A 72089-nucleotide genomic window follows, 5' to 3' on the forward strand; every position below is an offset into this window, starting at 1 on the left:
GCTGATAATCTCAGCTAGCGACAGCCAGTGGCTTGTATCAAGGCAAGTCATCTCAAGATAACAACAGGAATGGCTAAACTGAATGTACCAGAATCATTTCAAGCAGCTAAATATTGCAAAAAGGGGTGTGTGTGCTTTGTCCAAATTCCAGGGCATTCTGGGACCCTTCAGATACAAACCTAAGGGGAAGACATCATGATATAATTCCTGTGGCATTTCTTTAAGAGGCGGAGAGGCTGAAAAGTTTTTGATAGATGTTTAATGGGGAAGCACAAAAACTATCCTCAGCTAGAGCAATTTAAGCTTAATCACACACTCACTGAATGTATAAATGATTTCTGAAGCAGACTGTTGTTGTTGTTGACATGACTGTTTCTGTCATGTGGTAGGGGCAAGATGAGGCAAGAATGGTCTATTGCAGGAAACAGAGAGGCAGAGTCACATTTGTTGTTGTTGTTTAGTCATTTAGTCGTGTCTGACTCTTCATGATCCCATGGACCAGAGCACGCCAGCACTCCTGTCTTCCACTGCCTCCTGCAGTTTGGTCAAACTCATGCTGGTAGCTTCGAGAACACTGTCCAACCATCTCATCCTCTGTCATCCCCTTCTCCTTGTGCCCTCCAACTTTCCCAACATCAGGGGCTTTTCCAGGGAGTCTTCTCTTCTCATGAGGTGGCCAAAGTATTGGAGCCTCAGCTTCACGATCTGTCCTTCCAGTCAGCACTCAGGGCTGATTTCCTTCAGAATGGATAGGTTTGATCTTCTTGCAGTCCATGGGACTCTCAAGAGTCTCCTCCAGCACCATAATTCAAAAGCATCAATTCTTTGGCGATCAGCCTTCTATATGGTCCAGCTCTCACTTCCATACATCACTACTGGGAAAACCATAACTTTAACTATACAGACCTTTGTCATCAAGGTGATGTCTCTGCTTTTTAAGATGCTGTCTGAAGGAAAAAAAAATGGAAGCCTCTTTTACAGATGAAGACTATTTTTGAGAAATCAGAAGGCAGGTTTGGGGCACAGCACTGCTTGGAATTCCTAACTTAGTTCACATTCCTCCACTCACCCATCTGCCAAATCTACTTCATTGCCCTGCCCATCGCTAGCAAAGAATTAGTTCAAATGAATTTCCTAGCACTGCTCTTGCAAGCTGTGGAATGACACTGCTAGCATTAAGATATGAAAGGAAACTGTTGTGTGTTCAACATCTTGCTCCATCATTCAAAAAGAGTTGTTTTCTTGAAAACTTACTGTAATTGGGAAGGATATTTTCCATTGCCAGGAGACTACTTTTCTCATTCACTGTTGCTATTTATCAATTTTGGTATCAATTGCCACATACAGATAGCAGCACAGTGTGCAAAGACACTGTTCATGAGCAAGGGAGAATGTTTGATTTATACTGCATCTGTAAATGTCAGGCGAAATTTGAAATGAGGGGAAAGTTTTTGGGTTGGATTCAGGCTAAAGTTAGTTGCACTAGACTCCCATTGAAATCAATGGGATAAGTTAGTTTGACAATACAGTTGTACTTTGGCTCCCAAACGCCTTGGTACTCGGACATTTTGGCTCCCAAACGCTGCAAACCTGGAAGTGAGTGTTCCAGTTTGCAAATGTTCTTTGGAACCGAAACATCTGATGGGGTTTCCATGGTTTCTGATTGGCTGCAGGAGCTTACTGCAGCCAATCAGAAGCCACACTTTGTTTTGTTTTGTTTTATTATTAAATTCATATTTACAGTTATTTATACCTCTATAAAATGCTATTCATGATAACACAGTGAAATGAAATTAAGATATCAGAGTAAAGAAAAAGGGAACAAAAAGCAAATAAAAAGGTAAAGAAACAGATCATATATGAATTTTTTTTTAAAGTAGATAAGCACTCACAATACATAGCCATTTCCCATCTATATTTACATTCAATTGTATAATTTCGTCTTGTCCTTATCTACCTTAAACAAATTGTTTCTTTTGAAAGAAAAAAGAAAAAACAGAAAAAGGAAAAAAAAGAAAAAAGAAAAAACGACTTCCATCGTTTACCTCACACGTTTTTAATAATCCGTTCTTCAGAGCCTCTGTTCTTCATATTTTCCCTTTGGGTTTTCTTAATGTCTCACTTTGTATTTTTTAAAAAATATATTATGCACAAGATTTAGTATATGTGCTCGCTTCGGCAGCACATATACTAAAATTGGAACGATATAGAGAAGATTAGCATGGCCCCTGCGCAAGGATGACAGAAGCCACACTTTGGTTTCCGAATCTTTTGGAAGTTAAACAGACTTCTGGAATGGATTCTGTTTGACTTCCAAGGTATGACTGTACTAAAATCCAATTAATTAATGGGGAACTACATGGAACTAAATTACAGTGCAACCATAACCATTTCTACTCAGAAGTAAACAGGACTCTTTTACCATTTTTATTTGTAAACAAATACAAAAACCATTTAACACTTATCCCACAGTACATCTAATGGTGTTAGTTTTATTCATTGACTCCAGATATAAACGTAGACATCCAAACATATTATTGAACATAACCTCTCCACTGAGGATATTGGGATGGTTGTTTAGAAGGTGCTTAATACAAGAACAACAACAACTCCTTCTAGGGATCAAATCTCCTTGAGCTGAATGGCACTTTTATCTATCAAATTCATTTATAGACTGTTTCTCATCCAAGTATCCCAAAGTGGTTAACAGAATAACAGAAAATTCTAACACTGAAATGTCACGAAACATATAAAATCTAAATGAAATCAACAGTAAACAATAAACAATGCCAAACCTGAGTGTTTAAGAGTCTCTGGAAGCATCTTACTGTGGTTACCCCCTTGCAAAGAGTAGTCCCCATCACAGAGAAGTTCCATTTCTATGCCCATATTTACTTCTGAGTAGGGGACATGGGTGGCGCTGTGGGTTAAACCACAGAGCCTAGGACTTGCCGATCAGAAGGTCGGCGGTTCGAATCCCCGTGACGGGGTGATCTCCTGTTGTTCGGTCCCAGCTCCTGCCAACCTAGCAGTTCGAAAGCACGTCAAAGTGCAAGTAGATAAATAGGTACCACTCCGGTGGGAAGGTAAACGGCGTTTCCATGTGCTGCTCTGGTTTGCCAGAAGCGGATGATTCATGCTGGCCACATGACCCGGAAGCTGTACACCGGCTCCCTCGGCCAATAAAGCTGAGCGCCGCAACCCCAGAGTCGGTCACGATGGTCAGGGGTCCCTTTACCTTAAATATACTTAGGCTTATGCACTCAGTTGGCCCTCTTTACCTTCTAGCCTTCAAACATCACCTTGTGACCTTCTTCTGTGTCATCAAGATGCAAATCATTCCAGCAAAGCCTGATGGCTCAGTCACTCATCTGTTCATTCAACCTTTAATGCAGAGACTACCGATGCCACACAGGTGAATGGTGCTGAAATCCAAAAACCCAAGCCTCATAAAACATTTACACCATGCCTCAAGTGGGAGCTAAAACACAGGGCAGAAAGAGTCACCGAAGCAGAGAGACCATGACATTTTGAACTGTTATGCTGCTCACTCGTTAGGAGAAGAGGTGTTTGCAAATGTGGCCAAATGAATTAATTCCCACTTACAATATTTAGAAGTTCTTGTACAAGTGTGAGATTGATGTGGGAGAAGGGGTTTCCCTGAAGTGCCCTACGTTTGAAGTGAGATTTGTTTTGATAATCATACCTCTTCAAACCTTGACAACTGAAAACCCCCTCTGGGAAAATGAGTTGGAATGAAACAGAGCTAATGTTGCAGAGCAGCATTGTGAATCGCCTACCAGCACACGTGGGAGAGAAATTAGACTCATTTCATGTTTCAAGACTAACCTGCCTGATTCATACTTTCCCAATGATCATGTGAACTAAAAAACTGACCTCCTTTGAAATCCGCACTTCTCTGAATTTTGCAATGCAGTTCTCCAACCAATAATGTGTACAAAAATGAATATGTTAGGGTAAAGTGTGCACTCAAAATGTAAAAACAAGATTTTTAAAAAATGTTTTGTATTAGGGGGAAATGCTTTGCAAAATTGTGTATGTTGGGCAAAAATTCATACACAAAATTGGTACCTTAGGAGGAATTTGCACTAAAACACTGGCAAATTTTCATGAGATCTTTTAAAAAACCCACAATCTGATGTGGAAATGTGAAGGAATGAACTTCAAACTAGAAAAATGAGAAGCAGAAGGAAACTGAAATTGACAGATGCATTCATCCCTATCCAGTGTTTTTTTTTGTTAAAAAAAAGTTTTGGGGTACTCTCATTTTCCTACTCATATTGAAATACTGCCCCTCAATTTAGATTCATGAAATTTTTAGGGGTATGCATACCCCTGCATCCCCCCAGAAAGAAGCACTGTCCTTACCTCTCAGTTAGATGTGAAACATTATCATTTTCATTGGGTCTCAGCCACGATCACACACATGCTCTAAGCCCAGACTTTTTTTTGTCTTCTCTCTTTCTCTTTTTATATCTTTATTTTTATAAGCAGCACTGTATGTAAAATGACATTAGGCACTTTCTAACATACCACATTTATCTCAAGGTCAAATAAATAAATACATGTGAATGTCAATAATAAAAATGATAAACAGTAATAATTGGTTTATATAGTGCTCACCTGTCTCCTGGCACTTTCCAAAGCACCATAAAATATTTGCAACATTCACAGCTTTACACAACTTAATACAATCACTTGCCACTATTAGCCTACATTTTTTAAAAAATAATATAGGAAAGAAAAAGGAACTTTAAAAAACAAATCAGAAATAAAGTCATTCGGAATTTAACATTTTCTATGTATTTATTTTCAGGGTGCTATAAAGGTGATTATCTGGGTGGTACAAGTTCCACACTAAACTGTAGGCCACCACTGAGAGAGGCAATTGCCTGTTGAGTTAAAAAAGCATTACAGTTTCCCTGGCCCCAAATAACCTGAGCATTGTTTCAGAGATGTAGAAAACTATAGTGCAATGTTCCTCAGTGCTGGAATACAGAAGAATGTTGATAAACTGGGAAGGATGAAGCAACAGAGTTGTTAAAAAGCTAAGATGGAAAATTATTTGAGAAAGACATGGAATTGCATACGTTTAGCCTAGTGAGAGCAAGATAAAGAAGGTGACATAGTTTTCAAATATTAAAAAAAGACAGTAGAAAGGAGGAGCCTTTGGTCTCTCTGTTGAGAATAGAGCATGTAGTGAATCAGATCATCCTAACCATCTAATATGGTTTCCCCATTTTGGGGGAGCATAGCACACCTCTGTCATCAAAGCCTGTTAATTCAGTAGAACTTGCCAGCCAGTTAGTCTTCCTTGCGACAGTGCTCATTCTGCTGGCCCCATCTCCTACATTTTGCATTAACATGGACATCACCAAAGGGGAAAGCTTTGAGTGTGCAGTGGTAGGCATGACCCTGTGCAATTGGGACTCCTGATCACATGGATGCCTTTGTGCATACAGCTGTACACCTAAAGGCTTGAGTCCTTTGTATCAATACATGGGGCTGGTTGGATGCACAGCTTCACATGCTGATAAACACATAGACCCCAACAAGGGAACAGGGCTCACAAAAGAACTGATTTCAGCCACTCATTGTGGCATTAAGCTAACATTATTGTTTGCATCAAACTGACTGAAGATTAGCATTTGTTAGAGCTGGCGGAAAGCTGATGCGTTCAAGTACAGTGATCTTTTATTCTGAGATAAATGGCTTTTTATATAAAATACCCAAGAAATATTGCAGCCTCCTAGATCCCTTGTATTTTGCATGTTAACAGAAAAGAGAGATACATGAGCAGATGTCTGTGCATAACCTCCTGTCTTCAAGCAGATTGAATCTTTCATTAGTGCCATTTGCAAGCTATTGTATTCAGCTGACTCCTCTGTAATTTCCTTGGCGACATTTAAAGCTACGTTTTATCACAGGTATAGGTGGGCGGATATTGTAATTAAATGTCTCGATACTTGACCTCTTCGGTGCTATCTTTAGGAAATTTAATTAAAATAACTGCAAAGTTGGGTCCCAAAGCATTCTTTTGATGATTCCATGTAACTTACTTTGGGAACTTTGTTACACCATCTAATTCTACCCTGGGTTTCCATCTTGTGATATTTGAAAAGAAGCAAACTAATCGCTCCCTCTATAAAGTGAGTATGCACCAACAGAGCAACCTATTTAGCTCAAGATATCTTGTCACCTGAACCCTAACAATTTATCTGCACTCTGATTTATGGGAACAGTAGCATAGGTGCTTTCCCGAAAATAGAATCCTCCCTTGGAATCTCCCCCACTTTTTATGTAAGCCAAAATCAGATTTGATGCAACAAAACAACCTCCCACAATCTGGTGCCAGCTAGATGGAGCTGATGGGAGTTGTGGTCCAAAATTTCTGGAGGGAACCAGGTTTGGAAGGCTTACATAAAACCTTGAAAGGCTGTTAAAAAGATAACTTTTTTTGGCTCAGTGAATAATATATTTTCAAATTAAAGGCTGTATACAAGAATCTGATGGCCCTGATAGATTATCCCCTTTAATAGCCTATCACAATGTTGTAATATATTAAATGATCTAAAAACATTTCATCATTTGCATGCACTTGGGTTTTGTTTAATGGTTAAATTAAGCATCAGAGTGATTACAGAGCGGGAAAAGTGGGAAGTGTCGATGCCCTGTACTCATTAGGCATTTGCATGGATCAAATGGATATTCTGTCTGATGGAATGACTGTGAATATCATTCCAGATGAGTAATTGTGAATGAGCAGGTTGAAGTTTGCATTGAAAGAACATTTTACATTTCAGTACAAAGATAAACTCAGGAAAAACATTTCCCTTCAGGAAGACATGTGTACACATACACACAGGCAACACACCTCATTTGCTGGAGGTGTTATAAGGGAAATATCAGGGCTTGGCTTCCCAGCATCACAGAACGGAATTATTGACAGGAAATTTACCAACCTTGCAATACCAACAGTGTAAGCTAGCTGCTTGGTAGACCTCACACAGCAAAAATGAAGACCAAATCTCACAATTGCAACAGTTTCCATGGAAGCAGCGGGACACTCTCAGTATTGAATTAGTGCTCTTAACAGTAGCAGAAATTCAGAGAACTGGGGAGTAGCTTGGCTGAGTTAAACACATGATTCTGGGGCATGTAGTAGTCTCCAACAAGGTCACTTGTATTATTTCCTGTATAATGGTGGGATTCTTGCAAAACCTTAAAAGAGTATCATCTTTAACTATTCCCTAGGTAGGATTGCAACTCATCTCCTTTCTACTGTATTCAACAGGATGTATTAAAAAAAGAGAAAAGAAACTGTGTCCAGTATATATACCACTCCAAGAAAACTTTAAGTTTTTCTTTTCTTTTTTTGCCTTGGAGGAGAAAGCTTGTCATCTTGAAACTCAAAGAATTTTTATCACATTGGGTCCGTCTGGGATATTTTTGGAGGCAATACAAGTACAAATGGAAACTAAAGCTGCGGCAACCAAAATGTTTTTTTCCCAAAGCCTCTTTACGTTGACATTTGAAAATCCCCTCTTTTTCTCAGAAACTATTTCACACACTAGGAAGACAAAGTGACTGTCTTCTCAGTAATGTATGTTGGAGGGCCAAGGCAAGGCATTTCCAGCTTTGCAAACTGTATCTTCATCGTCTGTAAAATTGCCAGTTTCATTTCTGTGTGGAAAATAATAAAATGAGGCTGTAAATGTAAGTGTGTGAGTGACATTTCTGTCAAGGTAATGAGGCATGACTTGATAAGCAAGATTCTCAAGAGCAGAATCCATTAAAATAAGCAGGACTCATGATCGGTTCAAGCTTCATCCCATGCAAATTTGCTTGCTTTGCCCTTGATCAATTAATATAACCATAGAGCTTAAATAAATAAATTGCATCATCCAGCAGAGATTTCTGGCCAAATAGTCATTAAGACACTGCTGAGAATGATGGCCACAAGAAACAATCCATTCTGAGATGGAGTTCCAAAAAGTTAATGTAAATCAAACTACGGTAACTAGAGATGCTGGTGAATTCCTCCTGAGTTAAGTTCAGATAAGAACTTTGGAGGCTAATAAAAAAACCTGCCATAAATGAAAGGCAGACTGCAGAAATGGAGCTGGGATAAAAATCTGAGCTAGGGAAGAATTCTTCTCTTCTCTCCCCCTCCCTTCATGTCACCACTGCTGCTGCCACCACCACTGGGAGAGGAACTTAATAAGTATCCATTTATTTTTCCTTGTCTAAAACAAAGGGTGTGGGGCAAACAAGAAAAAAACAACACAATTCTTCCATCCTACTGGTTTGTCCTTGGACATAGCAGCTGCATTACATACTAAAATATGCTCAGCTGGAGTTGCCTGCATGGGAACTGTTTGGCTTTGCCTCACCACTTTGGTGATGGGAGTGGGCTTGTGGCCAGGAGAATGATGGGAGGAGAGGTGGAAGAGAGTATTGGGAAGAAATGGTAAGGTGGCGCTGACATGCAGAATGAACAAGACTCCAATCCACACAGCTGAGATGGGTCTTCCTTCCTGAAAGACCACCTATAGGGCAGGGGAAGCTTTGGCTACTTGGCAGGTTAAGGGCAAAGATTGAAAAAGAAGAAGAAACAGTCAAGAGTGAGGCTTCCAGAAGAAGGAAGTGGGAGGTGACTAAAAACTACAAAATGCCAGAGGAAAAATTATATATAATTAATGCTATCTATACTTTGAAGCAGAGACACGGGTGGCACTGTGGGTTAAACCACAGAGCCTAGGACTTGCTGATCAGAAGGTCAGTGGTTCGAATCCCTGTGATGGGGTGAGCTCCCATTGCTCAGTCCCTGCTCCTGACAACCTAGCAGTTCGAAAGCACATCAAAATGCAAGTAGATAAATAGGTACCACTCCGGCAGGAAGGTAAAAGGTGTTTCTGTGTGCTGCTCTGGTTTGCCAGAAGCAGCTTAGTCATGATGGCCACATGACCTGGATGTTGTATGCCAGCTCCCTCGGCCAATAAAGCGAGATGAGCGTGCAACCCCAGAGTCGGCCACGACTGGACCTAATGGTCAGGGGTCCCTTTACCTTTACTTTATACCTTGAAGCAGAAATATGTTGGAGGTTGTGCCTGGATGGAAATGGACAATGCTCAGCTGCTCTACGTTTGACCTTCACTGTGATTCCATATCAGCTGTATTTCAGGTGCAAGGATTCTCACTGAAAACAATGTGCCCAACTCCCTCTCATGTCTAGGCAATCACATCTTTTAGACCCCCAAAGGTCAGTTTTCCCATTTGTATTTTGCAATTGCCTTTTTATTTAAAGCCGCAGATGTAAATGGAAAGTATGTTGAATCTATTCAAAGTCTTGGTCAGCTGCTGTTATTCTTTTTTAAAACCAAGGTTTGCATTCATGCCACGTTAAATTGTGTTTTACATTTTGAACAACTCACACCTCTTTGTGAACCTAGCTTTATGGATCAGAAATAAAACAACAGAATTTGTACTCGTCAATTATGATGAGGAGAATTATGTACTAGCACTAGCTGTTTTTCTGTCAGTTAGCGCGGCTTCCATCTGCTAAGGGGATAGTTTCACTCCCAGTTCTCATCTAGTGTAGTTTACATACTTTGTCTGCTCTGCTCCCTGATTTTCTCAGTCACTGAGTCAGATCCTTGACATTAGTTTCGTACATGGCTTATCTGATTGCAAGACAATAAAGCCTAATCTTTTCATTAGCAAAGCCGAATAAGAACTGGAGAGACAATTTCAAAATGCTGGTGACAATTACGCTTGCTTCTGGAAGACGTGGACTGCACATGCCAATTTTAAAACGAGGATCCGTTCATGTGTGAAATTCTGTGTTAGGGATCTAGACAGATGTGCTATTAAATTGTAAAACACACTCCCAAGTTCTGAAAATATAATGATGATGGTAGTTGTTGCTGCTATCTTCTATTAAACTGAAGAAGTCATTAATAGACAATTCTTTCTCCACTATGTACTTAAAATTCTACTGGCATCAGAGATACATGCACTGTTTTTGACATCGTCTGTATCGGAAGCAGATAATACATCCTCCCTTTTTGGAAGCCATAGGCACTCAACTTAACAAAGCAAAACAAAGCCCTATAATTTGGCAAAATTGGAAGCCATGAATCTAACTTTCATCCAGTGATGCTTTACATCCAATAATGAAGAGATAGAAGTTATTCTAGATAAATGCATTCAAAACCAGGACCATTCTTACCTATGTAGGTGCTTCTGGTGCATTTATAGATAGTACACTTCTGAGCACAATTCAAAGTGTTGGTGCTGACCTTTAAAGCCCTAAACGGCCTCGGTCCAGTATACCTGAAGGAGCATCTCCACCCCCATCATCCAGTCCAGTACCGAGGGCCTTCTTGCGGTTCCCTCCCTGCGAGAAGTGAGGTTACAGGGAACCAAGCAGAGGGCCTTCTCGGTAGTGGCGCCTGCCCTGTGGAACGCCCTCCCAGCAGATGTCAAGGCAATAAACAACTATTTTACTTTTAAAAGACAACTTAAGACGGCCCTGTTTAGGGAAGTTTTTAATGTCTGATGCTACATTGTTTTTAATATTCTTTTTTTTATTTCATAAATTTTTATTCATATTTGCACATATATACAGGAAAAACATAAACAAAAAATCCACCACATACCTTATACAAATTATATCCAATTATATCCGCATTGTTTTTAATATTCAGTTGGAATCCACCCAGAGTGGCTGGGGAAACCCAGCCAGATGGGCAGGGTATAAATAATGAATTATTATTATTATATTATATTATATTATTATTATTATTATTATTATTGAAGTGCCTGTCTGCATTAGTTTAGGGGAAGAGTGGGGCTGGGGAAGTGAGGGAGGCAAAGGCCGAATGGAGGGAACCCCCTCCACAAAGGGGGGATTTGGGGTCATGAGTGTTCTCCCCACTCCTCATTCCCCCAACTTGTCCCATATTTTGCCCAACCAATGGTGGCAACCCTAGGGTCAGACCCTACTCTATCCTCCACCAGACTGCATGCCACCAAGCTTTCCAGTTAACAGTTATTACAACTTACATCTAAAACTTGAAATGCTTTTATTGTCATTTTAACAATAGTTTGTATTTAAGACTTTGGGCATGCAGCTAAGGTGCTTCCCAGCCTTGCACAGACTTGGTTCTGTGCTTACATCAGGTGTGTTTTTCAGCCGAAGAACAGCATGACTTCATGAGCAATCTTTTGGGGTCTGCATGCCAGAGGACGTGTAGAGTATGAGGTTAAAAGTGGGCAGGATCCAAGGAAAAAAACGAGCACAGCAGGGAATAGGCTACTCTCCAGCCATGCAAAAATCAAGGCTTTCTATAAATACATCTCTACACCTTTTATCCAAGCAAGAGACATTACCACAGTCCGACAGTACTTTTAAGCATTAAATGAAGCTGCATGCTTTGTAACTGTACATAAAAATAACCTGAAGCAAACCTATGGGACCCCAAAGGGAAGAAAGGGTAGTTTCTGAGTTGACATGCCCATTCTAAGTTAAGATATCCAAGTGGTGGTGGGGAGATTGCATGAATAAATTTGAAAAATGAATACCACTTGCTGCTTGTTATCTGTGGCCTAGCTGGTTTGGATTGCTTAAATGTAACTTTTGTGAGAAGATTAAAAAAAGTGACAGAACATATGATAAGATAAGCTTGGAATCTGCAAGTAAAATTTTTGGGTGAAGTAAAAAAAAGTGTAAATCTGAGATTAGAAACTATAAATTGACTTAAGATAAACTGAAGTCAAGCTAATAATACAGCAAAGGTCTGTGGTCTTATGAATTAAAGATTGCACTCAAGGAGCTTTTTAGGTAGATGATTATTCATCAGAAAATTCATTAACCTCGCATGAAATTTTCCTTCAGTTGAGGATGTTTCAGCATTTGCATTTCGTCTGATAAGTGTTAAGTGTTCAGTACGCACACCAGTCATATCTACCATCTTCCACAATGATGACTGGCATTAAAGGGATAGATTCTGAGGCAGTTCTGTGACCACCTAAATATGGAAAATTAGAACGGGGCTTGTTTCACCTTAAATTTTCCAGAGATCAATCTATAAAGAAGCCCTGACAAAAAATGTAGATCACAGGACTGTCCTTGGAGAATGTAAGTACATAGCGACTTCTCTATGTATGGTTATATTTCTCTGTGCATATGTTTATTTAGACAATTCTATACTGCCTTTTGCAACAGTCACAATTTTTTAAATGCCAACATTAAAATTGCAACAGAAAAGAAAGCCAGAGCAGGGTTAAAATACGATTAACCTACCAGAAATTAAGCACCTGCAAATGCTTGGAAGCAGGATGTGTTTTAAAGCAGCGGAGGGTTGATAGTGTTGGTATTCAACTAAGCTCAGGAGAAGAGTGACACCAGTATTTAGGCTCTGATTATTGCTAAGCAAATCTTCATTGGCTGGGGAACAATCAGGAGAACCTCATCAGCCAATCTCTGTGATCTAGGAAGTCAGTAAGGGAGAATAAAGGGACCCCTGACTATTAGGTCCAGTCGTGGCCGACTCTGGGGTTGTGGCGCTCATCTCGCTTTATTGGCCAAGGGAGGCAGCATACAGCATGACTAAGCCGCTTCTGGCAAACCAGAGCAGCGCACGGAAACGCCATTTACCTTCCCGCAGGAGTGGTACCTATTTATCTACTTGCACGTAGATACTTGCATGTGCTTTCGAACTGCTAGGTTGGCAGGAGCTGGGACCGAGCAATGGGAGCTCACCCCGTCACGGGGATTCGAACCGCCGACCTTCTGATCTGCAAGTCCTAGGCTCTGTGGTTTAGCCCACAGTGCCACCTGCGTCCCATAAGGGAGAATACGTTCATTCAATTAACCTGGTCCTAAGTTGCCTTTATGATGCATCTTTTGATGCCAGGTGAAAACGTTTCCTCTTCGTGGATGATTAACATTCTATTGTTCTTTTAAATGTGTTTGTGGGAGGGGGGAGTTGTGGGTTTGCTTTGTTTTGGTTCTTCCTTTACTTCCTTTGTGGTTTGGTTTGTATTTCTATGTAGTGAACTGCCCTGAAATTTTAGGATGAAGGATGGCATGCAAAATTAATAATAAATCGTTTATATGTGAGCATAAAAACCTTAAGCCCAGCTTGGCAGTTTATTGACAGCCTGCACACCCAATCACTAGGCTAGCGGCTGCATTTCATACTACAGTGGTACCTCGGGTTACAGATGCTTCAGGTTATGTGTTTTCGGGTTGCGCACTGTGTCGAACCTGGAAGTACCAGAACGGGTTACTTTCAGGTTTTGCGCATGTGAAGTGCTAAATCACACTTTGTGCATGCACAGAAGTGCTGAATTGTGACCTGCACATGCGCAGAAGAGGCGCTGTGGGTTGTGAACGTGCCTCCCGCAACCCAGGGTTCCACTGTACTGTATTTACAACTTCTGGGGCAGCCTTAATGGCAGCCCCTCACAGAGCTCACTACACTAGTCCAATCTTGAAGTTACCGACATTGTGGCTCATAGTGGCATTATGAGATCATTAAAAAACAATTGATCCAATGTGTTTCAAGCATTACCATGCAAGTATGGTAAATGTGGAAGGGAGATTACTGAGTTGTTCCTGTTTTTATATTTTTTAAATGCATTTTATGTTTTAAATTACGATTTTATCTTGTGAACCGCCCTGAGACCTGCAGGTATAAGGTGGAATACAAATTTAATAAATTAATAATAATAATAATAATAATAATAATAATAATAGCCCATAAATCTAATTACCCTAGTTCATTGGCAGTGTGAACTGCCACATATGGGGAAAGAACATGTCTAATATCCAGAATGCTCTGTGGTTTTGAGGGTGCTTTTAGGTATTTGAATCAACGCTATCCCACATGATTTCCTTGGTTTTAGGAAAGGAACGGGCAAGGCTGCTCCTGCACCTGACTCAGGGTTGACCATTTCTACCCCGAGTCGCTTGGTAAGGAACTAACAACATCCAAACAGAATGTGAGTCAAACAGCTGTAAAGTGACTTGCAGCAAAATAAGACATAAACAGCTGTTGTCAGAAAATACACACCGAAAGATCTATTCTGCCTGACTTGTTTCTAGTTCCACACTTCCTCAAGGGTCAAAGAAATAGCCACATTTCTGTTGTAAAGTCTGACATACGGCTGGATAGGTGGTCTATACTATTTAATCCTTGGGCAAGGGTGCAACTCGATCTTCACCAGGAGAAATATATATTTTATGTGATTTCAAGGAACAGGAGTTTTAGTCTTTTCCCTTTTGTTTGTTTTTTGCAAGGAAGTAGCAACACCTAGCAAAACCCTAAACTCAAGAACAGCAAAGCATAGGCCTCTGCCACAGCACTTATCTATGGAACTGGGCACCAAGGTTTGGCAGGGGACATTTGCAAATCGTTAGGAAGTACTCACGCTCATTTGGTTTGCAACTTTTTTTGAAAAAGTGCAAGTTTGGTATGTTCCCCTTTAAATGCAAACTGAACTGAATTTCCCCCTCATCCTTAGCTACAGCTAACATCAATAGTGTCCTGAGCACTCTTTTCCCACACTTACTCCACTGCAACACAGACACCACACTTTATAATTAAGAAAATTTGAAAAGACATTTTGGAAATATGCTACTGGCTTTGCATTATGAGAAAGCCTTTCAGCAGTTTCCAATGACCTGGTATTGCCCCAGTCCCCAGATTTTGGGGGCTCCAGTTCTGACTAGCCCCAGCCAGCATGACCAATTTTTAGCAAGTTCTAGTCCAAAACCTCTGGAAGGCATCAATTTGGGGAAGGGTCCCTGACAGAAGCTTGACATCACCTTTCTAACCCGTTAAAATACAGTATTCACTGAAATGGATGGGCATCAACTTTAAGAAAACGAATGGAAAAGTTTCATCATACCAGTCATGGAACTTATTGCCACTGAGCTCTCTAGGTGCCAATGAAATCATCCTTACTTGGCAGAAGCTGGAAAAGTGTCTAATAGACAGGCCAGCTGTTTTGTGACTCTGGTCCAACCCACTGGAAGCCAAGATATCATTTCAAGTAGTTTCACACTTTTTATGGATATCTGCAGAAATCCTAATCAGTGGTAACCTAGTTAATAGCAAGCACCTCCCCAAGCCTCTGTTCTCACTTTTAAGAACCACAGTAGTTGAAAGCTGGCAGCTGTGCTTCTAATACAAGTGGCAATTAGGGCTCTGAACTTTTAGAAGTAATCCAATTCCTAATAGACTTGGTTTAAATGTGTGGTGATGATACTTTTTACTCAACCATTTGCCTGTTTCAAACTGACAACCCCCAATTTATTAGGCAAGCACCCTGAGATCAGCTTTAAATAGGTGATGAGAATTAACTTAATCTGACTAGATTGCCTAAGCCTCCTGGAAAACATTTACAGGTGATTAAATCCATAAACATTATTTAATGCTGTTATATATGCTCCTTTGTTTCAAATGATTTGCTGGGTCTCAGCTGGCTTCCTGCGGCAGTTCGGTGAGATAGCAGGAGTGGCTTTGGCTAGATGGCTTGTCATTGTGTTGTGTGGGTGCTTCCATGCCATTGAATGGGGTTTGCAGCTGCAGAGCACATGCAGAAGGATCTTGCTGGAGTGCCTGCAGTGAAAACAGTGCTTGTTTTGGTTGCTGGACTTGATGATTCCATTGAAGGGTACAAAGCTCAGGTGGAAGTGGTGCACAAAGTTGACAGAAGCTAGTTGACAAAGCATGTGAAGTCTCTGTGTGGCCTGTAGTGGTTGCTGGCATTCCATTGTCCTGTGACTTCAAACATCATTCCCTGGTCTGGCTTGCTATTCGACTGTGAAGACATATTTATATTTTATCAACTCTTTCAGGGGGCTCTCAAGACATCTGCAAGTGAAGAACTGGCTGTGTTGGCTGGTGGCAATCGAGGATTTTCTTCCACAGTTCCAGGCCCACTGGCAGCCAATAAGCTTACTTAGGTGGCATGTCATATTCTGGGTGCAGGTGAAAAGGGAAGTCATCATTATCATGGCCAAACCTGTTTTCTAGCAATGATCCACAGACAGGTGGCTATATTTTTTTGGGTGGAGTCCATGGTAATCTTTTTTGAATGTCTCTTAGGGTGTCATGCGCTGTTGTCTTTATGGTGTTTTCTGGGCAGGAGAGGAGGCAAAAGACAAGGGTTATGACATAAACATCCCAGAAGTCTCCCAATTTTTGAACTGCTGTTCCTCGTTACTGCAGGATGCGTAGGTTTGTGAGTGTTTGGTCAGCTCTGTTTAGGGCCACTTTCTGGACAGCTGATCCTCGAAGTGCAAAGTCAGCTCTGGTGAGGAGGAATGTCTTGAGTGTGTCAATCTTCTGCCAGGGAGCTAGCAGTGAGGAGTTCATCATGCCAGTCTCTTGTCACAATAGCATAGATGGTTGTTTCAGGGTCTAGCAGTTTCAGAATCTAGTAAGGATTCCTAGGTGTTGGTAGACCTCCCTGTCTTCAAGGTAGACTATAGGTCAGGCATAGGCAAACTCGGCCCTCCTGATGTTTTGGGACTACAACTCCCATCATCCCTGACTACTGGTCCTGTTAGCTAGGGATGATGGGAGTTATAGTCCCAAAACAGCTGGAGGGCCGAGTTTGCCTATGCCTGCTATAGGTTCCCCAGTTACAATTTGGGTCAGCGTGTCTCAAAGTTACTTGGGATTACACTTAGTATTGATCCTGCCTGCTTTGGTACATAAGATAGCTGAGTAGCATATGAACTGTAAAACTTCTATTTCATATTTTAATTGGTGATATTATGTTGGTATTTAGAATGCACCATGGACTTGAAACAATTCATCTGAAAGCCCCTGTGATATTTTAGCATTACTCTGCATGGCTGACTGTATATCAGTTTCCACATAAAACATAATAACTGGAAAGCCTGTTTTGAAAGAAATTCTTGTGTGATGATTTATGATGTTCATCTATTCACTTGGAATGTCAAATACTTCTGGCTCTGTGTTAATTATATCAAAACATTTTATCTGCTTTTGGCTGATTTAAAAAAAGCTAAGGTAAATGGATGAAAAGAAATAGGTTTGGATAATGGCAACCTAAACATTTTAACTTAGAAATTTATTTGAATTCCATGAGACTTAGTCCCTTAAAAGTATACTTGGGATTGTAGCATATAAAGCTAGGATCTTATGGCACCCAGCAAATGTTCAGGAGTCAATATTTCATCAATGCATTTGCATATTTGAGTCAACTAAGTAAAGTGAAATCCTTTCAAATATGAAGGATGTGATCTCAGCGGTGGTGCCTCAAATTGAAGTTAGGGAGAGGACGCCTTATTGACTGAGTGTCTTAAGACAACTTAAGAACCAGATAGGTGGAGCTCAAAATAGCAGAAGACCTCTTAAGAACCAGACATCTGCCCGATCATTTGCTATTCTGAGCTTCACACAGGCTGACACATGCTTTCAGTGAGATCATGCCTGGTAAGATTGCTAGGGTGATTGGTTGGATTGCCACTGGTCTGCCAGTCAACGGGTCAGGACTAGTCAGTTGCTGTTGTTGCAAGTTGCCTCTGTTAAGAATAATTGTTTAATGTACACTGAAATGGGACATATATAATGTGTCTGTACTGTATACTGTGAAGGATGGTTGAAAATTTCCATGAAGACAGAGAAAAGCCTACCTGGTTCATTATTAATGGGCCTGTATCCCTGTGGCTTAGGGACACGGGTGGTGCTGTGGTCTAAACCACAGAGCCTAGGGCTTGCCGATCAGAAGGTTGGCGGTTTGAATCCCCACAATGGGGTGAGCTCCCATTGCTCGGTCCCACCTAGCAGTTTGAAAGCACATCAAAGTGCAAGTAGATAAACTGGTACCGCTTTGGTGGGAAGGTAAACGGTGTTTCCCTGCACTGCTCCGGTTCGCCAGAAGCGGCTTAGTCATGCTGGCCATATGACCCGGAAGCTGTCTGTGGACAAACGCCAGCTCCATCAGCCTATAGAGCGAGATGAGTGCACAACCCCAGAGTCGTCAGCGACTGGACCTAATGGTCAGGCGGTACCTTTAGCTTTTGGCTTAGTCACAAGATCATCAGCTCACAGTCACGTGAAAGGGGTTGTATTTCAGGTCCATGCATATGTTCATTGGCAGGCATCCATGCTGGGTGCAGTGTTTCTTTGTTCTTGACTACCAAACAGAATGAATGCTTTATTCTCTATCTCCATCAATACAGCCTAAAGCTAGAAAAGGTGACAATGGAGAAGAGACGGAGTTCTGATTTTAGCTCTGAATGCAAGTTATTTGTAAACTAGGTTATTATGCCTTATGCTGGGAGCAGTGTAAGAGTTATTCAACTAAGTGAATGTAACTTTATTTGCTGGGTTTTTTTAGATGTTTGAAGTTAAGTTCTGTGAGTAAAGCTTTTGAACCATATTTTGGGCTGGATAATCTTCATTTCAATGCAAGAGCCAGAGTTGTTAATCCAGTGGCTTCCACAAGTGTAAAATTAATAATCTCAATAGCCTCCACTTCATTGTGGAGAACTCCTTCTCCCTCAGCAGCAGTTGCATTCCTCCCATGCTCTTGACGAGGGTCCCCTTACCTACTATAGTGACATTTTAGGTAGATGGGAAAGTTTCCTTGGATGAACTGTCTTTCATTAATACTTCTCAATCAATTTGAAGCACTTTCTTTTGAGTAGTCCTATTGAACCCTAATAATATGCAGTGAGTTATATAGAAACCACAAATTTGAGGGGTTAATTACACTGCAGTTCATTTATTGATGTGAATTCTATTAGCTTATTGAATTCAATTTATTACTGCTGCTGCTATGGTATTTTAAAAGACAAATGATTGGCTATTCAGATTGCCAGTATTTTAATGAGCTAGATCTGCTTTCTGCCTTGTACACCTGACATCTATAGCTCTTGCAAATGTTAAGGATGTCAAAAATACAATTAATGAATCATGTTGGTGATTATTTCATCATTTGTAATCAGCACTGGCTTCTAATAATCAAACTTCAAAAGCTGGGGCGGGGTGTGAGGGACAACACATGTGTGTGGGTTGTCTGAAGCCTCCTATGGAGTCTGATTGAGATTTTTTTTATTTTGGGGAGAATCTGTAATGCCATGTGAAGAAGGATCTGCAGCAAATGTCTAGCACTCAAGTGCTGCATTAGTGAAGATGTACCCAAATGGGTATGATTATTTACAGTGGGGCTCCTGATTAGAAGACTGTTCGGCCCCTATGAGATTTCTAAAACTGACAATTACATTAATGTTGCAAGTACAAACGACAGAAAATGAATAAAGCTTGTCTGATTAACAGCAATAAAAATTCCTTATCTAGGAATCATGTCAGCTGCACAAATGGAATTTAAGGCTTCTTTCTAGTTTTATAGATTTCAGGATGAAGCGAGGTGACACAGTCATGAAATCAATTAGTATATCCTGTTTTGCACCATGTTACTCCATCAGCAAATATTGTTGTAGGATAGTTTCACTTTGCCAACATTAGCTTTGATTCAGCCTAGTGTTGGTTCACTGCTGAGCACTTGGGGAAAAGTCCTCCAGATGTGCTCAGTGTCCATTCACAGTTCTCAAATATTTGATGCATGGTTGATGAAGGCAAACAACAGTTCCAAGTTAGCCCAAAACATCTGGAGGGCATGAGCTTGGCGAAGGATGGCTTGGTAAATGTCTTACCTTTACAGAAATTTATACAGCTGCTTAACACTAATGTCAAATTCTGCTCAATTGGGGCAGATTAGAGCTGATTTGACATCTGTTCCCTCATTTTATTAAAATGTGTTATTACAAAGCAGTTCACATTCCAACTGTTCACTCAGACAAGATCCAAATATAATTGCAATCTAATAGCTGTACCATATTACTAATGGTTGGTTGACCTATGGACTGCAGCTGCCTGCACTCTCCTTTCTTGACTTGCAAATGCTTTTCGAAAGCTGGCTTTTAAATGAAATGGAAATATTATGGAATTTTTCATGATGATTATTTTTTTAAAAAAAGAAGCAAAGAGGAGTTTTTAAATCCACCCATATGATATAAAAGAGAAACCCATTTAACTCAGCTGAATTAGAAAGCTCAATTTGAAAGCAATATCGCTCTGCAAAACGGCACAAGTAAGCAGCAGTGTTTTCCCATCAAGACTGATCTTTCAAAATTAAGTAAGATTCATTCAGCTAACACGTCATCACAAATGCTAGTGTTTCAAGCAAGACCAATGTGGATGTAAAGATGCTAGATAGTGACAAGTGTGAAGGGGGTGGGAGCTGAACTAGCTGACATTCTTGAGGACTTGATGGGTGGCCTTGAATTGTCTGTTTGCCCTATAGGCTATTGTTACTGCCCTCAATTTGTGTTTAGCTGCATCACAGAAAGAAATACCAATACAAAAATGCAATTTTGTATTCACAAACTGGGGTTGGAAGAAGTAGGAATAACACTGATGAAATATACAAAGGAAGGTCTCCTGGCATTTGCTCTGGAAGGCCTAATTTAAGGCCTTGATAAGGCTGCACACCTAACTGAATGTTATTTGCTGTAGTTGGTGTGGGACTGGGGCCTCCTAACCACTGATCTTTTATATTGATCAGACAACGCCTGATCAATATAAAAGGATAAAAAGCGCCCTTCAGTAAGAGAAGTGTTAAGGCATTTATAAGTTCATGCATGCATTAAAAAGCGATTAAAGCACAGACCTTTGTTTTTACAAGCTGTGAAACCATTCTACAGTGCTCATTCTTGTGACCGTCAGGAAGTAGGAATTGGGAGTAATAACAACACAGAAGCTTACCTGGATTTAACATTGCCACAGTTTCATTGAAAACAGTACACAGGGTTTGGTGTAGCCTATGGCAAGAAACTAGTCATTGGGGAGCTTAACTGCTCATTAATGTTCTACTTCAGGCCAAAGTGGTGGCCTATCCTATGCAGAGATTTGTGGGCCCATTATGGTGTGAACCATACCAGTGGGCCCTTCAGGCAACATGGGTGGTAGCCCAACAGTCTCCTAAGCTGGGGTTGTGGGTACTGTATAGGGACAATTTTTTTCTGGTGTCCATTGGTAATGTTAGGGCAGATGTTGGGAGGACCAACAAATGCAATGGCAGACCAAGTTACCCCCTGACTGATTGTAAGGGTGGCATGTGGGGGCTGTCTGAGGACAGACTGAGGTTTGTGGGGCAGCCTCCACTGCATAGGACAGCACCCAAGACCATCTCTGGGGGAAGTGGGGCGACCATCTCCTGCTTAACCTGACTATGAATTCAATGCAATGCCTCTCCTACTGGAAGCAAGTACACCACCTTATTGGTATGATAAAGGTCAACCCCCTCCCCACAAAGAGTCTGGCCCAATTGTTGCCTGAGGGTAAACTTCCTTTCCAGTCCTGGTTAACTAGTGGCTGGCCTCCATCCACAGCAATATACAATACACCCCACAAGTGGTAATAAAGCAAAATCTAAAGCATCACCAAAACAGGGTGGGAGGGTACAATATGATTCCTAAACACCTGGGCCCATATTCATAGTCCAGAGATGAGTGGTCTTCCCTTAGGTCTGCTCTGTCATCCTCACCTTCTGTAGAGCTCCTGCCCAGGACACTCTTTCCAAGTTTCCAGCATCCTCTGGGCTGAGGATTGTAGGTGCAACCCAAACAGGGTCTCTACTCTTTCCTCCTTGCCCATGCAGGGCCACAAAACTAGCAACCTTGTCATCTTGTAGTACTGGTAACAAGAGTCATCTAGTCCAACCCCCGTCAATGCAGAAATCACAGTTCAGTCTTTCCCTTGGTCTTCCAGTCCCAGACCTCTGGGCTTGGGGGTACATTGAAGCCTGAATACATCAGTGCTTAAGAGGCGATATAATTTTAGTCTCTAAACTTTGCAGGGTACATTCCTAGCTTAACCTGTTCACTAGGCTAGATTCTACGCTATGCAGAACTCTCTCTTACTGCAAGAATGCAACCCCCTCCAAAAAACCCCCTAAAACTAAGGAAATAAATAAAATGAACTGAACCTTTGTCCAGGTTTTAAAACAAAGTAAATTATGCACATAACTCTGAAGGAAGAAAAACATCAACACCAATGTCCTCCTCCAGAGGCTAATCTAGTTAGGCAGATTAACAAGGAGTATGGAGTCAGTTAAATGACACTCTAATTTAATAAACCATTAAAGCAGAGTCACAAAAATGAAGGGCCATTGAAAGCCATCAACGCAAATCTAGTATAAATCAATAGACGTCCACATAGAAAGACTATATAAAAATACCCTCGAGCAAGGCTATTACATTTTTAACAGGCCACATTAATTAATAACTCCAGTCATTAACCCCTACCCATGGGAGAGCACATTTAGCTGAGAAATTAACACAATAATGCCTATTCAGTACATCCTGCATTTCAACATTATAGCTAACAGTTCACATACAGAAAACTGGTTGCTCCACAATAGAAAGTTTATCATTGGCAAGGCATTTCTCTATGTAGCCTTATCATTATGAAAATATGTCTTGTTAGTGCAATCCTACCATAGCTGAATAACAAAAAAACTCCATTCCTGCCAAGATGAAAGAGTTAGTACAGAAATAGAATGAATATCAGCTTTATACCAGCATGAACATTATGTCTCGTTGCTAACTACCATATCATGCAATGCTTTTAGCGGACATGGAATGTTGTTACGTAAATTCCAAATGTACAGCTGGCTGAGTGTCTCTACCACTGTCCACCCATCAAGCAGAGTCAATAATACTAAAACCAACATAATGATTTTGCAAAGGGGGAAGAGGTTCATTTTAATCAGCATGTTTATAATTGGGATAATCCCCCACACACCAAAAAAAATGAGGGGGGGGAGGATAGCTGCAACCTAATTCAGCTTTATAAATGCAATGTTCTGGAAATCTTGACAATGCCTACTGAGTCAGTGTTAGCTCTTTCCTACAACGAATGCTGTAGATGAAAGGAGGGTCTGAAAGTCTACTAAAAACTGGTATATATATATATATATATGTGTGTGTATGTGTGTGTGTGTGTGTGTGTGTGTGTGTGTGTGTCTGTGTGTCTGTGTCTGTGTCTGTGTCTGTGTCTGTGTCTGTGTCTGTGTCTGTGTCTGTGTGTATACATCGTTTCTACATTGGATCAAACCAACCAGAAACAATGCAGCATTCACTTCTTGTACCTTTGGCTAGATCCAAGCAAACAATTTTATCCCCCCACAGATGAATGTTCATATTAAATATTATTAAGGTTTAAACAAAGAATCAATGACCTTCAATGAGCTTTCAGGAATGTACTATGCTGCCCAAAGATTATAAAAGCAGAAAGAATATGCATAGACATATTTAAAATTGCATCTTTAATGATGATGTGGTTGTTGTTTTTTAAGAGACTAAAGTAGGCACTGTTGACCTGTGCTGTTACCAGTCAGGAAAATTTGGAAATGTTCTCTGGAGTGCAGTAGTGGTTGATGCAATGGCCTAGGTAGGGAAGAGCATCACTGTTGGCTGTTGAGATGGAAAGGTATGAGGTCCAGAGAGCTCAGCAAGGTGTGGGTGAGTTGTGGATGTGACAGTAGGGACATTGGATCGGTTCAATGCTGAGCTCCTCGTGCCTCACCCCTCCCCTTCTCCCTCTCAGGAAGTGGCAGGAATACTCAGTATTTGGGTTCTGACTCTTTCCTGCTGGGAACTTCTTCTTCAACTCATTACGTTCCACCCCAAGGCTTCCCCTTGACCTATAGTTCAGCCCAGTTCTTGGTGTCTGACTTTTTGTTTGATCCACAGATCACAATCCTATGAACTTGTACTCAGTATTAAATTATTAAGTACACAGGAATGGATTAAGTTTGTAAACTGAGGTACCACTGTGTGTATAAAATTTTATTTCGGTCAATGACCAGTAGAGAAGATAAGAAGAAAACAAATCACATAAAACACAATAAAATACATCAAGTATATGTGGAGATTAAACACAATGTAATATATTAAAAAACAATGAGAAATATAAAATAATTATATTAAAATGGGTGGACAAAACAAGGTATGGTGTTAATAATTCTAAAATTAAGACACGATCCTGCGCCGGCAAGCTATTGCTGCCACACAAAAACTAACTACCTTGGCAATGATCTCAAGAAACTGGCCAGCCAAAAGCAACCACGCATAGAATTGCTCTGTAAACCTACATTGGGAATAAAATGAAATAAATTAAGTGTTAGTATCCATATCCTGATAAAGATGTCATATATGCCAGCACAAAATGGCTTCCATAGGCAGTGGTGGTACTCCGTACCAGTGAGTGCCACCACACACAAAAAGCACTATATACAGTATGTGCTCTGTGGGTTTTCTCATAATACTGCCTTTGCTGCTGGTGGTGGTACGGTAAATTAGGTGACTGGAGGATGATTGAGCAAGGCTTGGTGGGCAAATTAAAGCTCATGGACCTGCAGTTCTGACCCTGCTTTAAAATATATAAAACAATCATCCTAATGTTGTCCCTTTTGTCTTGGTGAGCATTTGTTTTTCTACTTTTCTTTCACCAACCCTTTTAAAAGGAGCAGACCTTATAGTCCTTTCTTCTTCAGTTAAACCTGGCATTCGCCCCCATTCAATGTCACTGACAGCATCTTTAATTATATCAAGGCATTCTGAGAAGAGGAGATGTTAAATTATGATTACCCGTCTCCTTCAATACGGCTGTATCACAGAGGATCACACATTATTGTCAGTCCTGTGTCCCATAAACTCTTATAGCTGGTAATTTTATTTTGGTTTCTGACAGCAGCACAGTGGTATTCTGGGTTTATTTAAACAAATGTTCAGTATCTCATGACCTTATAACGCTTCATACACTTATTTTCTCTCAGATAAATATGAGGTTGGCTTTCCAGCCTTTGGAAACAAAGGTTTTCCGGACTTATCATGGGAGTCAGTTAGACTGTTAAAGAAAAAGCACTTTATATGCATTGTATGTGCTATATAGCATTGTGCTACCAGATGGTGATGTGGAGTCCCATTTTTCTCTACCTGTTTTCCCTGTTTAAATTTACAACACTTTACACTGAAACTCTTCTTTGATGTATCTACATCCAGCCATGGTCACTTTGTGCATCATTGACATATCCACAAAACTGATGGAAAATTCAACTTGCTTAGCAGTTATAGAAATGAAACCCACAACTTCTTAGAATGAATCAGCCAACATAGTTCTTCCCAGGGCTTTCTTTTTCTTTCTTTTTGTTTTTCAGCCAGAACTTGCCAGAACTCAGTTCCGGCACCTCTCAGGTAGGTGTCATTGCCATTATAAGAAAACAAGGAAGGCATTAATGGTGAGTTCCAATGGCATTGGGACACCCGATCTCAGTGATCACGGGCAGGAGGAGGAGTTATGCTAAGACCAGACCATGTCATTACCGAGGAGGCAGGTTTAGTCATTGTTTGAGGACTATCCCTGCCTCCAGGTCTGGTCCTGACCGGAAGGATACAGTAATCAGCAAGGGAAACCCACATGACCTGAAAGTGTTGCTGTGCAATGCCAGGTCAATGATGAATAAAACTACTGCCATCCACGACCTGATTGTGGATGGAGGATTTGACCTGGCATGTGTGACAGAGACCTGGTTGGATGAAGCAGATGGGCCTGTCCTTGCCACTGCTTGTCCACCAGGTTTCTCTTACGCACAGCAACCCAGGTCTTGTGGGCGGGGAGGGGGGGTTGCAGTGATTTTTAGGAAGTCATTAGTCTGTACCAGGCGTCCTATTGGGAAGACCCAGTTTTCTGAGTGCATGTTCTGAAAGTTGGGCAATAGGGGCAGTACAGGATTCCTACTGGTGTACCGACCTCCCCGCTGCACCAAGGATTCCCTGCCCGAGCTGCTTCAGGTCGTGGCGGATGTTCTCCTGGAGACACCTAGCTTGGTTGTCCTGGGGGATTTTAACATCCATGCCGACACGACCTTACAAGGGGCCGCTCGGGACTTCGTGGAAAGCATGGCCTCCATGGGGCTGTCCCTGAATAAGTTTGGCCCAACTCATAGCCGTGGACATGCCTTAGACTTGGTGTTCACCTCTATGGATGTTGGTGATCTGACACTAACTAAAAGCGAAACAAAAGAAGTGCCATGGTCAGATCACTTCCTGGTGCAACTGGACTTCTCCGCAACCCTTCCCCTCTGCAGGGAGGTGGGACCGATTCGGATGGTCCGCCCCCGCCACTTAATGGATCCAATTGGCTTCCAGAGAGTGGTAGGGGATGCTTTATCCCAAGTTGATGGCCTTTCAGCTGATTCCCTGGTGGCACGCTGGAATGCGGAGTTAACCAGGGCTATTGACTGTCTGGCTCCGAAGCGCCCTCTCCGATTGCATGGAGCCCGGACAGCCCCGTGGTTTTCCCCAGAGCTGAGGGTGATGAAACAATCGTTGAGACGGCTAGAGCGCCGGTGGCGGAAAACTCATTCTGAATCAGACCGGACACGGGTTAGAGCTCAACGTCGAGCCTACCAAGTGGCAATGGCGACGGCGAAGAGGGCCTTCTTCGCCGCCTCCATTGCATCTGCAGAAAACAGCAGCAGGAGACTTTTTCAGGTGGTTCGCAATCTATCGGAACCACCTGTACCACCGGGGCCTGGTAGGGACCCCAAGATCTCCTGCAATGCTTTTGCAGTTTTTTGCAGATAAAATCGCTCAGATTCAGAAGGAGGTAGACTCCACCGTGGGAGCAGGGCCAGGGCGGGAGAGTGCTAGAGTTCTGTCTGGTCCTGTTACATGGGATCAATTCCAATCTGTTACCTCCGAGGATGTGGACAGGCTGCTTGGACGAGTGAAACCAACCACTTGTCTCCTTGATCCTTGCCCATCCTGGCTTATAAAAGCTAGCCGGGAAGGACTGGGCGATGGGCTTTGTGGGGTGGTGAATGCTTCCCTCCATGAGGGAGCCTTCCCGGACCCGCTGCAAGAGACGGTCATTAAACCGCTTCTTAAAAAAACATCTTTAGCCCGGCCAATTTGGCCAACTATCGCCCAGTCTCAAATCTGCCATTCTTGGGCAAGGTGATTGAGCGGGTGGTTGCTGAACAACTCCAAGCATGCCTGGGGGAAACGGACCATTTGGATCCCTTCCATTCGGGATTCAGGCCTCACCATGGGACTGAAACTGCCTTGGTCGCGCTGGTTGATGATCTCCGGTGGGCTAGGGACAAAGGTGAGAGCTGTTTCCTAGTTCTGCTGGATCTCTCAGCGGCCTTTGACACCATCGACCATAACATCCTTCTGGACCGTCTAGAGGGGCCGGGAGCTGGGGGCACTGTCATACAGTGGTTCCGCTCCTTCCTCCTGGGCCGTGTCCAGAAAGTGGTGGGGGGGATGAGTGTTCAGACCCCTGGGCTCTCACTTGTGGGGTGCCTCAGGGTTCTGTCCTCTCCCCCATGCTTTTTAATATCTATATGTAGCCGCTGGGAGAGATCATCAGGGGGTTTGGACTGGGTGTTCATCAGTATGCAGATGACACCCAGCTCTACCTCTCCTTTAAATCAGAACCAGTGAAGGCGGTGAAGGTCCTGTGTGAGTGCCTGGAGGCGGTTGGAGGATGGATGGCGGCTAACAGATTGAGGTTGAATCCTGACAAGACAGAAGTACTGTTTTGGGGGGACAGGGGGCAGGTGGGGGTGGGGGATTCCCTGGTCTTGAATGGGGTAACGGTGCCCCTGAAGGACCAGGTGTGCAGCCTGGGAGTCATTTTGGACTCACAGCTGTCCATGGAGGCGCAGGTTAACTCTGTGTCCAGGGCAGCTGTCTACCAGCTCCACCTGGTACGCCCCCTACCTGCCCGCAAACTGTCTCGCCATAGTGGTGCATGCTCTAGTTATCTCACGCTTGGACTACTGCAATGCGCTCTACGTGGGGCTACCTTTGAAGGTGACCCGGAAACTGCAATTAATCCAGAATGCGGCAGCTAGACTGGTGACTGGGAGTGGCCGCCAGGACCACATAACACCAGTTCTGAGAGATCTGCATTGGCTCCCAGTACATTTCCGAGCACGATTCAAAGTGTTGGTGCTGACCTTTAAAGCCCTAAACGGCCTCGGTCCTGTATACCTGAAGGAGCGTCTCCACCCCCATCGTTCAGCCCGGACACTGAGATCCAGCGCCGAGGGCCTTCTGGTGGTTCCCTCATTGCGAGAAGTGAGGCTACAGGGAACCAGACAGAGGGCCTTCTCAGTAGTGGCGCCCGCCCTGTGGAACGCCCTCCCATCAGATGTCAAAGAGATAAATAATTACCTGACATTCAGAAGACATCTTAAGGCAGCCCTGTTCAGGGGAGTTTTTAATATGTAATGCTGTACTGTTTTTAACACTGATTGGGAGCTGCCCAGAGTGGCTGGGGAAACTCAGCCAGATGGGCGGGGTATAAATAATTTATTATTATTATTATTATTATTATTATTATTATTATTATTATTATTATTAGTTCCGGCATCTCTTCTTCTAGAAAAATAGCACTCAGAATCTACAAAAGCCAGCATCTTATGGATGAGGGCAAAACCTGAATCCATGGTAACCATTGAATTCAAGTGTGGCATAATTTATATCAGATAAGTACACAAATGCTTCCATTACTTGACTGGTGCCTTTCTGAACTGGGAAGGACGCAGGGGACAAATCTGGGCGAGAGGTACTGAGCCCCAGTGAAAATATTATCATTATTAAAACTTCTATACTGTCCTTCATCCGCAGGGCAGTTTACAATATATATATATGTGTGTGTGTGTGTGTGTGTGTGTGTGTGTGTGTATATATATATATAATATGACGTAGCAACAAACAAAAACAATACCCTCCCCTAACACTGCTCCTTTAACCTAAGGAGATTAAGTGCTAATCACTGCCTTTCTAACAACTTGTTAGATAAGTCTGAGGAGAATTGTAAAAAGGAAACACACGCTCAAGACATAGGGGGGAAAATAGAATCATTTAGCTGTTTTTCTGTGGGTGATAAGCATTAGATTTAAATGTTTAAAACCACAGTTTACTTCTTTGCCTTAATAATGTGAACAACATAGGAAGGTGCCTTATATTGAATCAGATCATTAGTCTATTCAGCCCAGTATTGTTTAAGACTGACTGAAAGTGGCTCTCCAACCCTAACCTGAGGTGCTGGTGGAATGAACCTAAGACCTTCTGCATGCAAAGCAGATGCTCTACCACTAGCTACATCCCTTCCCTGTAGCTAGATACAGCCCTTCCCCAGAGAGAGACAGCCATAACAACTTTTTTTAATAGACTTCCAACTCTACATTTCTATGAAATAAGCAAAGAGGGGCAATTTCCTCTCCCATTTCTGAATTCTCCAGCATCCCTCATGACATGCACACCCAAGTATTAGCAGTGATATTAGAGCATGAGACTTTTAATCTCAGGGACGTGGATTTGAGCCTCACATTGGGAGAAGGCTTCCAGTGTTGGAGGGGATTGGACTAAATCACCCTTTTGATCCCTTCCAACTCCACAATTCTATGGCTCTATGAATGTTTTGTACTGATCCACATATGCACTTAAGTTCTCAGAGAGGTGGGAAAATGCCTAGCTGTACTTCATTATGGGATTCTATGCAGCCACAGAGGAAGCAAGGAAACACCAGAAAACAGGGCCTTCAGGTAACTCTTCCTATGTTCAGTAGTATGCAGTGACTCATGACACAGTATAGGAGGGGAAGTTGTAGTCACTCAGGGGCACTGTGCCTGCACTATGTTTTGAGCCCTGAAGCACAGCGTGGGAAGATAGTGGTGTCCCTCATTGTTGCTCTTATTGTTATTTCCTATCCACCCTTCATGAGATCACAGAACAGGTTAAATGTGCAATATTAGAAGCAGTTAAAACAGATTAAAATCAAAGGAAGGTGGGTGTGGGTGTGGGTGTGGGTGTGTATTCAGGTGCCAAAGAACAGGTTAAAGAGCTGTGCCTGCAGCATCCAACTAAGACTACATAATGAAGGTGCCTTGCACATCTAGCCACCAGTCAATCATTTCTATCTTCTGTGTTGTATGTACATCCTGTGATGTTTGCCCATTGTACTTGTACATCCTGTGATGTACAAGCACAATGGGAAAACACTGCCCATATTTGTCTACCCACCACCCAAATGAACAAAAGGTAGGTCTGTCTTCATATTCTACAAACTGCAAAGTGTTGTGTGTGTGCATATATGTGTGTGTGTGTGTGTGTGTATTGCATGTATTTCTTTGTGAACAGCAAAATAATTCTCCAGCAGAAAACTTTCCTCCTCGCAAATAAAGCTGTGGCGATACTTTTTTTTTTATGTCTTAGCTTTCCCCATGCCATTTACATGTGCCCCTGCTCTACAGTACCTCTGCATGACCTCTATATTTCAGATGGCAGTTTGGTGTGGCTGGATGTCATCTTTGCATTCCTTGCATTAGGGATGTCATCAAGTTAATGACCAGAACTGATCGCAAGCAATTTCTGCTTCAAGGCTGAATCAGCTGTCAAACCTTTATTATTGCCCAGCTTTTTCTTGTTCTCCCACTTGATAGCTAATGGCAATCCTAAATGATTTCAGCAGACCGTTAGAAAAGCAGAAGTTACTGGTGGAATTCCCTTAAGCACAGAAAGATTTTCTTCACACATGTGTTGTTGTTGTTGTTGTTGTTTGTTGTTATTAGTCTTTAAGAACCAAAAGTCCCATCCAGCACAGCATCCATTTCTCACAGTGGCCAATCAGATTTCTATGGGAAGCCTGCAGGGAAGACACAAGTGCAATAGTGTTCTTCTCATAAATTGCTATACAGTGGTACCTCGGGTTACATACACTTCAGGTTACACACACTTCAGGTTACAGACCCTGCTAACCCAGAAATAGTGCTTCAGGTTAAGCACTTTGCTTCAGGTTGAGAACAGAAATTGTGCTCTGGCGGTGCAGCAGCAGCAGGAGGCCCCATTAGCTAAAGTGGTGCTTCAGGTTAAGAACAGTTTCAGGTTAAGTACGGGCCTCCAGAACGAATTAAGTACTTAACCTGAGGTACCACTGTACAGAAGCAAACTGCTTTTGTGGAGATAAGTGGTATCTCTACAATCAGCTGTTTGTACCATAGGCTCCTCTGCTGAAGGCCACAGTATTAAAATGATTTTCCACTGTATTGAATGGATTGCAAAAAGGTCACATCCTGAGCATTTGAAAGGTGACATAATCTACACTGAGGTGACCAGCTTAACTCTTCAGGCTACTTTGTCCCTCATCAGGCCTCAGGCAGCTTGCCTTGAAAAGTGAACCAAACTGAAGCCATGTTTAAAATTGCATAGATTATATTAGGGTAGAGTTGTCTCCCAAGACCATAAGCTAGTAGCCAGTCTGCCAACATCTCCTATATAGTCTTCCATGACCAATCCTATTCACATGCAAGCAAAATGAATGACTCCCCCCCCCCCTTGGATTATTATGTCTAAAATGCAAAAGTGAGCATATGTATGATCACAATGAAGCTGAAACATTACTGACAATGTATATACAAGTTATGTGTCAATGAGTAAATGAATTCAATTGTACCACATAGGATGTTTGTGTACCCCCAGAAAATATACCCTAACATAAAACTCCTTTGTGATGTTTTCTATTTAAGGTTTCTACCCACAGTCATAGTTGACAACAAATGAAAGAGCAAACAATTTTCCTACTTCACTTTAATAATTGATTTCTTCCTTTTTCTCCATATCTTTGCAGCTTATATGAAGTGCCAGTTATTAGTCTCAGGCTTACAGACATCACCCATGTCTTCATATTAGCAGCTTTCGAAAAGAGGAGAGATTGATGTTGGCTTCAGAAAAATATTTCTGCTTCCACAAATTAGCCATCATAAGCCTTGAACTGAATATCTGTCCGGCACATAATGCAATTACACAATGGAAGATTCCAGCAATGTTTCTTAGTCTGATAAGCTCGTTTGGTTCAGTATTTTATCTCCTTTTTGATTGATGGAACTGTGGCTTTTGGTTTTACAGTGTGTGTGTTTTTTTAAAAAAAACCTGCTCAAATTTCCTGATCAGACTATTCAGTCATTTCAGTGATTCTCGGGAGACTGTTATGGTCAGCAGAAACAAAGGAAGGCAGTCAATTAATGGAGCAGAAGTGTGATATGGAATGTAATCTGATGCATACTTGCCATAACTGTCACAAGATAAAGATGTGATGTACAGCTGATTAGTCTTGGCTCGCTCACTGTAAAGTTTGGAATGGTGTGACAGAATACTTGCAAAGCTAGGAGAGCACAAAGAACTGACATTCTTTTACTTATGTACAATATTCCAGGAAATAAGCTTAATAAGATGATTGGCTATATGCTGTATTATTCACCACAGTGTTTCTATACAGTAGTATAGCTTCAACTTTCATAGAGTTTATTTACAAAATCCCCTCTTGACTTCAGTGAAATTTACATTTGATATAAGGCTTTGAGAGTGAGCTGGTATAAGATGGACCCCATACTCTCTGTTATTGGTCAATAGTGCACCAATATTTGGCTCCCACAGTTTCTACCATGGACTCACTATTTGCATAGAGCTCTGTTGGATCAGGACAAAGGTCCAGCTAGCTGGATCAAGCCCAAGATCCAGCTAGTTCAGGACTCTCTTTTCAGTGGCCAACCAGATGCCTATGAGCAGCCTGCAAGCACAACATGAACACAACACTCTCCCCACTTGAAATTATCAGCAACTGGTATTCAGAGGCACCCTGCCTCCAACAGTAGAGTCAGAATGCGGCCTTGTCATCCATGATTTTGTCTGCACCTCTCTTAAAGCCAACCAAGTTGATGGCTTTCGCTACATCTTGTGGGAGTGAATTCAACAGTTTAGCTATGTGCTGTGCATAATAATTGGGCCTGCACCCCCCCTCCCAAAAAAGGTGAAGCACTTCTACAGATTTCACCAGAGCCATAGCTAATAGTAACAAAGGAGATCTGCAATGAAAATTGGCAGCTATGCAGAGCAGAAGCAGGCTATGCACTGCTTCTGGTCCAAGAGAGAGTGAGAGTCACCCTTAATCAAGTAAACAAGGAGGAGGTTGCCAACATGGTACCCTCCAGAACATAGCTATCAACTTCCCCCTTTTCTTGCAAGGAATCCTATTCAGAAGAAGGGAATTTCCCTTAAAAAAAGGGAAACATCGACAGCTATGCTCCAGGTGTTGCTGAACTATGACTCCCAATAGTCCAACAAGCATGGCCAATGGTTGAGGATGATAGGAGTTGTACTCCGAAGCATCAGGTGAATGAAGAGATTGTTAAGGCCTTAGTGGGCAGCAGAAGAAGACTGTAAACCAGTAAGTGTCAAAGAGGACAGCCAACATTCCTTCTCTTTCCATGTATACTGTCACTGCTCTTTTAGGTAAGGCTCCAAGGCAGAAGTGGGCAGCCTGCATGCATCAACACTTCTGGTAGGCTCCAACCAAAGCTTTCCTATCCAAGCAAGAAAGGAGGTTCCTGTCCTCTCCCCATCCAAAAAGGGAGAGAAGAACACTTTGCAAGTACTGACATTATATTGACATTTAAGGTGTGAATTTTTCAGCCCAGGAAAGTAGATAAATCAGAAATATTATTGCTTGAACAAATGAATCAAAGTCGTCATTGCTATCACTAATGATTTCTGACTGCCTTGTCAGGCTTAATCTAAGATACAAAGTAAAGTAAAGATAAAGCAAAATTCAGCTGTGATTAATTTTACTTTCATGAATTTCTATTACTAGAAAGGTTTCTGTCTAGATCTTTAAAAAAAAGTCTAAGAAGGGGGAAAACAAGAAATAGGAGTTTTGTAGATTTCTTTTTTGCAAAATAAGAATGCTGAATCAAAGGAGCTATTAAGTTCAGAAAATTTATGTAAATGGTGTTATTAATACCTTAATACATCTCAGTAAGTTAAAATGGTGCCATCTTTGCTCTTGGAAAAGTGAAAAATACATGTGACAGCGACAGAAAGCCACTTTACACCAGTGAGTCAGGCAGCAACAGAGTGGGGGGTTTTATACAGAAAGCCAATGTCATTTATGTGCACTATGTATAAAAAACAAAATTTGCATTTGAAAGCAGGTAATGAACTGATCTCATGTAGCATCATACTTGTTTCTATATTTCAGTGGTAAAAATTGAGATAAATAACATGCCCGTTATGTTATGTTATGCTATTTTTTAGTTAAAGCATTTTTACTCATTCTTCAACCAAAACAATCACCAGAGACATGTAAAAATAAATAAAAATTAGGTTCCATGTATGTGTACTCTGCTGCATGTGTCTTGGTTCCCTTTCCCTCCCGCTCTTAAGATCCTTTTGGTAACGAAGAGAGCCACTGAAGCCAAAGGGGTGGTGAATAGGATTCTCCTATAAATATTCATTGGTTTCCACTTAGCTGTCTACAAGGGAAGGGATGCGAAGAGACAAACACATGTTTAAAGACCCAATAATGAGGGAGTAGAATAGGATTTTGTTTTGTTATTTAAAATGGAAAATAGCAAAGGGTGTTGCTTACCTGGGAAGAATCCATCATGATTTCTAGTTTCCATTCAGAGTTCCATTCAAGTATAACTATGGTCATGAGGAGTTAACAGAATAAAACAAAAAGACACTTGTGTAGAGGCAAGGCATATTTTAGCATTATTATGCTGACAATGTTTTTGACAATTCCCCCTCTCCCTTGAAACAACCTGGATCTTTTTTTTGGGGGGGGGAGGAAATATGTTGAATCTGTGGGTTGTTTCCATAAAATTAATACTTCTGGGGGAGTAATAACAAAAGAGTCCTTATGGATTAGGCCAAAGGCCCATGTAGTCCAGTATCCTTTTCTCACAGTGATGCCTACCAGATGCCTACATGCCTCACAAGCAGAACTTGAGCACAACAGCAGTTTTCCCACTTGTGATTCTCAGCAACTGGAGGCCTCCAACAGTGGGTGGAAAACATAACCATCATAGCTGTAAGCTACTGATAACTTATCCTCTATGAATTGGTCTAAATATTATTTTAAAGCCATCCAAATTGGTGGCCATCACTACATCTAGTTTAACTTTGTGCTGTGTGAAGAACCAAAGAATCCTAGCCCAGGAATCCAGAGTGTTTAGAAAGTGTAAAAGGTAAAGGTAAAGGGACGCCTGACCATTAGGTCCAGTCATGGATGACTCTGGGTTGCGGCACTCATCTCTGATTTACTGGCCGAGGGAGCCGGGGTTTGTCCACAGACAGCTTCTGGGTCATGTGGCCAGCATGACTAAGCTGCTTCTGGTGAACCAGAGCAGCGCACGGAAATGCTGTTTACCTTCCCACCAGAGTGGTACCTATTTATCTACTTGCACTTTGAAGTGCTTTTGAACTGCTAGGAGCTGGGACTGAACAACAGGAGCTCACCCCATTGTGGGGATTCAAACCACCAACCTTCTGATCGACCTTCTGATTGGCAAGCCCTAGGCTCTGTGGTGTAGACCACAGCACCACCCGTGTCCCAATAAAAAGTCCTAGAAAGTGTAAACATGGCCAAATCTTCGGAGCATGGATATCTGGTCTCCATTTCTGCTCCAGAAGTGGCAGAAATAAATTATAACCATACCATATTCCAAGAAAAAAATCTAGTTCTAGTGATGAAGATCTCAAATGTAGTATATGGGTGGCTGAATTTAAATGATGCATATGGGAAGTTAAAAGTCCAGAAAACAAGAAAATAAATAAATAAATAAATAAATAAAAGCAGAGGGAGGGGAGACTATCTGGAGGAACAAGATTATGAATTTCTAGCCTAAACTACGCTTTATTATGCAATATGGTAAATCTACATAAAGTATGTCATGGAAAACACAAAAATTAATGAGCTGAGAAAATGAGAAGCCTTTTCCTACTAAGAGATGTGCATAAGGTCCCAAAGCAGATGGGTCATCAATGTAAAGATTAAAGTCCTGAGCTATCAAATATTTCTCCAAAGAACATCTCAAAGTTATTTGGAGATCAGAATAAGTAGAAGCAAGTGATCCAAGTGATTTAAAGCATTTCATGTGTGTGTGTGTGTGTGTGTGCGTGTGTGTGTGTGTGTGTGTGAGCGCACACTCCTCAGAAGTCATCATTCAATGTACAAGCAAGATGGCTGTATATTAAAAATGCATTAGAGAATCTGTCTTGACAAAAACATATGAATTCATTGTGTTATGAAGAAAGTTTAAAACAAAGCATATTTTAATTTCGTACTAATAAAAAATGAGTTGGAACCAGACTTGGGCTCAGTAGAAATTGGTTCATGCTGTACGAAGAGGTCAGGAACACATTGGCTTGCTGATTCTCCCTCCTCCCTGTGGTGTACCACCACCCACAGCAGTGGAGTTGTGTGTTCCCACAGTGCCCGGGGTTGGTGCATGTGTGGCTGTGCCAGAGGGGTCAGTGTGTGCACAGCAGGTGGGGCACAAAGGCTAAAGGAGCCCACAACAGCACCCCAGCCCTCACCGCCAACACCACTGGAGAAAATCCCCCCTGCCCTGGAGACAGGTAGAGCCTGACTAGCTGACAAGGCATTTGGCAGGCGTGAACCAGACGCCTCCAGCCCAGTTCCCCCAGTGTATAACATCCCAATATTCCTTTCCGTGGGCATTGGTTCCTCCAACACCTGAAGAGGAGTATCAGGCCATAATGGGGGCACCTGCTTCACCCCCTCAAAAATGTGCGCCTGGAGCTACGGTCCCACTGGCAACCCCCCCCCATGCTATTCCCCAACTCACTGTTTCTCCAAATGGTTGTAGGACTCTCTGGAACAGTGTAAAAGGTGGCACTGGGAACTGCAAGGAATAGGTATGATTGGTAAAAGATAGGCTCACCACTCCCCATAGTACAGTCAGGAGCTCCACTGGCTCCGAGTTTCCTCCACAAATGGAAGAAGCTTTTCATTCATGGAGTGGCAAGGCTGGGTCCAACCCTTAAGAGTTTGGATTTTTACATATCACTCTGAATACATTCCAGTACTCTAAAAGTAAGGAAGCAGAAACTTAGTGTTTCCTTGTTAAATGCTTATAATCACGGTAACATCTGGGTGGGTGTGTTTTGGTGGTAGTCTAATTCCAGTTACCCCTCACCCCCTAAGCATGCCAAACAGCTGGGCTGGGCTGGCCCAAATCATATTGCTACCTGAAGTGAAGGAGAAGTTGCCAGCTGGACTGGCCATTGAAACCGACTTCAACACTGAGTAAAACCAATTCAAGCCACTCTTGAAATCTTTGTTGTCTTCTAATTCTTTTACAGGTGGATAACGCAACCAGGTGCATTAATTATTCCCCCCCCCCCCACACACACTCATTTCCTCATTTAGTGCTCTTGGATAATTCTAAATCTCATCTGTCTTCAAAGCTTGAAATTTGGATCGGATCCATTCATGTTCCATTACAGAAACTGCTGAAACAATCTAAAGGAGTTAATAGCACACATTAGAGAGAATGAGAGTTTGATTCTATAATGCTGTTGCCAGAGAAAGCATTCTGAAATGGCTTTAATTAATAAAACCAAGTACATTTATCCTAGCTGATGTTTCTGACGTTAACTAACCAGGAAAAGGTCTAAAAAGTCACCAGTGAAAAGGTAGCTTTTTCTGGGCTGATTCTTACATTATGGTAGCAGGATGGTTGTCAGTCTCCCAAGGTCACTTCCCTGCAAGACATCATATGATGTAAGCACATTACTTGCCTCTCTCATGTGACTCATTTCACTGTTCTAATCTTACCAGTTGCTTGGGATGGAGCTCTGGGGAGAAATAAGAATTTATTCCTTGTTTTTCCTCAACGATCCATGATCTCTTTCTTCCTCTTGTTATCTTCCCATTCTCAAAATATATGTTGTATGTAGGAAAAATTAATTATTAAATCATGCGGGGGAAAGGACAGAAAAAATACAAATTGCACTTCCTGTTTCTGTAGTTTGTGTTTGAGCCCAAAGTGGAATTTTTGCTTCTTTCCCTGTGTTAAGGCAAGCTCTCAGTGCAGAGACAGAATTCCTATCTCTCCATTTGGCACGGACTGCTTAGCTACCTGGAATTCATTTGTGGAATATATTAGCTGTTGGACATGACAAATGCATTCTTCACTCTTTGATGTAAGAAAGGCTCTATTGATGTAAGAAATAAAATAAATAAAACTAGATAATGATTTAATCTTGGTCACATTCAGTAAAAGAAAAAGTGCACTGGGCTTCTGGAACTTCAAGCTATATTGGTGAACTTCTTGGTGGGACAGGTGCTACTTACCTGTAATTGTTGTGATTTGTTTATTTTGGAATGAAACAATTCCATTTCTTCTATTTCTTAGCACATGGTTGTCGTCGTTATAATATTTTCTTGTTATAAATAAATTTGAAGTAGAATATTTAAAAAAAAACACACACACAGAGAGAACTGGAAAGTCCTATTTAGAACACAGATCAATCAGATTCCTTAAGAACGTAAGAAATGTGTTCAGGGACCGTTTTCTAGGATGTAATTAGTGAGATAATAACATTGCTAGACAAGCACTGTGGAATTATCTCCATTCCCACAGACTATTTCAGTAAGTAGAAATAGTGCTGACAGGAACTACAATGCAATAACAGAAAGTATATTCTGCCAAAGTGTTGTTTTGTTGCTGTTTCCCCCTTGTTAGCTCACTTTGTGTGAACATTTTTAAGGTGACATCATTCTCATATTATTCAGAACAGGGTTCATTGTATCAAAATACAGTGGTACCTTGGGTTTCATATGCTTCAGGTTACAAACGCTTCAGATTACAGACTCCGCTAACCCAGAAATAGTACCTCAGGTTAAGAACTTTGCTTCAGGATGAGAACATAAATTGTGCTCCGGTGGCGCAGTGGCAGCGGGAGGCCCCATTAGCTAAAGTGGTGCTTCAGGTTAAGAACAGTTTCAGGTTAAGAATGGACCTCCAGAACAAATTAAGTTCTTAACCTGAGGTACCACTGTATAACATTATTGTAACTTGTTACCTTCTTATGTGTACTTCTGTATCTCAAGGAAAACATAGCAGATTCTTCAAGGAGAAAATGGTAGATCTGAAAAAAGTATCTTTCCTTGATGTTTAGTTTCATGGCTGTTTAGCACATAATGATGTCAGTGGTGACATATGCATTTCTGGAACAGTACATACTTATGTTCTCTGGAGTTCTCTTTGCTTAGAAGTGAAGCAGGCCCCCAGGTTGTTTTTGACATTTGTTGAAAACTTTTCTCCAAAGCATTCCTAAAGGACAGAGCAATCTAACCCTACCCCTGCCCCTTAGATTGGGTGTGTATCTTGGATTAGGTGGAAATATTCTTCTACCCAACTTTCCTAGCTCAGCTGGCCTCCTGCTGGCTGCTGAATTGGGGGGAAGGGCAGGAGACATGCTGGTGGGTACTCTTTCAACCAATGAGAGCCAGCTGATAGCCCTGGAATAGGACATATCAAGGGTAGGGAGAGAACAGGGCTGAACCCACAGCGAACTGCTGGATCTAGAGCTGGTCTCACAGCAGTTGCACAAGGGCATCAGGCTCAATCCAGGCCTGGTCATCCTGCTCTCACCATCTGGTGCTATGGCTGCCACAAACACCCAGTATGTGAATGTGGTGGTGGACCTTGCATGCTCATTGTAGCTTTGTTGCTTATGTTTATATTTTTATTGTTGTGGAATTATTTTTGTTTGTTTGTGCTGTATTATTTTGGAGCCCACTTGTGGATATGGGTCATTCAAAAAATTGAATAGGCATAGTTTTAATAAATTAAATTACAAAATAGGAAAACTCCATGTCTGCTTCCTTGTCAGTGGAATAGAAATACGATCAATATATCAAAAGTGTATGGAACATCTCCAGAGTTCGATAGAAATACTCTGTATGGGTTTAAGTATTCAGATGATGCCATCACAAATGAACTAGTAAAATGTTTTCTAGCTAAGTTAGCTACTATCCTTTGCATTTTTATCACAGAATTAAAGAATGGAAAAACTGGAATGGACCTTAAATGATCCGCTCCTGCATTTTAAGTAGGGACAATGGTAGTAAAGTCAGTGTACAGTAACTTGATGGAGTTGCTGATGGAGGGAAATGAAGTGACAGGAATTTAACAATCTCATCCTGGAAAGGAATTTATTATGTGTTATTAACCATGTACGAAGTCACATTGAAGACAATAGGGCTACTCAAGGTATTTAAATTATGTGGACCCATAAATGCTTCAATGGCTCAAAGTCTTAAGTGGCATACTGAAGGTCATGGCGTGCTGATAACTTTAACAGAGTACTGACTATTCCATTATCAGTCTAGGTAGCACACATTCTGTACTTTTACGGCAATGTAAAATGTGGAAACAAGTAGGGGGAATGAAAGATTTTGTGTGTGTCATATGTTCTGAATGTGGATGATGTGAGAACTGATTTGGCACAACCAAGATCTCCTACCCATCGAAATATACATGTATCTTTAAAACACATAAAAGCCCAATGCATATTTGGTTTATTTAAATCACTTACAGAACTTTAATTAACAAGTTTTCATAGCTTTCAAGAACCAGGTACCCAAGAATGGCTGGTGTGTGTGTGTGTGTGATGTATTTTGCACTGAAGGAATCACAATTTGAGACATGAGCATCTCCATCTTTTCTCCTTTAAGGTCTGTGTGGCCAGGGACCAGTTACAACATTTCAGGTCCATCTTGGGACTTCCCAGATACAGCTGCTGAAACATAGTTTTTTTGGATTTTTTGTTTCTGTTTTAAAAACTTTATTGAGTAATTAAAATATTTTACAATGCAGCAAAACAAAGAACCAAGATCTGTAATGCATGGTTGCAGCAGTATGTGGTGGATGTTTTGGATGCATATTAAAAAAAAGGGGGGGGACTTATGGCTGGCAGGTTCCCACCAAAATAGATTTTATTTGGTATTGCTTACATGTGGATACTCATTACTATTAACCCTCTTCACTTTTATGAAAATTTCCAGATAGTGAATGGGAAGGAAACAAAGTCTCCTGTTTTTGAAGTGTCCTTGGGCCCTTAGACAAATCAGGAAGCTTCTGAAGTACTTCAGAATGAGACAAGCAGTTTTCAAGATGACACATTAGGGTCCAAACCAAAATAACATTTATGTATTTTTATTTATTGCATTTATATACCATCTTTTCTCCCAGGTGCTAAAGGTAGGGTATGGGGTTCTCCCCCTCCTCATTTAATCCACACAACAATACTGTGACATAGGTTAGAATGAGAGGCAGTGGGTTGCCCAAAGTCACCCAGTAGGCTTCATGATGGTATGAAGATATTTGAACCCTGGGCTCCCAGGTCCCAGTCCAACATTCTAACCACTTCACAACCCTGGCTTTCTTCTGGTTGGTATATATTCATAACCAATCCACTTTTAAAACACAGTGATTGAACATTTTGTTTAAACTTGGTGACTGACGTTTGCAATATGTTGTTGAACGGAGAAAACGGTGAACAACACTTGAGCCACAAAAGGGCACTTCAGTCACCTGTGATTCTGTATAAAAAGAAGGCAGCAGGAGCCAATGTGCACACATAATGATAGACAAAACTCAGAAATAAGGACTTGATCTCGGTATATAGAATGGACAGTACCAAGGTCAAGGGGAACAAAGGCATACAGAACAGAGATGAGGATATCATTTACTGTAGTGCAGGAAAGCTATTTCTATACTATGACCAGAACAATACCTTGATTAAAATCAGTCAAGGGTATTGTTGTGTGAGAAGTGATTTCAGAGATGATACAAGGCTACTTTCCTAAGCACTTTTTTTTAAAAAAAAAAGAAAGGGAGTTAGAAATGAGATGTTAGTAAGATAAATGGTTGGCAAGGTCAAGAGAGTTTTCAAAGGAGTTGTAATTCTGGATATTGTAAATCTTTTTTCCATTCTGTTCTTTTTTCGCCCTACTATTTTTGCGATAATACTGGGCCATCCAAAATAGAAAAAAGTAGTACTAGGTGCTTTATTGAATATATCAGAGTGAGAAGATAATGGGATAAAAATCGATTCTAACAATGTAGGCTGGTTTGGTGAAAATGTCACAATCGTGGGAGAAAGTTTCAATAAAGATGCAGTGATCTGAAGAAACAGCACCAGAGAAAAACACGAAGTTGTAGGCATTTGCAAACTATCTGAATTAAAAACATAGATGGGGGGGGGAATATGTTTTATGTAGATGGAGAAAAGCTAGCAGGAACAGATGAAAATTGCTTATGCTCAATGTTTGTGGGAAAGAGGGAATCAATCTATTTGCTCTTATATAGCCCCCCCCCATGGTAGATGGCCACATTAATGCATGAAGGTCTAGAGCCAGACCCAGAGAACATACAGTGGTACCTCAGGTTACATACGCTTCAGGTTACATACTCCACTAACCCAGAAATAGTGCTTCAGGTTAAGAACTTTGCTTCAGGTTGAGAACAGAATTTGTGCTCCGGTGGCACGGCAGCAGCAGGAGGCCCCATTAGCTAAAGTGCTGCTTCAGGTTAAGAACAGTTTCAGGTTAAGTACGGACCTCCGAAACGAATTAAGTACTTAACCTGAGGCACCACTGTATCCTGCATTGGGATGATTTTGCCCCATCCTCATACCCAGAGTAAGTCACTCTGGGATTCTTCAGTTGACACCAATCATATATAGGGGAGCCAGCCAATCAAAAAGGAATGTGGTTCGCCTATAAAATGTGGTTCTTTCCCTTCTCTGGACTCTTTAGACTCATTGAATAGTAGAGCTGGAAGGGGCCATCAGTCATCTAGTCCAGCCCCCTGCAATGCAGAAATCTTTTGCCCAATGTCGGGCTCAAACCCATAATTCTGAGATTACAAGTCTCATGCCCTACCAACTGAAGTACCCACAGAGCTCTGTTTGACTTGGTAACCCTCACCCCTTGTCAGTGTGGGATTAGTTGTTCACCTATTTGGGGACAGAGTAGGCATTTATTTGGCAATTCCATTTGCAATTCACACCTGGAATCATATTTCCTCCCACATACTCCTCACCACATGGCTGATCTGGATGTGGTTGCCTAATTTGCTCTTGAGGTTACATGTTTAGGCCTCAGCTGGGCAGGTAGTGTAGTCAGGAGGCGATATTAAGATAGCTGGGTGAAGTGATACCTTCCCAACTTGCCATTGCCAGTCAACTCGAAGGGAATAAGTGAGAGGAGTGTCACCTGAGCCCAGGAGGCTTCCTCCTTCTGAATGCTGGACAGGAAGTTTGAGCCGAGGCAGTCAGGGAGCCCCTTTGCTGGCATTTAAAGTAGGCCAAAAATGAAAGAAGAAGCATCCATTAAGAATGCAGGGCCTGAAGTACCTTTTCACACAGTAAGCACATTATTCAATCTACAGAATTTGCTTCCACAAATTGTGGTGATGGTCATCAGCTTGGGTGGCTTTAAGAAGGGTTAGACAAACAGATAAGGCTGGCAATGGTTATTATTCATGATGGTTCTGTATTTCCTTTAGTATTCGAGGAAGTATGCCTCTGAATAACGCTTGCTGGAGTAGGAAGAGTGGTGGGAAGAGCAGTGGTGTGTTCATTGTCCTGCTTGTGGACTTCCCAAAGTTTGCTCTGGTTGAGCACCTTGAGAACAGGTTCCAGGGCAAGATAAGCTTTTGGTCTGGTCCTAATGTTCTTAATGCTGTCTGCTATCTATCACATTTACATTTCTGTTAGGACCACTATAGCATTAAACAATACCTCGGGTTACAGATGGGTTTTTGGGTTGCGCCAAACCCAGAAGTACCGGAACAGGTTACTTCCGGGTTTCAGTGCTTTGCGCATGTGCAGAAGCGCCGAATTGCAACCCACACGTGCACAGACGTGGCACTGCGGGTTGCGAACGTGCCTCCCACAAGGATCACGTTTGCAACCTGAGCGTCCACTGTATTTCGTATTATAGAAGGAGGAGAGTTAAGTATTGCTCTGCAGGTATTTCTACCCTATTCTTATAATGAAAAGGATTGGGAAAACACAGAGTTTCATCAAAATTAAATATTTAATTACCATTATTCCTTTCATGTGCTCAGGAATGTCTGCATATAAGCATTTCTCTAAAGATAATAGTAAGTGCCTGTATTCTAACTTGAGGGTTATTATAGAGGAAGTGATTAAAAGAACAAAATTTGCTGAGCTGTGAGGCAGTTATCTAGGGAAAGGGAGAGATTAGAGAACATTACTGGGGGATTATAAATATCTAATAATACTAAACTAGTTTGTAATTACAGCAATGGGAGTTCAAAAACAAAACTACAGAATTAGTTAAGATAAAATAAATAAAAGGCCACTTCATGACATGGATAATCAGCTCACTAAAGCAAATCCATTGTAAATATTTTTTTTGCCCGCTTTGGCTTTAATAACATTTTTGTAATGAATCCTGGCTGTTTTTCTATGCTTCATTTAAAGTTTGCATTGTTTGGTGAGACACATACTGGGTTTATTAATAACAACTAACTTAACAGAGACCAGAGATGGGTGAATAAGGGGATTTCCAGTCCATCTGATTTATCCTTAATTCTGGTCTTTCCCTTTCCCACTTCCATTTGCAATTTAAAAAGAAACTGAAGGTGTGAATTGAACATTTATTTTTACTTCTTTCACATACACATCCCTGAATAAATATGGATTTTCCAATGTGTTTTGATATATTTTTGAGCTGAAAAGTACTCAAGAAGGTCTTCCTGTGCTAGTACCTGACCTAGCTATCCTGCCACTATGAAGGAAGATGAATGATGCCTGAGCCAGGAGAGTTGGGCTACTCTGGGAGCTGTCCAACACAAGCTGATTCAAGATCTGCCGGCAGTCTGGATCAACAGAGGAGCTGTCCAGCAGGCTTGAGTCTGAAGGGTCTGGTGAGGGACCTGCTTCATGGAGCTATTGTACTAGGAACTTTCTGGAGCTCGGCCAGCCCTTATTAGGAGCACATGCTAGTGCTTGATGCTGCTTCCTTCCAGGCTGAGGGAGAAGACTTAGATTGTCAAACTGGCAATGCATCAATAGTGTTGGGCTTTGGCGTGACACACTCTGCACCGCTTTTCCTGCAGTGCCAGGGGTAATGGTGGAGAGTAGGGAATTGGAGTGACATGGCACTGGGTCCTTTGCTATTACAGCCTCCTTGGGCACCGTATTATCTGGGAGATAGACTCAGACTGCCAACAGGGGATGTTGTCACCTTACAATTCCAGTTTATGCTGTAGGACACAATACTTCTCCTTTTCAGAGGAGCTCTCATCAGGTTTGACAGCAGTCACGAAATTAAAAGACGCCTGCTCCTTGGGAGAAAGGCAATGGCAAACCTAGACAGCATCTTAAAAAGCAGAGAAATCACCTTACCAACAAAGGTCCGTATAGTTAAAGCCATGGTTTTCCCGGTAGTGATGTATGGAAGTGAGAGCTGGACCATAAAGAAGGCTGATCGCCGAACAATTGATGCTTTTGAATTATGGTGCTGGAGGAGACTCTTGAGAGTCCCATGGACTGCAAGAAGATCAAATGCATCCATTCTTAAGGAAATTAGCCCTGAGTGCTCACTGGAAGGACAGATCCCGAAGCTGAGGCTCCAATACTTTGGCCACCTCATGAGAAGAGAAGACTCCCTGGAAAAGACCCTGATGTTGGGAAAGATTGAGGGCACAAGGAGAAGGGGCGACAGAGGACGAGATGGTTGGACAGTGTTCTCGAAGCTACCAGCATGAGTTTGACCAAACTGCGGGAGGCAGTGGAAGACAGGAGTGCCTTGCGTGCTCTGGTCCATAGGGTTACGAAGAGTCGGACAAGACTAAACGACTGAACAACAACTCATCAGGTTTGAGATCTGGTACCAACAACCAGCTTTTTGAGGTGGTGGGGGTGGTGACAGGATATCTAGCAATGTGGAGGAGCATTTCAAAATGGCATCTCATGCCTGAAGCAATACTGATAGCTCTCCCCCACCTCAAATTTATGTCACTTTATGTATGTAGGCCATCCCATGGTTAAGCACATTATGCTATTGAAGTCAATGGGATTAAGCACGTTTAACTCTGTGTAATATTATGGCCAGTTGTGTTGTCAAACCACTTTGCAAATTAAACTTGTGTATACATATTAGCACACAGTCATTGCAAACATCACCTGCTTGTTCAGGAATATTAGGGCATAACTTTCAAAGGGGAATATATAGATATTACCAGAATACACTTTCAAAAAACAATTTGCCCAAAAGTAAGTGGCTTGTACAGGTCCTAAAGCAGTTAAAAAATAAAAACAAAGAAAAAAGCTCAAGCAATTACAAGGCTTCATTAAGTCCTAATCTTTATATTTACTAGCTAACTGTGTTAAATAAACCATTTAATTTTACTAGCAAACATGATGTAAAAATTACTTACCTATTAGGAGGACTTTGCCCCCCACCCCAAGCTAATGCAAAAACCTCAAATAGTGCACTTTAAATTAGTTTTTCCTCAAAGAAAGGCATTCATAAATATTTTTCTTGTTTTGTATCAAGAGTTTTGCATTGAATTCACACCTGGACCATGCTTACAGCAACCTTTCGCAAACAAGTTATCCAAGAAAAATATACTTCTTAGGTAGATGAGTATAGGTCCAGAATTAAGCTGAATGAGAACTAATCTCAAGAGATCCCACTACAGTGTAGTAGCTGATCCCCCCTCATGTATTTATTTATCAAATTTGTACCTCACCTTTCTTCCCTGGAGCTCAAGTTAACATAAACACTTCTCTCCCCCTCCCCCAAATTTTATCCTCACAACAACCCTGTGAAGTAGGTTATTCTGAGAGACAGTGGCTGGCCCAAAGTTAGCCAGTGAGTTTCATGACTGAATGAGGATTTGAACCCTAGTTTTCCAAGTCATAGCTTGACTCTAACCACTACACCACATTGGCTCTCAACCAGCTGATGTGGGCTTTCCAGGTTGTTGACCTCATCTGGCTTAACTTAACCAGGAAGCCTGCGTCATTTGCCCATGACTGTTTCTCTGCCCCTCAATGATAGGTATGCAGAGAGCACTCTAAGGATAGAGAGACCTATTACAGCGAGAGCATTTTCTCTGGTCACTACCCTCTGTGCTTCTTTTGGAGATGCAATACAAAGAGATTGGCCTCAGATGACTAAATGTGTGCCTGTGATTAGACCCATGTCTAACTGCATATCTATACAGTGGTGCCTCGCAAGACGAAATTAATTCGTTCCGTGAGTTTTGTCGTCTTGCGATTTTTTTCGTCTTGCGAAGCACGATGTCGGGAAAGTTTTGGAAAAGCTTCAAAAATCACCAAAGTCTTTAAAAACCTCAAAAAAGGCTACCACACCGCGTTCTATGAGTTGCTCCTCGAAGTCAAGTCGCAACTGTATTAACGGTGTTAAGAAAAAGGAAACAAAATTGCAAGACATTTCTGTCTTGCGAAGCAAGCCCATAGGGAAAATCGTCTTGTGAAGCAGCTCAAAAAACAAAAAACCCTTTCGTCTAGCGAGTTTTTTGTCTTGCGAGGCATTCGTCTTGCAAGGTACCACTGTATCTCTTAATGGTGTGCCGGAATTCACCCTACACCTGTATCCATGCTTTTTTTAAAAATGATCTGCTTCTAAATCTGTTCACTTCAGTCTGTGACATGTCAGCCCTGTATCAGCCTGATTCACCTTATTATTTGGCCCCAGCACTGATAATATCTATCTATTGGGAGGACCGTGCGACTGCACTAAAAACTACCTTATGTACAGTGGTACCTCGGGTTACATATGCTTCAGGTTACAGATGCTTCAAGTTACAGACTCTGCTATCCCAGAAATAGTACCTCAGGTTAAGAACTTTGCTTCAGGATGAGAACAAAAATTGTGCTCTGGCGGCGCGGTAGCAGTGGGAGGCCCCATTAGCTAAAGTGGTGCTTCAGGTTAAGAATAGTTTCAGGTTAAGAATGGACCTCCGGAACGAATTAAGTACTTAACCCGAGGTACCACTGTATTGCTAAGATTATCTGCAGCAGCTTCTAACATATGTACTGAAGTTCAAAATACATAGACATAGTCATATTCAGATCATAGATACTTTTTTTTCATAGACACATACAAAGTAAAGGGCTGCATAGGGGTAAACTTAGCTTTGTTTCTTCTGGAGTTTGTTGCTTGAACATGGCTTGGGAGCATTCCTAATTCAAAGTTACATGCCTAGTTTTGATTGCTGAAGTAAGGCACCTCTTGACCATGGATCTCCTCCTTTGGCAGCAGTGGCACCAATGCATCACACACTTGGCAGAAACAATTATTAGGGTGTCGCATGGCAGAATCATAATTCCACACTTCTGACATTTCCCACACAAAGAAATGAAATTGATTTGCAATGCATTCCTTCTGTCATTCTCTTTCACTGTGCCAAATTTATCAATGTCTTCTATTTATCTCCTTTGTAGGATGAAGAGGGTCAGGAAAAATAATGTGAAAACTTTTTATGGGGGGGGGGCAGTTTCATTGTAAACCAGCTCTTCTGCTGATTGTGATAAATTTGTAATTTTGTTCCAAAAGAATTGTTCTGGGAGCCATAAACAATCCATTGGCCAGGCTTCTTTTTGCAATTCACAACTCCTATTTCACATAGAGTATTCTTTTTCCACCCAGTTCAGAAGCCCTGGGGAAAAGCCAAGATCCCTTAAGATTATTTACTTATTTATCTGGAAGAAATGCCCTCTCCAAGTAGTTTACAACCATGTACAAATAGGAATCCATAATACCCAACTGTAAAACCTGTTAAAGCAACTAAAATATACCTGGGAGTAAGCCCCATTGGACTAGATAGCACTTACTTCTGAGCAGGCATGCATAGAATTGCATGGTAAGCTGATCAATGCCAATGAGCTATTTGGCATGCTTTGCTGATACGACCTCAACACCTGAAGTCTGTAAAGCACATAAATTTGCTATGAAATTTTGCTGTTGTTGATTTGCCTTGATATTTACACAAATGCACTTATTTATATGCCAGACATTAAAGTGTACACTCATATGCATTCTAGTAACAATCTCACCCTTACCAGCATTAGCTTGGAAATGCTTCCTTGCATTTACTTAGAAACTGTAAACATCTCAAGCACTGAATAAAGAAGGAGGTATAGTGCACACCTCATTTCCTCTAGAGAATCTGCACTCTTCATTTTCTAACAAAAAAGCCTTTCACATGTACAGAATCATTCATGACTTCAGTCCCAAGGCACCTTGCAGTACAAGCTTTTTCTCAGAGAATATGATAATCACATACTACAGATTGGGAGAGATAGAGAAAACAAGATCTGCTCTAACACTGCTCCCTGAATGCCAAATAAATATAGCAACAATGTTGCTATACATATCTATACCTTATTGATATCTATTCAGATGGTGAGAAACAGGTAAGAAAAGGAGGCCCACGTGTCTGACTCCCATCAAGGTAGCATCATATTCTCTCTCCATAAGAGTTCAAAAATCCTGTCAGAGGGCCAGAATAATTCACAATTAAAGCATATGGTGCAGTGCAGAGCTGGGTGTTCACTCCCTTGTCCATTTATATCAGGGATGCAGATTCTGCGCCCCCCTCGGATGTTGTTGGACCCCAGTCTCCATCAGCCCCAGCTGGCATGTCCAGTGCTCTGGGATTATGGAAGCTGTAGTCTAGCAACATTCACATATGTGGAAAACAAGAAGTGGTCTGACACACACAACCCAAAGCATGAAAAGCAGGCAAAATAAGTTTGTTTCTTCTAGACGATTTAGACCAAAAAGTGTTGTTGTCCCTTCCTCTGACCACAACCTTACAAAACAAAATGGACAGTGCAATTTGCTGTGCATAACCCTATACTATTAGCTTGTCTGACACTGAGCTACTTCCACAAAACACATAATTTCCAGATGGGATTTCCAGCCGCAGTATGTTGTTTTCATGGAATCATAGATTTGTTGAGTTGGAAGGTACCCCAAGGGTGATCTGGTCCTAGCCCCTGCAATGCAGGAATCTCAGCTAAAGGATCCATGACAGATGATCATCCAACCTCTGCTTAAAATGAAGCAGAGTCCACCACCTCCCAAGGGAGACCATTCCAGTGTCAAACAGAAAGGTCTTCCTGATGTTTAGTTGGAATCTGCCCTAACGTCCATCCTTGGAGGCACCATTAGGGCTCTTGCTTTCATGTTATGCTGGTGGATGGACCTCCTAGAAGCACCCAGATGTCCACTGTTTGGAAGCAGGTGGGTGCATTAGATGGTCTGATCTGATCCAACAGGGATCTTATGTTCATGCCATGTCTTATATGGGAACATGGCCAGAGTGAGGATGCTGCCAGAGGCAGCATATTGTTAAAGGGCAGCATATTGTCAGTTGTTGCTGCTATTACACTTAGTATTGCTGCCTCAGGCACCAAAATGTTTTGTCCTGCTAGACAGGGATTCTTTGGAGAGAGGAAAGGGCATTTGAATTGGCTTATACGACCAGGTGAAGAGATTATACTCCCTCTGGGCAGAAAACATTCAACTTCTCATTTCTGTGCCTAGTGCACTCTTGTTAGTAACTAGAAGAAAAAGTGCCACTAATATTCAGATTAAAAGCCAACTCACTTTACTGAACTACTCTGTAATGAAATATAAAGACATTGCCATTTTGCAACCAAATATTTTTCAAAAGCTCAGAATAGTCTCAACTGCAGATGCCCTGCTTTTTTATTATTGAAACAGGTGTGTAGAAATTTGGAGTGTAATTATATGCTGTTATTATGTATGACATACTGGCAGTTTAAACTGTTTTGAAAATAACTTGATTTAGCTCTTTTTCTCTCTTCTCAAAAAAATCATAGAATAATATTTTTGGTTTGTTTAAAAGGGAAATGTATTAAATCATACTGCAAAAAGTTTAGATTTGCTTTGATAGCATGCTGCTCTTAGAAAGCAATGATGAAGTAAGAAGCATTTGCCAGCCCTCAAATAATGACCGCTCTCCACATTAGAAGGAGGGTGCTATCTGCGTGGCCATTTCAGGAGGGGATGAGTCCGCCTATCGGGACGAGGTGGAGCGGCTTTGTGTTTGGTGTGGAGAGAACAATCTGGCTCTTAATACGGCTAAGACCAAGGAATTGGTGGTGGATTACAGGAAAAAAAAGGCGGACATTCAGCCCTTGTATATCAACGGGGAACGGGTGGAGAGGGTGGCGGAATTCAGGTTTTTGGGAGTGACTATGGATCAGGGCATGACTTGGAGCGCAAATACCACTGCTCTGGTGAAGAAGGCCCAGCAGAGAATATATTTCCTCAGACTTTTAAAAAAGAACAATCTGAGTGAGAGACTGCTGGTGTCCTTCTACCGAGGCTCCATAGAGAGCATACTTACATACTGTATTTGTGCTTGGTTCGCCAGTTGTACAGCTAGGGAGAGGAAGGTGCTCCAGAAGGTCATAACCACAGCCCAAAGGATTATTGGTCACCCTCTCCCACCTTTGGAAGAACTGTACGGTTCCCGTTGCCTTAGGAAAGCAAACAACATCCTGCAGGATCCATCTCACCCGGGATACAGTCTGTTTGCACTACTGCCTTCTGGCAGGAGGTATAGAAACATCAAGTCAAGGACAAATAGACTGAAAAACAGTTTCTATCCAAGAGCTGTGGCCTTTTTGAATGCTGTAACTCGATAGTGAGACCTGGGAGTTTGATGGGTGTGGGTGTGGGTGTGGTTGGAAGGTGGTTTGTTTGGTTGTTGTTGTGTTTTGCTTTTGTTGTTTTTAAGGGATGGCATCCAATTTCGTTGCACTTGTGCAATGTTGCACTAGTGTAATGACAATAAAGAATTTATCTTATCTTATCTTATCTTATCTTATCTTATGTGCAGCACCCCTGATCCTTTGCGACTCCCAGGTAAGCAGTCCTGAACTGCCTCCCCAAGTTGCAAATCTGAGGTTCCCACCTTACTCACCTCAATGAACCAATTGCAACTGGAGAGGTGTAGACAGGGGAGTAGACCAGGTAAGGGGCGGACCGCCCTCTTGGCACAATAGAGGGTGTAACCTACCTGGGAGTCCTCAGTTGGCTCCAGAAGTTCTCCCACCATACCCTCCCTTAGTTTATGCCTTTTATTGCAGGCTAACATCTTCTTTACAGGTATGCGGGCACTGCTACGGTCTTTAATGGTTGCTGTTGAAGGACTAGGAAGGTGTGATGGCCTGGGAATCTGATTCAGAGGCTGAACCAGAGGAATCCCAGGCTGCACAGGAGTCCCCGCCTCCAGGGCCAGCTGAGCCGGGGCAGGGCCTTGAATCTGTGCCGGATCCTCAGGAGCAGACACCAGATGAATCCACTCTGGCTCCGGGGGTGATTGAGGACCCATTGCCTGCAGGTGCTCCTCTCCCAGCCCTGTCGAGGGAAGGTGAGGCGGCCTCTGGTTCCAGTAACCCTCCAGTCTCTCCTGAGCTGCAGAGGCTCAGGGCAGAGAGGCGGTGGGAACTAAGTTCTATCAGGAGGAGTGCTTGCCTTAAGGCCAGGAGAGGTGAGTCACCTGTGGGCCGGGACTGCCCTAAGCCCCAGAGGAGATAAAGGTCAGTCAGCCCAGTCCCAGGTTGTGGGAGCAGCGTCGTTGGAAACCTGTTTCTGCCAGCACCCAGACCTGTTTTTATGGAGTTCCCGACCACACCCGGCTTCTTGCTTTGGACCCCGCTTCACCCTTGGTGGACAGGCTCCAGACCCTTGACCCAGGACTGGACTCCAACCACGCCTCACTGTACGCCCCCCCCCCCCGGGACCAGCACAGAAGGAATTTTCATGCATTGGCAGGTTTTGCCTTCCCCGTAGCAAAACGTCACAACTTTGGTGATTCAGGCCTTGGGTGGAATCCTTTAGTCTATCTTCCCTAAATTGGGGGAGGGGCGTGAAGCGGTGACACAGGCCCCCCTGCGGTGGCGATCCCTGGGTTCCCCGTTAAAAGGGTTGTGTTGAGGGGAGTCACTGGCCATACGCCATTAGTTTGTCAGTGCTCTCCCCTGCGTTGTGCCGAAATGGGGGGTGGGTGGGCTCTCTGCTTAAACATACGTCTTCCAGAACCAGCCCAAACCCCAGACAGTTTGATTAACCCTGATGTGCTCCAGATCCCCGACCGGGAACTGAGAGGGATAAACGCCCAATGCCTAAGCCAAGGTCTTCCTACATCTGAAAGTTTAATAAAGTTGTGGCCAATTTTAATCCCATAACACATTGTCACGAGTCATTATCCCCCCACCCTCCAGGTGTCGTCTGTGGTCAGGAGGTCTCTGCCTGGGCATGCAATACTTCAGTTTAGTGAAGGTTTTGTTGACCTGATCCACAACCCAATGAGGTAAATGGGACAAAATAGTCACAAGCACCCCAAACCTGACCCAAAACTTATATTTTAAGAAATTTCAGCTCAGGCCCAGGAGTGACATCTGCACTGATAAACTATACCAAATCCCTGCCAGTGATTCTGCTTTCCTGGAGACAACAGGTACAATCTAGTTAATTTCAACTTGAAAGCAATGGGATAAGAAGTGGCAAATATGAAGTGCAATTGACTTGGAGCCTAAATTCCTGTGAAAATATCTCTACCCACAGAATGCTTCCAGTGGCAGAAGCAAGGGAGATGGGAGGGACTTCCGGGTTGACGCGATCTGGAAATGGCGGATTCCCTCCGAGCTCCGGAGGGAACCGGCTCCACTGAGGATGGGTCTTTGCCGCGCCGGCGACGCGGGGACCCTTAAAAACCGCAGGCGCGGAAGCCTGCGGACTGAAGACTCGGCGGGTGCCTTAAGCGCCCCCCCTGATTCGCAAAGAGCCTTTTTAAAGGCTGCGGAGGGGATACGGGGGTGGCGTGGCACTGAGAGTCGATCGCTACCTCGGTGGAGCGAAGCCACGAGCCATGACCGGAGAGCGCTGACTTCCTTCCTTGAAAATTTGGACCGAAAGAATCACCCGTGAGTAAGACGGATTGGGACTTTATAAAAATTTTACCTTCAATTGGAGACGACCGGGGGGTGTGCTAAAAGGAAGTCCGCACCCCCCCCCTTGCAGACCATCTAAGCAACGACACAAGAGATAAGCTGGAGAGCCTACCCTTGGCGGGGTGAGTTAAAAAGGACACTAACTTTCAAGATTTTACTAAAGGAAATTTTGTGCAGGAGAGTGGAGTTTTGGAAACCTTCCTTTTGTTTTAAACAACCCCCCCTCCCGGGCTCGGGAACGTCCTGCCTTTGTGCCTGCGTTAGAGCTGCGGAGTTTGACAGCTGTCAAAGCTGCCAAACGGGCGGTTTAAAGCGAGAAATTGCCATTTAAGATTCCTATGGACTAAGACGAGTTATAATTGAGCTGAAACTGTTGGAAACAAAGTAATAATAATCAGTTAAAGGATTGTTGGTGAAAAGGCAAATAAGTAACCAGATTCCCCCTAGGGGGAACTCTGTGAAACTACAATGGATACAATGGCTGTGGAAGGAAAGTTACTAGTGGAAATCGAAAGGATGTTTCAATTGGTGGGAATCTTACAGGAGCAGAGCTTGGCCATGAACAAACAACTTGAGACTATGACCTTGGGAACAGGCAACTCTGCTCTTTGTATTGAGGACCTTAATGAGAAAGAATCCACAGCTGATTGGGAAACAATATCTACAGAGCTGGAAGAGACTAAACAACAAGAAAAAGAAGAAGTAATCCTGGGAAGCAACAACCAAAAGTTGACATCTGTGGAATACAAGCAAGGAGACGCGGGGAACATATCCACCACAAGTCTGCGAGAGATACAGAAGAAGAAGGAGGAGGCCCCAAGACAAAATGGAGTACAGGAATTTAAAATAAAGAAATATGATTGGGGCCTCCGTTTGGACTTAGACTTGGAAGAGATAGACTTTGTGGAAATACTTCAGCAGCTACCTTTGAATCTTCTTGTCGGAAGAGGACATACTTTGATGGTGAAAGAACTTTTCCCAGATCTGACGACTGCTATAAAGGACTACCAACAGGACAGGCGGAGAGGAACGGAAATAGATTTGAAAGCCTCGGACGTGAGGAACCCAGGCTGAGAACTTCGAATTTGGATTCTTATTGGGAAGGGACAAAAACCGGGGATGGGAGGGAGGGAAGAAGAGACTCTTAAAAACTCTCAAGATTTTTAGGTTTGGTTAAGATGACTCTTAATTAAGATAAAATGAAAATCGATGGAAGAGAACTTAAGTCCAACTTATGAAAATTAATTTTTATTATAAAAAAGGAAATAAGATGAATAAGATTGTTAAGAGGAGAAATATCAACTTGCTGACATAATCTTGAAACTGGGATGCATGAGGGGGGGTGGGGGGAAGTCAGGGAACAAGGTTATGAAATGGGGATTTGCTGATTTTATACATGTTTTTGTCTTTTGTTTTTTCTTTGTGTATGTTTTGTCTTTATAAAAGCAGAAAACCAAATAAAAATTTTATTAAAAAAAAAAGAAGCAAGGGAGATGGTTTTGGGTTTTTCTGCCCTTTCTACTCCAGCATGTTTGTGTTTTCTTGTGGTGGACCTTCCACAACACTTGGAAAATGTATCTGGGAGAAAGGAAAAATAAATGGAAATCACCTCTCCCCTTCTACAATGGCAGCCTCCACAGGGTCAAAATTCCTTCCATGAATGAACAATTTGGGAGCCAAGCCATCGATTTAAATGGCATTTCGGTAGTTGTTTTCTCGATTGTGCTCAATGATCACAATTTCAGTGTGTGTGTGTGTGTGTGTGTGTGTGTGTGTGTGTGTGTAGCTTGTGAAAAGCTGCTCAAGGTCCAGAAAAGTATATTTTCCTAGCACAAAACAACTCTGAGGTACATTTGTAGTCCCCTCTCTGCTGACGGAAAAGAATGAGAATAGGCTATTAAACCTGCAGACTTCGAACCACTTAGGTTTGAATGGTTTCATTAACTTCAGTGGCACTGTTCCAGAATAAATGGTCTGACAATTGCAGCTTTAGTTCTGGCTCTCCCCTCCTAGGGTCTGTGGATGCCCCTTTGGTACGATTGCAATGTGCTGTTTTCTATTCAGGGAGACTATATGGAATCAGACATTCTCCTTTACTGTCTGAGAGCTGCGCCTCTTCTTTCTAGCACTTAGCTGTGTTCCTGGAAGAAAAGAGAAGTCTTCCCATGTGCCCGGTGCTTTACAAAGGAAGGCTCAATTCTGAATCATGGGAGGTCAAACATCACAAAGCTCGACCTTAAATTATTTTAAAGTCTAAGCCTGAATGTCAGCAGTTATTTGGAAACTGATTTATGCAAGGCGGATTGAGGTCGAAGAATACTTTAAACTATTTCCAAGCAGCAACAAGATATTTGTGACAGAAATTGGGAATATTTTTCACTAACATGGAACATGTTGGTTCATTAGAATCTAGTGGCCAATCTGCCCCATTTGTACAAAATTCACAGTGTTAGTAAAATAATCTCATGTGCTTCAGTAAAGGTATTTTACGCAACTTCTAAGCATCCCCAATAGTATATCCAGCTTTCTCACTGGAGGCCCAGTTGGCCTTGATGCTGGGAGCTCCTTTCAACAGCTTCAGCTGGTATGACAATTGCAACCATCCCTGGACTCAGATAGCTGGATCATTTTGGTCAAGGCATTGGTAACTTCATGACTGGATTACTGCAAAACAGTCTATGTGGGGCTCCCCTTAATGCTGGTCCAGTTGTAAATAAGGTCCCACAAAAAGTTTAGTAGTATCCTAAAAAATAACATGTTATCATGGTAAACTCAGGAAATCCTATCTCTTTCTCTCAGGAATTATGGGATTTGTAGTGCAGCAACATCTGGAGTGCCAAGAGATAGCCACCCATGGCCTCTCCCTTTCTGGGAGGTGCTCCAGAAAATGCCACACAGGGACTGAGGTACAGCACAATAATGCATGTCCTCACAACAACAACAACAACAGCAGCAGCAGCAGCAGCAGCAGCAACAACAACAACAAGCAAGCAATACTGGGAAGCATGGAGAATTGGCCCCAGTGCCTCTTTCCTGTTGCTGCACATCTTTTTTCAGTTCCGGATTTGCCACAGTAGGTTTTTGTTTCCCTTCCCATTACTGCAATGCTTTCCCAAAATATATTAGCCAGAATTGCTGAGTGAGCAACTCTTTGCAAATATGTACTGATGCATGCAAACAGCTCCCTATCCTTGCTTTCCCCATTCCTTAAAGTGGAGGGAACAGCATCATAACAAACCAAGATGTGTACACAGGTACTGGTGGAGGAACGGGGGTGCGGAGGGAACGGACTGCCCCTGGCACCACTATTACGGTAGGGTGCCATCACGGCGGACTCCCAGAACATGTGCCGTGCCCCCCCACACCTTGTGCCACGCCCCCACAGGTGGTGTGCCATGCCCCCAGAACATATGCCCCTGCAGGGGGCGCCAGCCATGCCCCCGCCTGTTCTCTGCCCCTGGTAGCAGAGCATGCAGCTTCACCACTGTATACAGGGAGCTAACCCTACCACTAAAGTCAATGACAAATGTATGTAGTTTGTGTGTCTGAGCACATGTGGAACTCTGGATCAGTTGAGGTTATGGCAAGCCATAGGTTACTTCCTGCAAATGTCTATACAGTGGTACCTTCTGTTCCGGAAGTCCGTTCTTAAACTGAAACTGTTCTTAAACCGAGACGCACTTTCCCTAATGAGGCCTCCTGCCGCCGGTGCCCTTCCACCATTCGAATTCCGTTCTTAGACCAAGTTAGGTAAAGTACGCAAACCGGAACACTACTTCCGGTTTTGCGGAATTCGTAAACCAAATAGTTCGTAAACAGGGCTGTTCTTAAACCAGGCTACCACTGTATAGGATATTTCAGACTTACAGAATTTGTTGAGCAGATTGCTATATTATTATTCTCAATAGCTAAACAGATATTGAGTTCTTTTCAAAGTAAATGCTGTAGAATGTAACTGTGAAGTTAGATTGCTTGCACAAAGCATCCACAAATATATTTTTAAAATAAAAGATGTGTCATGATGTAGCTTTAGTCACATGTCAACATCATATGCATATGTGATTAACTGCACTACAAGGAGACTAGATATTGTAGCGTCTTTTTTTCATCAAAACAAATTTAGACGACACCTGTATTCAAACTAGAGTTGAACTGAAATTTCTCAGAAGATGCTTTGTTCTGAGAAAACTATTTTCTTTTTTCTTTTTCTTACCCCCCTTTTTTAAAAAAATGGCAACTTTGTATAATATTCCCTAAGTATTCTGCACTTTTGTGTCTGGAAGTTTGTGATGACTGTCTCTGCCCCCTGCCCCAGAGTCACAATGCCTCAGAAAGAGATCCAGGTCATTGTGGAGGGTTGAAAACAGTGACCAGGCTGCCATCAGTAGGAAAAACAAAAAAAAGTTATGTTACTATGAGCAGCACCCCTAAGAAGCTGTTGTAGAATTTCTCTTCCACTGGAGAAATTTGGGGAGATTTTCAAGAGGCCATTCAAGAAGTGGGGATTATTGTTTCAGTTTTCCTGCTTATAATGCTAGCACTTCTGTCCTGGTTTCTAATGTTCCTCTTTTCACTGCATGACCTGTTGCCTTATGGAACTGTGGCTTTTTGATCAATACATTGCCATATCACATTGCATTTCATTCACACCAGTGGGTGTGGTGTGTCACAACAGCAGACGTCATCAGATAACGCCACAATCACCCAAGTGTTCATGTGCACTTCTGTTCCCTCATGATTTACCCATGAAAAGAACTTTATGCCAGAATACTGCCCCCGATTTTGCCGTATGATTATTATTTTTCAGTTAATGAGGTTGCATGAAGATTCCCCCCCCCCCCCGGAAACAATTAATACTGGAATGACCACTAAATTCCAGCCAGATTTAGCTAGATTTCCTGAAGTGGCTTTTATTTCCCATGAATGGTAGCAAAAACTGCAAATATTATCAGGTAAGGAAGCATCAGTAATAAAGTACCGTTGGAATGAAGCTTTAGGTGCACATCTGAATAATGCACATGTCCTATGATCTAGCACATGACTATTTGAGCCCATGCATATTTCCTTATTTAGATCCAGGCAATTGTCTTTTGCTTTTGTGCTTTTCTTGAAATGAATGCAAAAATAAAGTCCCATTATTACCAGTGAGAATTAAAGCAAGAGGATATAAGTTCACCAGCATCAGGTGTGCTGAGGAGCCAGGCTCCTCCCTCCATCAATTGTCACCTGGAAGCAGCCATTATATCCCTCTTTTGCAGAAGTTATTCCATTTGTGCAGCTGACAGCCCAGCAATTTTGGTTCTTCCCGTCCTTGAACATTTCCATCCCTGCTGGTCCTTAGAAACCCTTGAGCTTATATCTAAGTTTGGTATTTCCCCACTCTCTCCCAAATCATTTTTCTTTTTTGTGTTGTGTTGTAAGCCTGAGGACAGGGACATGTTTGTAGGGATCTGTAAATGATGCTGGGAGCTGAAGAGTGACAAAAAACTTTATATATATATGGTGTAGCTCCATTGGAGTGCACAGGTTTTTAACTATATGCTTCATCTTTTTCAACTTCATTTTTGTACTGAAATTACCTTATTACTGAACATCTGGGTTGTGGTGGGTCCTTTTCAGTTGAGAGAACAAATCTTTGTTGTTCTTTCCTTAGAACCACTCGTTTCAATCATATATCGAAACGTCTTGACATTAGCAAATTCTTTCCCTCAAGGCATTTTTTTATTTCTTGTGCCTTTTTTAATTAAGCTTCCTCAAATCCCATCACATTTAGTTATCTAGGATCAGTGATGAGACGAGTATAATTTTTTTTTTAATACCTGAAATGAGAAAGGCAAAAATGTTATTGAAGCATTGCTCAATAAATGGATTTTTTTAAATAAAAGAGAATCATTAACTTCAAAGATCAAACATCTTTTGGGCTGATGGAAAGTGTGACACTCTCTTCTCTCCCCCCCCCCCTTTCATAATTCATGGAGGAACGTAAATTTTCTTTTTGGAACCTGAATAAAGTTATTAGAGGCAGCAGCAGGTATTTTATCATTGTCATCAGCAGGCAAAGGATTAATTGCTGTCACTGTTCATACTATGGCACCTTGTGGGGTACAAATTACATTTTTGTAACCTCAGGACCTTAATCAAAAACAACACGATCAAAGCTCATATTAATCTGTTGCAGCCAGCAGCCGTCGCCTTACCCATTGCAAACGGATGCAAGGTCAGCAGTGCAGACTTTTGAAAAAGAGGGAACAGACTTATCAGGAATGTGCACATGGTGTGGTCCAGGAGCAACAACATTGTGGAAATCAAGTGAACACAAAATGAAAAGGCACATTTATTTTAATGGCCTTTCAGTTGGTTTGATAAATGCTAAATCAAAACAGTTGTGTGTATTCCAACCTCCCTGCCAAAAAATCTCCCCCCCCCCATGCCCACTGAGCCTTATGAATCGGGCCAGCGTGGAAATGTCGACAGGAGTGGAGGGAGTAATTGAACTTTTATTAAATAGACAATGGTCAAAATATTTTCCGATCCAAAATGCAGTTATACTCTTGGTGGCTAATTTCTAAAATAAGATCCACTGAGACTTCTTTGAAGTATTATGTCATGAAATAGATGGCTTCACCTTCTCATGTTGTAATTTCACATGTGAGTGGGCTGGGCTGGGAGGGGGAGGCAGGACTATGATTATTGAGCACCAACACATGTATACCAGAAAAATAATCAAGATTGACAGCTATCCAGGGATCGTACCAATTCAGAACCTTGGTGGCAGATCTCAAATATGAATGCTTCATTTTATTATTATTTTAACCTCCATGGTTATGGATATTTAGTGAATCATTGAGATGTTCAGTAAATTAGACCCCTCTCTGATATGAAGGAGCACAGGACTGCCAAATAGAGGACTGTCATAGGTAAATGGTCATCTTAGAAGAGAAGTAGATAGGATCTGGCCTATGGGACCTGTTTTCTAGTTATGCAGTAAATGAAAAGAGGTTTTCAAGTTGCTTTGCTTTCAGAAGTAAACGTGGATGACTTCCTTGATGTCATTGCCTACAAACATTGCACTCTTAGTTAAAATATCGTGGAAGCTTATTCCATCAGTGTATGTGTGTTCCTTTTCCTTAGCTGTACTCACTCCCAGGGTGAAGCAGCATTTATACACCAAGCACAACTACTGAACTCAGTGCCACTTCAAAAGCCAGCCTCTTCTAGCTTGCAGCATGGTGCTCACTAGGTGGTGGTCTTGTTGATACTGGTCACTTTGGGGCTGACTAGCAATTGTTTCCTCTCAGTCGCAGTTAGTCAGGGATGATAAATTTATTCACCTACAGCAACTGATACAAATGATTGCAATGATTTGCCATATTGGCATCTTTCAAAAGGCTGGTCATAATGTTAGCAATATCAAAAGCAACACGATGGCCTGAAACAATTACAATGTGAAAAACTTTATAGGAATAATTCAAAACATCAAAACTAACAAACAAGTCTCTGAAAGTCCTTAAATGAATCACAGTGCCAGACTTTACCCAGAACAAGCTGTGAAGCTTTGTAAAATCAGCAAATGTCCAATTCTGATGTCCAACTCTGAACTCTGCTGAACAGTGTTTCCGGATAACAACTACTACTGTTTCATTGAATTCTTCATCAGCCAATTAGTTCAACACTCGTAACTAGAAAGATATATAATTTCTTCATTAACCAATCTTTTTCCGAATAGATATAATGTAGTGACTACATAATCGCATGAGCACTGTTCCAGAGTATTTTTCATTCTCATGTACATTATATCTGTCTGAAAAAAGATTGGTTGAACTAACTGAACTGATGAAGAATTCAACGAAACAGTAGTTGTTAAACAGCTTGTTCAGATACAGTCACACTGCTCTCTACTTTCAAGAGTTTCCCAGATTCTTAAGCATCACCTTAGCATTTTGACGGGACACGGGTGGTGCTGTGGGTAAAACCTCAGCGCCTAGGACTTGCCAATCGCATGGTCGGCGGTTCAAATCCCCGCGGCGGGGTGAGTTCCCGTCGTTTGGTCCCAGCTCCTGCCCACCTAGCAGTTTGAAAGCACCCTTAAGTGCAAGTAGATAAATAGGTACCGCTTTATAGCGGGAAGGTAAACAGCGTTCCGTGTGCTGCTCTGGTGCCGGTTCGCCAGAGCAGCTTCGTCACGCTGGCCATGTGACCCGGAAGTGTCTGCGGACAGCGCTGGCTCCCGGCCTCTAGAGTGAGATGAGCGCACAACCCTAAGTCTGTCAAGACTGGCCCGTATGGGCAGGGGTACGTTTACCTTAGCATTTTGACAAGAGAGTCACAAAACTCTTGAAGCACATTGAGACATACTGTATTTCTAAAACTCCATTTGAGGGCAAAAACTATTTTTCAACATCTCTTGTCTGAGAAATTGAGGTGAGACGAAGCCACCATGAGTTTGTAGATGTGGAGGACAATTGCTTCCCCCACTGTAATCCTGTTCTTCTTTACAGATACATAAGGAAATGGTATCAGCTCCTGGAGGAATGTTTCACATTTACTAAATGCTCCCGGGGCATCAAGATAACCACTTTAAAATGTTGAACTATTAAACATTTTGTTGATTCTTTCTTTCACCTTATTTCAATTGAGCCTCATGACACATAATACCCTTGCCAAGCTAACAAGCTTTAGGGAAAGCCACTTACTCAAGAAATGCTGACTGCGCAAGTCTTTTGTCAAATTTCAGGTTGAACACAAAACTAAGTCTGCAAAGTTTTCTTTTCCACCAGTGTTCACCAGCGCCTTATATGTGTACAAACAGACAAACTGAACAGGCTCTGGAAATGACCAGACTAGGCATTCAGTGACTGCTGACTTTGCAGGTAGTGACTCTGGAACCTTTCCAGTCTGCTTTTATAAAACAACCAGCATTGTTGAACAGGATTCTGAAGCCATATATGCCACCACTTCCACTATTTCCATCTTTAAAAATTAACAAGTGCTCATAAATTCATAATTTTTTTTCCAGAGGCAGGCTGTTACCAGAATATAATCAAAGTTTTATATTTGAAATGAAAGACTTCCATCATGTTCCCATGAAAGAAAGAAAGAAATGTATTTAAAGCCCAAGGACAGAAGTATAAGTCCAGGAAAACTGTTTTTTCAGTAACGGAAGTATTTTCTTTTCTCCCCGTCCCCTGCCCAACTATCTGGTGTGTAAAATATATGGACACCTTATTACTTGTAGGTGGAAAGATCCTTTTCCTGTTTACTTTTATTAGGTCTATCCTTTATTGGAAAAAACAAAACCATCACTCAAAGCAACTTGCTTATCAGACTTTTCAAACATAACTTTCAAACATTTTCAGTCTAATATTTATATTAGTCTATAGTTGATAATAGACCTTTTTATTGAAGATGGTTTTTTGTGCATTAACGAATGTTTGCACTTTTAGTTATATTTTGTTTAGGCAGCAATCCTATACCCATTTCTCTCGAAGGAAGTCCTATTTAATTCAGTAGAACCTATTTCTGAGTGGACAGAAGCATGTCATTGTTTTAAAGGTTGTTACTTATGATGACAATGACCGCTCCCCGCATAAAAATGGGAGGCGCCCTTTGTGTGGACGCGCACAGCCCCTGGATCTGGAGCGGCTCCATCAGCATAGGCTTGGCTTCGCCTTCCCTCAGGTGGGATACCTGGAGGTCTCTGCCTACCTCAGTCAGTTGCCCAATCCCGCCTGGGGGAAGCGTTGCCAAGGAGACCAGGCCAGGTATGGGAGGGACTACCTGCCCACACAATAGAGGGAGGATCTTACCTGGGAATCCTCAAGGCAATTATAAACCCAAATATGGATTATTATTGTTTAAAAAACTGTAAAATGTGAAATGATTTTTGGAACATACACATCTACTGAAGGCATATGCCACTACAGTATAACTTCGACCACGAAAAAATCAATACCCTTCAACCATTCCCCCATAATCCTTCCTTCTGATTTAATCAACAGAGTGGTGAAGACCCTACCTGTGTTGGTTATCCTTTCCCATTTATTTGGCTCATACAGATCTTAAATAATCTAGCGAAACAAGAGAGCTGAAAGTGGCTTACAAACAATAAGCAAAAATAACATAAGAGTACATGACAAATATGGAATTGTACAGAATCATTAAGATTCCTCTGGAAACAGCTCCCTTATGAAGGCTCTTAGGGCTGGAGGGTGGGGCAAGGCAGGTGGAAAAAGCCATAGTTACTACTCATGGCTTAAAGGTAAAATCTCTGTCTGTATGATTGAGGTGGACAGTTATCTATCAATAATATAGCTGTTGGTGATTCAACAGCCATATTTCCAGCTTTTGTGCCTCCACCTTGTCTCATGTCCTTTAAGCATAGGAGATAGTAAAATGGGGGGGGGGATAACTTTCTCCATGTAAATATTGAGGGCAGCCATGTTTACTGCCCAACCCCTAAACTCAATGACATTCTCATGCGAAAAGTGGCAATGCCAGATGCATATCCCTTCCAAATATTCAAAAAAGAAACAAGTATATTGATTTGTTAACTGTACATAAGTTGTTGTATCATCACCTAAACGTGATTTTCAGCATTCACTGGTGAGAATGTCCAGAAATTCCCTATTATACCAACTGCATTATTGCTCAGGGTTTGTTCAGTGTTTGTGATCTGCGAAAGTACCACCAACTCAACTGGTGTGCACAGGTTTAACAAAGTGGAAATACTGCCCAGTTATGAAAGATGACATGTTGCAAAATCTGAGCAGCTTCCTTAGCTGTTACTGTTGTCTTATTCATTGTGTCATTGCAGTTTTCAAATGGGAGGGTTAGACACTCCCAATGTCTCCACATATAACTCTTGTTTATCATTGAAAACTCCCATTGTGTTTATAAGGCACTCTTTACATTTAATATTTATGGTAGCTTTTAAAACGCAGACTAATTAGAAACTGTCACATTGTCTTCCGTTAATGTATCCCCCTACACAGCTTGAGACTGCAGGGAATGTTAATAGCTCTGAAAAATGCAGGCCTTGTGCTTTTACAAAATATAGCTGCAATGATCAACTTTGCAAAATCTTTATTAGTCAAGATTCTTTCTTATTATTAAGTTCAGTTTTGGGTCATGAGCAACTTCCTTTTCTTTCGACCTTGATTGAGGTGGGGGTTTTCCCCCCTTCCCTTTTATTGGTCAACCAGTGCAGAAAACTGAATCTGGACAAACTTCCTTGCAGAAGATAAAGTGAGAAAAACCTGGAGTCCTTGTTCTTAGTGAACTTTTTCATAAAACGATGGCTAAATCCCTAGGTGCATATGGTGAACTTGGAGGTATCTGTGGCTAGTCAGAGTGAAGTGGGATCTCTACAAGGTGGCCCAAGTCAATGCAAGGTTCCTGGTTGACCCTTGGTGATCTAGGCATTAAAAATGCTGCAGACAAGAGTAATACTGTATATCTAAGTCTATTTGGTAATCTGGCACTGGCCACAGGCCTGTTCCAGCAGCCTCTTTCCTATGTTCCTAATTGTTTTCTAATGCTTTAAAATGTGGATTTATTTGGTATTATTTACATATATTGGTGATTTTTAAAAATAATGCTCTAAAGCACTTTTGGCAAAATATTAAGGGGTATATAAATTACCAGGAAAAAATAATAGCCCATAATCTTAATGAGGCTTCTTTCCTTCTTCCCTTTCTACCTGTGTACTTTCATATGGACTTTGATTCTTCATCCTTCATTTTGGAAGTGTGTGTGTGTGTGTGTGTGTGTGTGTGTGTGTGTACATGCAAGTAAGGGGAGGGGGAAATCTTGGCAAATATAATTTCTTTAAAAATGAGGGTTATGGCATCCATGGATGTTCTGAAGATGAGGGTATTTAAGCACCTTGATGAAATCCACAGCAGGGGCTGCATTCTTTATTAGTTAAAATGGTAAAATGTCAGCATGGATTGAAATTAGAATTCTTTCATATCCGCAGTCATCTCAGTTATTCTCCACCCCACTCATAAATACTTGTGAAGTGAAAATAGCTATTACTCCTGTTAATCTCGGCAGGAAATAGCGTGCTCCTGCTAGTTTACACAATCTGTGTTGGTTGCTGTGAGGCAAAGACAGATGTTGTCAAAGGAGCAACAGCAGGCATTCCTTTAAGAAGCATCTGCATTAGAACTGCATGATATCCAGACAGCAAAGCCAACAAGTTTCCTTTGGTTTGGGTTCATGCCACATCAAATGGGCATAAAGGTTGAATGTGATAAAGTGTTGGAATAAGTAGCTTTACAAACAGCCAATTGAATGTATGTAAGTAAGCAGGAAATTTGAATAATGTCCTGGATGGCAGTCCTGGATGAATGGCAGTCAATGGACTGAGGTTGAATCCCGACAAGACAGAAGCACTGTTTCTGGTGGACAGGGGGAGGGCGGGTTTGGGGAACTCCCTGGGCCTGAATAGGGTAACTGTGGGCCTGAATGGGGTAACTGTCAACATGCAGAGGGCCGGGAGGCCAGCTGGCAAGCCCCAGCTATGCCGTCTCCTTCCATTGGCCCATGCTCCGACGTAAATCAGTGACCCAGACTTCAAAAGCCAGGGCATGCTATTAGCAGAGTGTACTACGCACACAGAATAGGTGTGAGGCTTGTGAAGTCATTCTACAGCTACAGATTTATTAAACATAAATCAGGACAAAGAAACATGTCGTCTCTCTCTCATGTCGTCTCAGAGAGAACAGTAAAAGCAAAAGCTATACACAAACGGAAGTTCCCAGTATACTGTGCTGGAATGTAAACAGTCATGTGACACACAACAATTCCACATGCCTGTTCCTTAAGGTGGAATGGAATTCTCAACAGTAGCTGTGTCCTAAAGGACCAGGTGCACAGCCTGGGAGACATTTTGGACTCACCACTGTCCAAGGAGTTACAGGTCAATTCTGTGTCCAGGGCACAGCTCCATTTGGTATGCCAGCTGATACACTACCTGCCTGCACACTGTCTTGCCAGAGTAGTACATGCTCTGGTTATCTCCCATTTGGACTACTGCAATGCACTCTACATAGGGTTGCCTTTGAAGGTGACTCAGAAACTACAACTAGAGGACAAGTTGCATTTTTATCAGAGTGCTCGTCTTCATCCCTTTCAGTGCTATGTCTACTTATTTATTTGTTGCTATTGTTGTTACCAAAATCAGTGTGTGTGGGATTGTGTGTGTGTGTAATAACTGACGAGGGTGCTTGATTAGACATCTGAACTGAGAATTAGCTACCCCTGTTCTAAGCAAAATCCTACTCCTGGTTAACCTTCATTTCAGCAGTATAATTTAGAGCAGAGGGAAGGAATTTATAGTTATTGTTGTTAAATACATGGGAGTCAGAAATGCTTGCCAGTCTCCTGCAAATCATCCAGAAATTTGCCAGGAGTCCCCAGTCTGTCTTCTGCCCACCTGTGATCTATAATGTGAAAACAAATCCTCAGCACTGGGACTTGAACAGCACTACGGAAGAAGCGCCCAAGTCATTCCGATGAAAGTAATGTTGGATTTGTTTAATATAAACTCTGGCTATATATGTATACTGTGTTATGTTAATTACAGTACAGACATAAATAACTGCTAGTATCAACACAGTCACTTCAATCTCATAAAACTTCCCCAACACTGTATAGTGAATGAACAGTCATGGCTAATTCATCCGATATTCATTAAAACTTGTGTGAATTCATTTCATATTCATGAAGTTGTCACAGAATATATATGCCCAGTGAAATTTGATTGTAGAAGCAGTGATATACGCTGTATAATTTTAAAAAGGGTGAGGTATGCTAACCTTTCCCTGAATAATAATAGTAACAATAGTAACAACAAAACAACAAAAACAAACATGGTAGCTCAGAAAGAAAATGCATCTGCGTCAATAAGTAAACAATTTAAATAGTAAAATCATAGTCATATCTAGGATTATGTATAGGTGTGTATAACATTGCAGTCATAATTACTTATATTTTAAATGAAATTTTTAATATGGTTACAAAATCATAGTTCAAATTTCTGTTTGTTTGCTTTCCCCCCCCATTTATAGAAATTGATTTTTTCTTGTAGCGTGATTGATTAAAATGCTATTACTTCAGATTGTGACATTCTGCATTAACTTTTCATTCACTTCACGTGTTTTTAAAGGCTGGACACCCAATTATTTGTAGTTACTTTATGACATGGGTATGCAAGTAGTGAGAAAATGTATGAAGTCCCTATTCAGTCTCTAGACAGATGAGTGAGGCATACACTGCTGGAAGCTAGAAATGGCAAATCTTATTCCGTCTGACCTGTGCCACTTTCATGTAGAACCATAGATTTGTAGAGTTGGAGGAAGCCCAAGGGCCAATATAGTCCAACCCCGTGCAATGCATGAATCACATCTAAAGAATCTCTGACAGATAGCCACCCAAACTCTGTTTAATGTAAACTCTGGGTTACATATTGTAACGGATAACATTCCTTTCCATTTGGTTATCACATTATTGTGTGACTTAAAACAACAACAACAACCCAAACTTTAATATTTGTGACACTCACTGGTGATGGGCTGGATTTGGATGGGAGGCCAGGATATATTATTTATTAATTATCCTTCCTCTTACACCAGTAAGATTAGCATCTAGTTTAGAAGAGTTCAAAACGTACATCATCCTTTGCAGCTTTAACATGGAAACTTGGGTCAAAGCTGTGTAGCTTTCTATAATTATCCAGGATGCCTTTGGCAGACTGGATCTTCTCCTTTTTTTATCCCTCTAAATAAAATAACAACACAGAAGTCTGTAATGTGAGAATATAAAAATATTGTTTACTTACATAAAGTTGCAGACACAATTCAAGCAGAAAGTGGTGAAATATGTCAGGCAAAATATACTTCTAGATTACAAAATACACGGCTTAGATAAAAGATGGTGCCTGTGCTCAGGAGCTCACAGAACCTGCATCCTACCCCCAAGGTTGCATGATGATAAAGAGACTGTTCTTCAGATAGGAGGAGGTAATAAGGAGGTAATCTTCCTACCTGAACAAGCAGAGGAAGTGACCTCACAGTGTGCCCTATAGGAATCTGCAGGGAACTCCATGTGTTGCTCACCTAGCAATGTGTAATTTTGTATTTTGACTGGAGCACCATTTTTTCATAAGTGGTGGGTAGCCAGGTGTGCAATGTCACCCTGCTTTGCCACTCTGATCTAACGAAAGGGCCTGTCTCTATTCTGATATAGCTTAGTAATAATTTTTTAAAATGATAAATTTAATAGGAAGATTGGTTGGACACCAGAGACTACCCAAAAAATACTACCCAAAAAATAGTAAGCAGTGACCATAAAGGGATGGTGACAGTTACTTTAATAGTTCACCCGAAGATTCTAGCATTGCAAATATTTGTGTTTTCAGGCATTTCCACATAATCTACATGAATGCATTATCTACATAAACGATGTAAATAAAACAAAAAGAAAGAAACCCAGACCAGTGATTGCATGCACGCAAGATTCTTGCATGTTGCCTTGTTGCTTAACTTATTGGTCATATTTAAGTAGCACATATATCATCACATTTCTGTAATCTGTCAGTGTGCAACAACCCTACAAGGCTGGTTATGGTTATTATTCTAATGTTGAAACTCTGTGCGTGTGTGCATGAGAGAAGCATGACTAAGGCCTCTCTCAATAGTGATTTCATAACACAAGAATATTTGTAGTTCAGTCTCCTTGATGCTACATATACCAGTAGTCAAAACTGATGTACTTTTTAGACCAATGTAATGATTTATTTCTGAAGTGGTAAATATATTTTTAGAGTTTTCTTTTACCCTTCCAATTACTCTTATCTCAAACCACCTAAGGTAAATTTCTAATGTTTAAAAATATACAACGGTTTGCATAAAAAGTAAGGAAAGTAACCTTGAATTAAATACCTCAGGGGTAATATAATCTCAAGTAAATGACTCCAGAATGTCAGCTCTGTGGAAAGTGGCTGCAGAGAACATTTTGTGTGAGCGTACGTGAATACGTGTGTGCAACATAAAGCACATTGGGGAGAACAATTCAGTGTTAATGACAATACTGTGCCCTTGTGTTTACCTTCCTTTGGATAGAGAATGGGATGCCCAACTTTATCTTGTTCAGAAAATGTCTTCAGGCTTCCTTGCTGTTTTTGCTCTTAGTTAAAATTGTTAGTTATGTACCTCAGTCAAATAAATCTGTATGTTCTTAACTGTTTTTTGTTTTTTTTAAAATGCAACCCCCGGAATCTATTACAGTTGTGTTTACTAGGCTTTCAAGAAAGAGTGGATCCATACCTGGTTCACATATTACACAGAAGCAACAAAATGTGTTATCATAGATCTCATTTGCATTTAGTGCTGAGTTTAGGTGGGCCCCTGAGGCTTGAACTGTTATGGGGGGGGGGAGCTTCACAATCAGCAACAAGGTCTGGGTAACCACAGCTATCAGTGAGTTTGTATCAGAACAGATTAACACAAATTCTACATGAGATTGCATTTTTGGGTATCCACTTAAGTACATTCCTCTAAGGTCTTGGCCTGTGTTAAAAGGGGAGACAAAATACATTAGCCAACTTATCACAGCGCTCCACATTTACAACATCTGTGCTACTGATTCTCAACCTTGGGACTGGTGAAATATATACAACCCTCTCCCCCACAACTGTACACGTGTGATTCAATTTGGGTCTACTAGACCCACAATTTTTAAGCAATGTGGACGAAAGTTGCTTCTGGGGACCCTCCAGGATTAGGGGCCCTGAGGCTTAAGCTCCATTAGTTTCATAGTAGATCTTCTGCTGCAGATTTTGGTCAAGCCCCACCCATATCTTTATAGCATAAGGTATCATACAGTATAATATCTACATATCTCCTCGCTCCCCAGTGTAACTGGAGGATAGGAATGCTTGTCTGCAACAACAATGGATGTAAATGCAATATAGTAACACACACACACGACTGTAAAGATTTTAGAATTACCGTGTCTCACAGATGGCTGTCAGTTTACCTCAGATTCCATTCCATTTGCAAAAATACATTTTGCAGATCACTTATAAATTCATTTATCCAGATGGCAATTAATCACAACTATCAAAATAGATTTGACAGTGCTTTACAATTGCCAAAGCAAATTTAGTGGCTTGTTGCATTATCTCCGTATTATCATTAGCAAACAGCAATTAATTTTTGTTGTTGTTGCAAATTGGAATGCTATGGTCCTTTGAGGAGATAAGGAACAAAGCTTTGATTTATACTTGCTTGAAAAGTGTGTCTTTCCTCACTTCTGTGTTACATAGAAACAGGGCTGGTTCCAGGTTTTGCTGGATGGGGGAAGGATTTGGCAAGACGTCCCCCTCTCCTCCCTCCATCTCCTGCAAAGAGAGAGGGTACATGGTGGTAATGGCAGCCGGGTGGCGCTCCTTGCCATTGCTGATACCTGCTTATGCACTTTGGGAGAAATAGCAAGGAGCAGCATCAGCTATCACGTGCTCACTCACCTTCCTTTTCCTTCTGGATGGCAGATCTTTGGCACACCAGTAAGCAAGCAAGCATCTCCAGTGGTGAGAAGAAGTGTCCACCACAGTGTCTACCCTGTCCAGCAGACAAAGAGGAAGAGATGTCATCACAAGTACCGGTACATAGGAACATAGGAAGCTGATGAACTGTGTTAGGCTATCTAGCTCAGGATTCCCTATCTTCATGTCTCTGATGTCTCTCATAGCTCTACTTGGATATGCTGGAGACTGAAGCCAAGATCTTCTTCATGCAAAGGAGATGCTCAACCATTGAGCTTTGCTAGTGATGAGGCATCAAGAAAGGGAACCCTGTTCTCACCACACCACTTGGTTTGGCAGTGACCTCTGCTCGTCCTCCAGTGTGGAAAGGGATGAGGGGTTTGCTAGCTTTAAGGGGTGGGGGGTTCACAAGGAAAGGGACCAGGAGGTGTTGGTTTTGGCAAGGGGGCTTGGTACAGGGTAGGGGAGGTTGTCAAAAATGTTGCCTGCAGAGCACTGAAGAGCTCTGAATTGTTTCTTTAA

This window comes from Podarcis liolepis (assembly GCF_965112155.1).
Source record: "Podarcis liolepis genome assembly, chromosome: 11".
Classification (NCBI taxonomy): Eukaryota; Metazoa; Chordata; class Lepidosauria; order Squamata; family Lacertidae; genus Podarcis; species Podarcis liolepis.